Here is a 72089-nt window from a genome sequence, read left to right as displayed (position 1 = left end):
TTGGAATAAAATTCTTCATGCTGATGTGATAATGCATTTTCCCACTCATCGTATCCCAAATGAGAAAGGATACCCATACAATAATGCAATCATGCAACAAAAAATATGTCTATTCTTATGGGGAGCATTATGCATGAAGACAACAACTCATAATTTAATTACCTTTAAACTTACTTGTGTTGTGAAACTAAAGGTTTCCATTGAGATTAATTACATTCCAGTTTTATTCTGGAGCGAAGAACATAAAACAACATCATATTCTCCACTTCTCTGAGCATATGGCAGAGGCATTTAAACTTGGCCCTTAATACAACTGTCACCATCTGTGTTTTTTTTGTAAAACTATAAGGAAGCACCTAAAATCATGTCAAGGGAATGAAGGCACCATCAAACTCCTTTCACACTCATGGTGAATGGTAAGCAGCCTCCTTCTTATAAATCGCTTTCTCATTCAATTGACCCTATCTTCTTAGGTTCCTTCATTATGAAAGTTTTCAGAAGAATCTTGGTCGAAAAAAAAAAACAAAATCCCCACACTGCTAGAGAACAATTTAAATTTTCCAACTAAACTAGAAAATCTATCAGGAGAATCAAGCTCCATCACCCATTTATGTGTAGCCTAAACACATCAAAAAGATAGAGAAATTAGTTGAAGGTCAGGATAAACATTATCCACCCTTACTTCTTTTATCTTTCCACGTCTGTGTCCATTTCATGGAGAGGATAAGGTTAGTGTGTCGTGTAATTAAGGATAAACACCATACAAACTAAGGATAACTATGCCCATGATAACCATTATGCAAACCAATTGTGTTTGTTTCCAACTCAATCAACCATCAAAGACCTCCAATTCAGTGGTAAAGCAACTAGAAATACAACATTGAAAAGGGAAACATGAGTCGTCAATTAAACTGGAAGGTTTTTGTTTGCGTCTTAAACATATCAGTTCAAAAAAAACATTTCCTAAAGATTCCATTCTATTTCCTCGCCATGATGATAATGAGGGAGTCTTCCAAAGTCATTCAAAATAGAAACATAACCACCAATTTCATACACGTTCTTGTTGCAAGTCGAAAGATTAGCACTCAAAGATCAAGATGTAATACAAGGCTATAACACATTCATTGTCTCGTGGTATTAACAAGGTTGTTCTTAGATATAATACTCACAAAAAGGTGGGGAGATGTCACTTGAATAGAAAGCTATGGATCAATCAGAGCCATTAGGATTGCTTCTTTGTTCCTATACATTTCGGTATTGTAGCAACGAGTGCTTCACTTCCACCTATAGATAAGAGAATGATGAGAATCCAAATGAACCCATTGGCCATGAATAATAAAGCACGATCAAAAATATCGATGACAACACTATGAAAAAAACAAGTGACCTTGGTTTTTATATGCATGACATCTTTCATTAGTCGGTAGAGGAGTGCCAAATCTAGCACTTAGTCCAACCATTCTTGTTCCTCCTACACTATCTATTCAGTTCTTCACTTTTTTGAGTCAAACTAAATTATTACAACAAGGAAGTTTTAGGTGAGATACATCGTGGTTTATTTCTTCATTTCAACAGTGTTGGAAAAGAACCAATAGTATGAAAAATGGAATCCAAAGGTCGAATTGCATCTTGTTAGTTTTAACAATGGAATTCTGTCCTGAACTATTGTGAGAAGCACAGTTTAAATGCACCTCAATACAATTTGTTATAATGTGGAATTGTTTATATCCCAGTTAATTCGATAAGAATTAATGGGGTGATTTTTAGGATAATCAATCATGGACCAATGAAAAATGATGCAAAGTATGAAGGTCCACCATTTAGCATAACTAAAAAAAAATGGATTGTCCCTACAGTTCAAACCTCGCACCTTTTCTCAATTAAATGGAATGATTTACTAAATTATCTTTAGTAATGCAACCATTTATTGTATTGTATTCCACAGGAATGAATAGAATGAGTTGTTGTTCATGGAATGTGCGAGCTACAAGGAAGCGACAACATGCCACTGGGGAGAGTTGAAGGTTTGAGCAGATAAGTATGATATTCAATTAATTTTCTCTCCCTAACATGGGATTATATTCATTCTACCCCTTTTCTATTTTATACATCACCATTCAAGTATTGGCCATTGCATATACATATATCTTTCATGGCAAAAAAACGATATCAATTAGTCTTCAAGCTTAACTACACACATAGTCCTTATAACACTTCGACCCTCACTATCTTTTACTCATCTATGCACAAAATAAGCACACTCCATCACACCCTGCAATGGTCACGATGATATGTATTTTAACTTATATATAGATATACTGGCTACCCTAGACCCACGATGTGGACTTTTATTTATTACATTCCAAATCAATACTTCCAGAATTACTATGCATACATTATATCCCAGAGGAAAAATCAACATGATTATGCATTTTGATTTCATTCCTTTGATGACCAAAGAAAGCATTAATGCATTTCGTACCATCACCACTTCATATTCCACCATTCTTACATTATCCGAAAGAGTAGGATCGTATCTGTACTATCATAGTTGAAGGCATTAATGACATATGTTTTGTCTAATATGAAGCATAATGAATAATATGTATCATAGAAAAAACAAGCCTCAGTGGATATAATTCAACCACGATGCATAATGCACGGAATAGAAAACCTAAGGCATGGATAACCTAAGCAGACATGATATACCCTTGTAAAACATAAAGATTTAAAGCAAATCACAGATATCATTGAACTCGTAGCCTTCATGGCACAAAGGCTATGCTTATTTATTCCCTTATAATTAAATATCTAGTGTTTCAATGGACTTCCTTTATTTTTAATTGTTCCTCTTATGAAACTAGAAGCACAATTGGTTACATGCTTGATAAGCAATATAGGAGAAAGTATCACTTTAGCTATTTCAAAATCAATCATTTTAAACAACCTTAGTTTAAAATTTCCTTTAGTTGCAAGTAATCAATATAATATTCAAATGCTATGGCTTCCAATTCCTCCTCCAACTATTTTAAGATTTAATTTCAACCTTATGGTTTCTGGAAATTTTATAACCAAAACCCTTCAGTGAAACCTCTTATTTGTTTAGAACATAAATTTCATTCATACCTTACACAGGTGGGTTGACCCTTCAGCCACAATATTTGAAATTGGAGCTTCAATAGCATTTGTCACATACCCCATGGCCTAATTTTACAGTTGGCCATTCCTTAATTTAACTTTAATTAAAGTTAGATTCATTAGTCGTCACAAGTATAATAATTGCATCAGTACATGAGAAAATATTATTCATGCAGCTCTACTTATACTCTTAAACATTCAACAACATCAAACGTAATGAACCATAAGTTAGCACAATGTTATTATACTTCTAATATTAAATATGCAACACATAAGGAGTAAGGAGGCACATACAAAACATCCCAAGGAAGTGAACCCTACTAGATTAGATGAAGAAAGACACTTGGAGAATCAAGCACCGCCACCCAACCTAGAACTGACTTCCTCCCGTTCACCCCTGAGCCAAGAGTTCTGGCGAGGGATCAATTTTCTCTCTTTATCTCTTCAATGGGTATTTAATACCCTCTTTCATGATATGGTTTCTATTAGCGATGTCCCACTTTTATGGATCTTTTTTATCCATTTTCCTAGGCTTTTCTCATAAAAGATCACCTTTCTCTCCTGTGAGGATTTTCCTCATAAAAGCTTTTCTTTCTCTCTTGTAAATCTTTTTTGTTTTTCTAGGTAACTCAATGGATATTTATCTCCAATTCATTAATCTTATCTATAATTGAATCTATAAGCTTTATCATAACAGAATTATCCCTTCCCATTCACCAATGGGATTTAGCAAGATTCTCATCTCTTGGTGTCTCGCTTTTCCAAGTGATTAATTATTTTATTTATTTCATAAAGTATTTTCTTTTATTGTTACACATCAGACCTAGCTTTCCTTAGCTTAGGTTAACAAAGTTTTACATACAAGGGATGGGTGTTACACTTGGGGGTTGATGCCTCTTGCAATTTGGTGCTTGCATAAATCCAAGGAGCTGCAAGTTGGTTCTTGCAACAAATCCATGGAGTTCGTGCTTTAGATGGTTCTTCTGGTAGGATGACTAGGTGTTTGTGAAAGGAGGGAGTTAGTGCTTTCTAATAGTGGGTGATAGAAAAAAATCAAAGGGAGTTGATGCTTCCTATGAGTGATGGCTCACAAATAGATTGATGTAATAGAGTAGGTTTTCTTATTTTACATCAATAAAGAAAACACTATTTGTTGGTTTTTTTCCCCGAAGGATTACCACGTTAAACCTCTACGTCTCATGTGTTTGTTGCTCATGATTGGTACGGTTGTACTAGTTGATATGGCTGTTGTTATGGATTGTTAATGGTTTCTATCATATAATGGATGCCAATTTTGAATGAGTAAAGATAAATTTGGCATAAAAGTTTAAATTATCCTTAATATTGAGTCACCCCCCCAGTATTAAATTTTTTTCCAATAGGGTGTTACACTACATTAATAGTCATTAGTATCAAGAAGAATATGAGTTGTGAGAACACTCTATCTCAAGAAACAATTGTCACTGTCTGATATCAATGGAACTAATCCATAGTAAAGAAACACGCTAAGAAATGTAACTTTACCTAATAGACACATTTTACCAAGTTGAACTTAACTAACTCATAAGTGTCTAAATATCCTAAGATCCCAACTTAAGAACAACTTCGAATAGGATTGAAGGATTTATAAAGGTGACATAATGGGCGAGCAAAGGAAGCATCAGAACGGATCCCCACTTAATGTCAACTTTGTGAACTCTTAACATAGATCAAACTTTTGAAAAACTTACTTATGTAAAATACTTTGTGAAAATGTATGCAACTTCATCACATATAGCAAAAAATGTACTAGAATAACTTTATCATGAAGGTATTTTATGATGAAGTTTATTTTTAGATAATATGTTTGTTTTTTTAATGATGAATTGAAATTTTGGAAAGCTTTATGGAATTGTAATTGTTGCACCAAAGGGTGGTTGGATGTGGTTGTGGGAATCGAAACCTTGAAAGGATCTATCATAGACTCAAGAATTATTGACTCGCATTAACTGATACTTAGTATTTTTCTTTTGTTGAAGAAATACAAATAACCAAATACTTTTTTACAAGCCCAAGTGACACTATAAGGGCTCAAACTAGGCTAACAGAATTCATTTTGGTGACATGAGAAAATATTTCATTGTATTCAATTCCTTCATCTTAAGAGAACCCGTGAGTAACTAATTATGCCTTACACCTTTCAACACTTCTATATGATGCACACTTAGTTTTGTATACCTATTTATGTATCACAATTTTTGTTCCTTATGGAACAATTACAAGTTCCCAAGTATCATTTGTCATTAAGGAATGATATTCTTCATTCATTTTTATTTTGAAATATTGATGGCCTGAAGCTTCTAAAAATATTTTTGAAATACGAGTCTTTAAAACTTGATCCAAAATAAAGGAGTCTCACCATCAATGTGAATGCGTGTGAAATTGATATGTAGGATCACCAACATGATCACCAATTGCTAAATTTGTTGAATAAACTCATTTAAGAAGTTGGTGTTGTTGTATGTTCTTGTTCAATGGAATAATTTGGAGGAGAGTGAGTAAGAAGAGGTGAGTATTCATCTTTAGTGTCATCATATAAAGAATAAATGAAAATAGGAAGATAAATTAGCACAAATTCTTGAGATGGTTCAGATGTTAAAGAGGCCTCGCCCACCCATTTAGGCTCATATGGTAGGATATTTTTACCAAACTTAACATATATGTTCAAATAATTATTTCATTGATAGTGATGTTGAAGAAATATATAACCTTTTTACACATTTAGAATATCCCAAAAAAATACACTTCCTCACTTTTAGTATGTAAAGCTTTCCTCTTTCATTGGGAACGTCATCCCATGATACACTACCAAAGAAACAAAAATCACTCACACCTATATTTATTTTATTCCATGCTTATTTCCACGTTATATTCCTTAAATTGATTGTGGTAGTGCAAATTACAATGTCATTTTCAAATTTGATTACATCCTCCGAATAACGAAGACTTAGTAACTTATATTGAATCATGCAATTATCCATTTCCTTTAATGTATGATTCTTTCTTTCAACAATGACATTTTGTTGTGGTATACATGGAACAATATGTCGGATTTTAATTCCCCATGTAATGTACTAATTTTTGAATTTATTCTTGACATATTCGAGTCCATTATGTCTTTTTAACCCTTGTAGGCCAAGAAAAAGTGAAAGAATTTTCTCTTAAGTTTTAAGAAATATACCCAAGTCCATATCGTGAAGTCATCAATGAATTCTAAGGAATACTTGAACTGAGAGAAGGAACAAGAATAAAGTGGACCACATAAATAATTGCGAATAGGATACGAAGGGGCTTAGGCCCACAAAGAGGAATTATTTTCAAAACTATCCTAGGTATGTTTATCAAGAAAATTATTAGGAAAAACACGATCTTTGGAAGAAAAAAGAGGAAGAATAGTCACCATATTGTGGTTACATAGTTTTTATAGGGAGAAGTAGTTTATATGACCAAATCACACATGCCAAAGTTTTCTCAAGTTATCCTTATGAGTAATAAAAACTAAGGGAAAATGGGGTGACCAAATTTGTTAAACTTGTATGACTACGTAATATCATCAACTATTCATGTGACAAGGACAATTTTAAGATATTTTAAATCCCTAATTACAACTTAGTGAGGTGAAAACTCTATTATTTACCTTCACTGGAATGAATGATATAATATAATGATAAAAGGTTGAAGGAAATACTTGGAACATGTAATGCATCATTGAAGTGATTATTATCAACTTGAACTATTATATACCCTATAATACTAAGAGATATGTCATTATCAATAAAAAATTTCTTGGTGTTACAATCATTAAGCCATATGATAGTCTTATATAGAATCATTGAGTCATTGATTAGAAGAACAAGTAAAGGTTGCGCTAAATGAGAACCTAGAAATAGAGATTCCATGTCCATGAGAAGAAGTGTTGGAAGAATAATCAAGGTTGATGTCATGCTTCTTCATTTTTGCGTCCAACGCCTCCATTTTTAAAAAAAAATTATAATCTAGATAATTGTATTTACCACAATAGTTTCAATGTTTGTCAGTATTCTTACTCTTTAATTTTGTTCCATTGTCACCAGTAGGAGTAGAGGCTGGTTGAAAGTGTTTGGAAACCTTATTTTTCTTGTTTTAATGAGGATGTTTCCTCTTTAGATGCTTGATTTTATATTTATATTGTTGGAAATAATACTGAGAGGGGGGGTAAATCAATATTATCAAACAATTTTTCAATTTATACAAAGATTTGCAGATCTGACTAATGAAACATGCGTATACCCCCCAGACTTATAATTTAATTTATTCTTTATATGTTGATCATTAATCTGTGTGTCAGAATCATATAGCAGTAAGAAGGAATAGAAAAGTAGAGCAGACAGTCACAGAAAGGAACACAAGATATAAGGTGGAAACCTAATGTGGGTGAAAACCACCTACTGTAATATGTCTCTATCTTCTTTCAATTAGAAACTTCTTTTTACAATGATTCTGTACTGGTGCAGTCTTATACCAGTATGAAGGATTCAACTTATAGAAGGCTACAACCTTCTCTCATTCTCCAGATTCTTCTGGAAGGGAGCTACAACCCCCTTAGCTCTTGTACTAGCTGAGGTACCAGTACGTAGGTGCTGACCTACAGAAGATTTCTCTTTTCTTCCAAGGACCACATTTCATAAATTTTCAAACTGGATCCATGAATATCAATCAAACATCAAATAGATATGAAATAAACCAACTTCCTTGTACAAATATTTAATCAATAACTTCTCAGAACACAGTACCAGAACCCTGAACAATGCAGAAATAGACAAAAGCAGCTAAAACATATTTCAAGGAAAAAGTCTGCAACTTCACCAATAGAAACCTGCGAACGTCTACAGTATTCCCTTCTTTACCCTGCGGGTAACGCACCTCCTCTGTGTCGAGCCTGCGGTATCTGAACCTATGCTCTGCTAGGACTACGGGTATCCGCAACTCCTCTATGTCGAACCTGCGGGTATCCCTACCTGCGGTGTATCGAGCCTGTGGGTATCAACGCCTACGCTGTGTTGAGCCTGCGGGTATAGAAATTTATTAGACTTCAATTATACCCCAGATTATCAGATTTATAGATCTGATCATGCACCAAAGATATCGCGACCCATTAATAGATCCATCTTGTAATGCTCAGGTTTCTCCTTGATTCAGCTCTAGCTATAACTCATCAACCAATCACCAGTATTTTAGATATTTCTCCTCTCAAGATATTCAAAAAACTAGTTGTCCAGCCAAATGATCTCCTTTCCTTTTTATAGTCTAGGCCTTACTCAAACCATGGTCCAAAACCATAGAGATCCAATACTAGGGACCCAAAACCTGGGTTCAATACTTTAGATGCAAAACCATGGACCAAAACCATAGGATCAAAAATGTCGAACGAAAAACCAAGGACCAACCATAAAATTTCCCCACATGCATGCTTTTCTCTACATGAAAGTGTGTGTACTTTACATCTGCACTTTTTGTTCGGAGAACCTATGTACATGTCTACGGCTTTTGTTCAACACACCAATGTATGTCCGTGGCTTTGTGAACAGGAACCTGTGGGTATCTCATTTTCTACTATTTTGAGAACCTGAACTTGTGATCTACTATTTGAGTGAGTTGCCATCAAGGACAACACTTATGTCATCAAGCCAAACCTGTGTCATAATGCCAACAATCTCCCCCTTTGGACTTGATGGCAAACCAAAGTCACTCAAAGTCTTCTCTCCCCCTTTGACATCAAGGGCAAAGGGTTATGATCCCCCTGAGTACATGCTGAAATCTCTACTCTGATGTGCTGTCCAAGCTCCGCATGACATATAGGCAAGATCTGCAAGAAGATGTTCTACAAAAGAAATATGACTTTATACATCATAATTGACCTTCCTATCACCAAAGACTCATACATACGACTCCCAACCAAGTGGGGATACATGATATAATAAGCATTATCCATCCCAGGCATAGTGGGACACCAAGATAGGTTGTTACATGATCTTGACAAAAGAAAGATAGAGACAAAATATCAGCAGCATCTGTCAATAATTATTCAGATCAGTATCCATGATCTCCTTCTAGACTTGCTCCTCCTAAAATTAAAACAACTGAAGAATTGACGCAAGATCTTCTATGACAATGCCAACAATATATGCTCCCCCTGAATCTGTGCTAGATTGACTCTGACACCTCATATCGGACTCTTCTCATCCTTGCTTTTCTTCAAGTCAACTGTACCCACATAAGCCAGTGTATGTACGTGTATACCCCATATGAAACTCGCGTACAACCAACAATGTCTGAAAACAGACAAGATTCAACAACAAGATGATGCATCAATTACCCCCAATTTTTTTCTGAGCTATTCAAAAGTCTCCCTAGTCAGTGGTTTGGTGAGAATACCAGCAACTTGTTCCTTAGAGTGAACATACTCCAATTTGACCTTTTGTTCAAGCACTTGTTCTCGGAGAAAATGATACTTGATCGGTATGTGCTTAGTCTTTGAATGCATGACAGGATTCTTTGAAATACTGATTGCACTTGTATTATCATAGAAAATGGAGATAGGTGGAGTACAAGTGATTTGAAGATCTTGCAATGTTTTCATCATCCAAAGGAGTTGTGTGCAGCAAGATGCAGTAGCTACATATTCTGCTTCAGCTGTAGATAATGTAATAGAGCTTTGTTTCTTGCTGAACCAAGATACTAATCTAGGACCCATGAAGAATGCACCGCCACTAGTGCTTTTCCTATCATCCACACTTCCCGCCCAATCCGCATCAGTGTATGCATGAAGTGTGAGATATGTACCTCTAGGATACCATAAGCCATAGTTTTGAGTTCCTTGAAGATACTTGAAGATTCTCTTAATTTCCTGAAGATGAGTTTCCTTTGGATTTGCCTGAAACCTTCTAACTATTCCTACTGCATGCATAATGTCTGGTCGGGTACTTGTCAGATAGAGCAGACTACCAATCATGGATATATAGGTTGGTTGATGTACAGCTGCCGATTCATCATTTGTGCTGAAGCTGCATCCTGTCACCATAGGGGTACATACTGGTTTCGAATCCTCCATCCCATATTTCTTCAAGATATACTTAAGATATTTGGTTTGTGATAGAAAATGCCATCTTTGTTTTGTTGGACTTGTAAACCAAGAAAATATGTGAGCTCACCAAGCATGGAAATTTCAAACTCTTTCTGCATTACCAAGGCAAAATTTTGACTCATGTCTTCTTCATTGCTACCAAAGATGATATCATCAACATACACAACAAGTATCAGCAACTTATCATTATCAATTTTTATATATATATTGCTGTCAGTTGATCCTTTTATAAAACCTTGTTGATGGAGGTACTTATCCAACCAATAATACCACACCCTTGGAGCCTCTTTAAGGCCATAGAGAGCCTTTTTGAGTCTGCATACAAGTTTTGGATCATTTCCAAGAATAAACCCATCTGGTTGTTCAACATATGCTTCTTCATTTAACTCTCCATTCAGAAAGGCAGATTTTACGTCCATCTGAAATACTTTGAACTTCTGAAAGCTAGAGAGAGCAAGGAACATTCTTATGGCCTCAAGTCTGGCTACTGGAGAAAAAGTTTCTTCAAATTATATTCCTTCTTGATGTGCATATCCTTTACAAACAAGTCCTGCCTTGTTTCTAACCACATCCCCATTTTCATTAAGCTTATTTTTGAAAATCCATTTTGTCCCTATGACATTCTTATCTTTTGGTCTAGGAACCAACTCCCAAGTGTTATTCTTTTCAATCTGCTCAAGTTCTTCTTCCATGGCCTTGACCCAACATTCATATTTGCAAGCCTCTCTTACGTTCTGCGGTTCAATGGAGGAGAACAATGCTAGATAGCTTGAAGCTTTTGAAATGGTTCTTCTTGTTTGTACACCTAGCTCTTTCTGCCCCAAAATTTGAGATTCTGGATGATTCCTCTGAATGTATTTGGATGGAGTCTTTTCTTATATCCTTATCTGTTCTTTTGGTGCCTCATGGGTTTCTTCTTCGTCAAGAATCTGATTTGATGTTGACAGATAGTCTTTGCCATCTTCAAGATCTTCAGATTTTACCTGCCTAGGAGTGTTTCCTTCTTCATCAACCACTACATCAATACTTTCAATAATTTTACCAAGTCTTTTATTGTAACATTTGTAAGCTTTGTTGTGGAGAGAGAAGCCAAGTAAAATGCCTTCATCTGCTCTAGGTTCAAACTTGCCAAGATTTTCATCAGTCCTTTTAATGTAGCATTTTCTTCCAAAAATTTTGAAGTATTTTACCGTGGGAGTCTTACCGTACCAAAGTTCATGAGGAGTCTGAGTGCATTTTACCTGTACATTTGTCTTGTTGAGAATAGTAACAGCAGCAAATGCGGCTTCACCCCAGAAAGTTGCGGGAGTTCCAGACTCATCAAGAGTAGCACGATCCATTTTTGGAACTGTTCTGTTCATCCTTTCCACTACTCCATTTTGCTGAGGAGTCGTTGCAACAGAAAATTCCCTTCTTATTCCATGATCTTCACAAAAATTGAAAAATTCATCTAAGGTAAATTCCCCTCCTTGATCAGATCTGAGGCATTTGATTCTGTGATCTGATTCGCTTTCAACCAAGGCTTTGAATGACTTGAACTTTTCGAAAGCTTCATCTTTATACTCCATGAGTCCTATCCAACACATCCTTGAAAAGTCGTCAATGAACAATATGAAATACTCTTCTCCTCGAGGTGACCTCTTCCTAGTTGGACCACATATATCGGTGTGAAAAAGTTCAAGTGGCCTGCTAGCTGATCCTTCCTTCTCAGGGAAATTGGTTCTGGTTTTCTTACCAAATTGACATGATTTGCATATTGTAATGTCTAGAATTCTAATGTCAGGAAGATCACAAACTGCCTGATATTTGCATGCTTTCCTTATCTGAGAGAAGCTAAGATGCCCCAGTCTTCTGTGCCATAGCCAGTGTTCATCATTCTTGCTTAAATAGCATTGTTGTTGTTCTCCTTTGAGTACGTATAAGTGATTTGGAGTTATTACGCCTCTGATCACTGTTTTTCCTATATAAATCTCACGAACAATACATCCATTTGATCGAAATATTACCTCAATTCCTTGATCACACATCTGACTGACACTCAATAGATTATGCTTTAATCCATCAACATACATAACATTTCTAGCCTTGACCTTTTCTTTCAAACGAACAGAGCCTTTACCTTTTATGAATGCAGGGGTGTCATTTCCAAATGAGACCTTCTTTTCCTTTTCTAAGGCACTATATGACTGAAGTTTTTCTTTATTACCTGTCATATGTTTCGAGCATCCACTGTCTATGTACCATTGATTTTCCTATCCCTGCGCATATAAGGCTATCCCACATCTTTTCGGTTGCATTTCTTTCTTTTTCCATGTTTTGGAACTCAATGAAGCTTGCTCCTTCTGAGTTTTTTTTCCGGAAACCTGCTTCTGCATTCCAAATCTTCATGACCAAAGTTGTTACAGATAGAACATTCTATTTCATTTTCAAGAGCAGAGAAGTTATTGTAGGTTCGTTTCATGATTCCTGTCATACTCCTTTGTTTTCGAGCTTCCATAGTCATAATGGTCTTGTAGGCAACACATTGAGAAGCTTTATGACCGAAGTTATGACAAGAGAAGCATTGGCCAATGAAGAAATTCCTGTGATTATCCATTCTTGAGCAAAATTGAGAATGATTTACCTTTGGTCGGTTGAGGCTTCTGTTCATCCTAGACGTAGATTGCCCCTGATTTACTAGATAATATTTGATCATTCTTGAAGCAAATTGTCCCTGATTTACTTGGTGATCTTCATTACGCTTTTGTTGTTGATTGTCAACTTGTTCACTTCTCTGTGTTGCATCAAGATAACTTTTGGAGCTAGATGGCTTCTGTGCTTGCTTCTGAGCTTGAGATGCTTCTTCAGAATATCTGAGACCAGTCTTGATTAGAGGAGAACGCTGCACTTTGATAATCTCATCTAGAGTTTTAGATCCTTTAGCAAATATGAGATTAAGGGCTTCTGTTTTCTCAATTTCTTTTCTAAGTCCCACAATTCCACATTCTAACTCTTCATTGTGTTTATCCTTTTCAACAAGTTGGAATGTTAAAGTATCTATAATCATATTCTTTTCCTCTAAACAAACTTTAAGTTTAGAAATTTCTTCATAAAGACCTTCATTTATAGCATCCAAGAAATCATCATCTTGAAAAGCCATCAAAAGTCTATCATCATTACCTTCTTCATCCCCATCACTATTTGACAGTCCATCACTATCTTCATGCGTGTAATAGCGCTTCTTACTTACATTCTATTTTCTGTTCCATCTAACAGGTTCCTTACCTTTTTCTAGTTATCTTTATGAGGACATTTTGCAGCATAATGACTACCTCTTCCACAAGCAAAGCATTTGAAAGGTAGCTTACCTCTGAATCTTCCAGTTCCCCATTGAAGGTTCTTGAAAAAATTTGATTCTTCCTCTTCTTCTGACATAAGTCCTGACTCATAGTAATCTCCTTTTCCTGAAGCCTTGAATGCAGCTTCTCTCCTGTCTGATGGTCCTCCCTTTCTCATTTCGTAAGCAGTTAGAATTTTGTGCAGTTGTGACATGGTAAGGCTCTGTAGATTCTGCTTTTCTTTTATGGTAGAAACTTTTGAATAAAACTTAGGAGACAAAGATCTTAGAACCTTTTCAACCAAAACAACTTCTTTTATTTCTACACCCAAGTTTTTCATACAATTTACGATTTCATCTATACGTAGAAAATAGCTAGCCACACTTTCATAATTATGCATTCTGAGACTTTCATATTGAATTCTAAGAGTTTGTAATTTTGCTTGTTTTACCTCTTCATCTCCTTCATAGCTCAAAATTATCTTTTCCCATATTTCTTTTGCACTTTTGAGCTACATAACCTTGACGAATTCTGATTGAGATAGACTTCCTAATAGAGTATTGACATCTTTTGCATTTGTTTCATACTGCTTCTTATGAACTACATCTGTAGGAGTTGATGATGGAAATGTGTATCCTGTTTCCACAATATCCCAAACTTTTGTACCAAGAGATTGAAGATAGGCAGTGATTCTTATCTTCCAATAGACGAAGTTGCTCCCATCAAAAATTGGTGGCCTGATAGATTCTTCCTTTTCATAGTTGCTCATGATGATAGATCTTCCTTCAAGCGATCAAGATTTTCCTAAAGGACCTGCTCTGATACCAATTGTTGGAAATAATACTGAGAGGGGGGGTGAATCAATATTACCAAACAATTTTTCAATTTATACAAAGATTTGCATATCTGACTAATGAAACATGTGTATACCTCCCAGACTTATAATTTAATTTATTCTTCAGATGTTGATCATTAATCTGCGTGTGAGAATCATATAACAGTAAGCAAGAACAGAGAAGTAGAGCAAACAGTCACACAGAAGAACACAAGATATAAGGTGGAAACCCAATGTGGGTGAAAACCACCTGTTGCAATATGTCTCTATCTTCTTTCAATTAGAAACTTCTTTTTACAATGATTTTATACTAGTGCAGTCTTATACCAGTATGCAGGATTCAACCCGCAGAAGGCTACAACCTTCTCTCATTCTCCAAATTCTTATGGAAGGGAGCTACAACCCCCTTAGCTCTTGTACTAGCTGAGGTAATAGTACGTAGGTGCTGACCTACAAAAGACTTCTCTTTTCTTCTAGGGACCACGTTTCATAAATTTTCAAACTGGATCCATGAATATCAATCAAACATCAAATAGATATGTGATAAACCAACTTCCTTGTACAAATACTGAATCAATAACTTCTGAGAACATAGTACTAGTAACTAGACACCAAGTCAGAGCCCTAAACACTGCAGAAATAGACAAAAGCAGCTAAAACATATTTCAAGGAAAAATTCTGCAACTTCACCAATAGAAACCTACCAACGTCCGCAGTATTCCCTTCTTTACCCTGCGGGTATCCGCACCTCCTCTGTGTCGAACCTGCGGTATCCACACCTACGCTTTGTTGGGACTGCGGGTATCCGAAACTCCTCTGTGTCGAACCTGTGGGTATCTGCACCTGCAGTGTGTCGAGCCTGCGGGTATCTGCACTTGCTCTGTGTTGAGCCTGTGGGTATAGAAATTTATCAAACATCAATTATACCCTAGATTATCAGATTTACAGATCTAATCATGCGCCAAAGATATCTCGACCCATTAGTAGATCCGTCTTGTAATGCTTAGGTTTCTCCTTGATTCAGGTCCAGCTATAACTCACCAACCGATCACCAGTATTTCAGATCTTGCTCCTCTCAAGATATTCAACCAACTAGTTGTTCATCCAAATGATCTCCTTTCCTTTTTATAGTCTAGGCCTTACTCAAACCATGGTCCAAAACCATAGAGATCCAATACTAGGGACCCAAAACCTGGGTTCAATACTTTAGATGCAAAACCACGGACCAAAACCATAGGATCAAAAATGTCAGACTAAAAACCAAGGACCAACCATAAGATTTCCCCATGTGAGCGCTTTTCTCTGCATGAAAGTGACTGTACTTTATGTCCGCACTTTTTGTTTGGAGAACCTGCGTACATGTCCGCATCTTCTGTTTGGTGCACCTGCATATGTCCACGGCTTTGTGAACAGGAACCTGCGGGTATCTCATTTTCTACTATTTTGAGAACCTGAACTTGTGATCTACTATTTGAGTGAGTTGCCATCAAGGAAAACAATTATGTCAACGAGCCAAACCTGTGTCATAATTCCAACATATATTAGATCATAGTGGCCTTGTTAGATGTACCTATAGTGCTAATCACTACAATATCCAAGTGCTTGTCATTTTCTCTAATCATAGAGTCGCAAAATAATTCAAGAGAAAGTACTTTATATGTATTCCCTAGAGCTTTGAAACAATAATATATACAATGTCCCTCATCAAGATCAATTTGTTAATATTCAAGCAAATGTATAAGTTTTTTAAACTTAGATAAGTAATATTTTATGAAAGAGAAATCATTATGGCTTAAATTTCTAATCGAATTTTTAAGTTGATGAGATTTATTATCATTAACTTCACCACATATCTTTTTCAATTCTTTTATGCTTGACTTAAATCATTATTTCCAAGAATATTAAATTGAAAATAAGTAGAAATGAATAGCATGATTCATCTATGCTCTTTGTTATTCCTATTGTCCCATTTGGCTTTCTTATAATCATCATCGAGGGCTTTTTCTTATCCCATGGTAATCTGGTACAATCCTTCTCAGTACATCGTCCATGTTGGATTTCTATGAGAAGTACTTGGTGCTAGTAAGAAAATGTTCACCTGGAGCGACCATATTATAATAAGTAGGTAATATGGTTTCAAATGGTGAAATTAACTATTTCAATGGAAAAATCTCAAAAAAATAGGTTTCTTCAAACAAAACAACACTGCAAATAGCTTTCTACATTATATATATATATATATATATATATATATATATCTCCAATTTCCCTTTTGTTCTTGGGATTTTTGCTACATTTGATGTGATTTTTATGAATTTTTAGGGTTAATTTCACTACAAGTGTTGTCAAATATATTTCTTGGACAAGAAGTGGGATAAATTTTAGACACAAATTCAGAGTTCTTTTAAATAGATTTTCCTAATTTTTGATGGAAATAAGAGGTTGGTAGAATTTGGGTTTATTTTTAAAACTTTTTTTGTATAATTTGGACATTTTGGTCCAAAAGTTGAATTCCTCTCAAGAACCATGTCAAACATAAACAAAAAGGTACAAAATGGGTCCAAGAAGTGGAAATATCATTGATTTAAAATTACTAACTTTCTCATTGTTTTGGTGTTGTTTTCCTTTTTGTTTTCTCCCTTTTTTTTTTTGTTGGGATGGCTAAAAATTGGATATCCTTAGATAAAGTTCACAAATCCTAGTCAGATCAATTCCAATAAATGTGAAGAAGTTGTCACATTGCATCATTGGGGTTATAATATCCAAGATAATAAGTATAGTTTATAATTTGTGATAATTTTACATTATTGGCCTCAAAGCCTACTTTGAAAAAGTAAGCTATTTTCCACATATGTTAATATTTTTTTCTTAAGTTAGAAAGCTCCTAGATTTTTATATTCATTTCTAAAGACATATTCTAACATCTTCAAACAACGTAGGGATATCTTATTTAATGGGTAAACCTATTGTCAAGGAAGAATACATGCATGAAATATAAGTGAAATCACATTGTTGGAAAACTATTAGTACAACATCGAATAGAACCTATATACATAATCTCACTTGCTTGTACTTTCAGTTTTGTAGAAAGTCCTCTAGGTATAGAAAAATCCTCCTTTAGATAAACTAATAAATTATTATTTTAATAGATACATTGACAACAACACTTACTCTCTTATTATAGCTAACCATGTGATTGAGCCTCCTCAGCTAGTTCCCTAAGATATTAGGCTAACTACTACTATTAGAGCTTGCACATATTTCAAAGAGCTAAAACACCTAACACTTTGTTTTCCTGAGCACTTGGCATAGTTTGGAAATAAAAACACTCATTAGGGGTACTTATTAACCACCTCAAACCACATTCACAAATAATATGACCTTTGTTACTACTTCACATGTGTAAAACAACCTAGAAGTTAGTTTAAGAAGTTAGATGAGAAGGAGAAGGAAAATCAATGTAAATTGACTAGGTTGAAAGATATCTTAAAGAAGTTTGCTGAGAAGGGGTAGAAAAATTAGTGGATAATACATCAAATGAAAAAAAATATTGAATTAAAGGTTTTTAAATGTGATCATTGAATGCATACTAAAAGAAAAAAACTAGATACACAACACATTGAGCCACACAAGGATGAAACTTCTAACTCAAGCCTATGTAGCCAGCCACAACCATGCTTATGTTAGCAAAATAATATGCCAATGGATATTAACATACAAAACCATTATCATAAGCTGAAATTAAAGGATAATATCATTTCCAACCCATTACGATGGCTCAACTATGATGGAACATTATTGTTCCCTCCAGGGAATTACCAATTGTATGATGAAACCTAGGGTTGAGGTTTTGTATTTATATTTAAATTTATGGAAGTCTCCTAAATAGAATAGAAAATTGTATCCAAGAAACATCACTTGGAGTTAATTTGGTTATATCCATGCATGTTTTTAGAGAGAGATTCATTATTTTGGGTGGCTTGCCATGTTACACCAAAAAGATATAGTTACAGAATTTGGGACATTGTTTGAGAAATTATCCATTTGTCTAGATAACTTACCATATTATTTCTATGAAAAATATTCCATTAGCAACATCTATGAGGAGATTCATTTTTTTTTTTTGGAATGTAGCATCTTTGTACATTGTTAGAAGAAAAAATGAGTTCCCTAGAAGGATATGTGGTTTCTAATGCAAAAGTAATAAAAGAAAAATTCATTTCTCTCATTCATATTACCCAATGTAATTTCCCAAGTACCACTCATATTTGTATTTTAAAAGTACAAAATTTTCCTTTAAAAAGATGGAAAACTACTAAATACATGGAATTTATTATAGCTACAATGAAAAATATTTTCCATTTAATAGGTGTAAAGAAAATAAATTTCTCCAAATGGATTTGGAAATGTAGGCGTTAACTAAAGATATAATAATTGAAGAGACACTAGATATATACGTTGAAAAAACCAACACTCATACTAAAATATATATTTAACCTCCATTTCCTCATGAAGAACCCACTAAAGTACACAAACCTTGAAAATCTTATGATCTATATCAAGTATTGAAAAGTTGTAATACTTGTTATCTAGTAGTACTCAAAATTTCATTCGCAAGAGAGTGGTAGAAGAAACCCATTGTTTTGTACACCTAATGAACAACATTGAAATCATTATCATGAATGGATGTATGGTGAATTGTGGGGGACATTCTAAAAATGGAAAACATTTAATGTCATCTCGAAATCCATCTATTTTCCATTAATATTGGTGGCTTTAACAAGGTATTAGGGGCATAATGGCTATATCAATGAGGAAAATTCACAACGGATTTGAAGATAATCTATGTGATATTCATTAAATAGGTACATGTACACGCCCTTCAAGAGCTCTGGGTAGGCTCCCCTGAAACAATTGTCTCTCATCATAGGGAGAAGTTACTAATGTATTTATATCATTATTTCCCAATTTAATTGCATACAAGTTATCAAGAATCCAACATAAGGAATCCACTTAAAATTGCAGCTAGTGCTCAATAAACATCATTATGTCTTTCAGACACTAAAGGGTTTATAACATTCTCAAAGAGAGCATGACCATGACATTCATGTTATTCTAGGAAGTTAACCACCAAATGTGTCTCTTTATTAATACCCTTTTTTACAAAATAATGAAATAAAATAAATCACATAGGAATTATTTTAGGGAAAAGTCATGCATCCTAGTATAATCCCTTGCACATCACCAATAGACATGGTGTTGGATAAGTAACTAAATTTTCGAATGTGTCTTGATTTTAAGACCCTCAATAAGTGGACAATCATGTAAAACTTTCCCTCCCAATCGTTGATGACCTCTTAGATGAACTTTATGCAGAAAAGGTTTTCTAATTTTGATCTACATTTAAGATACCAACAAATTAGGACAAAAGTGACATATATCCCTTACATATCCTACATAACACATGAAGGTCATTATGAGTCTGTAGTGATTCATTTCATTCATTGTACTACACCATAGACATTTAGGGGCCCAACGAAAATTATTTTAAAACACATCCTATACTATGTTTTGTTGCTCTTCTTTGATATTATATTGATCGGCATCAAGGGATGGTAATAACATATAAAACATGTTCCCAAGTCATTGAAACTCCTGAGAGACATCTATTTATCTAGTAGCTTCTCATAATGTGGCTATTTGGATCCTTATCATGAATATTTGGGTCATTGTAAGTTAGCAGGGAGTAACAATTGATCGTGAGAAAGTGACATCAATAGAGGATTGGCCCCATCCAAAACAAATAAAGCTCTTGAATCGATTCTTAGTTCTTGTTTGGATGGGGTCCCGAGGGGTGGAATTGAATTAGCTTAGTCATTTTTTGTAAAGAATTTTGTAAAAGATGTAAAGTCTCTGCGAAATGTGGATGTGGAGCACACAGATAGATAGGAGTCAAAGGGGTGTTAGCCCCTTGATTTGGTCAATTTTGAAGACACACTCATGAACCGGGGGCCATGTATTAGAAAAGCTATAAATAGTTGAGTCATAGCGAGTCTTAGATATAACTTTGGATATATAAGAATAGAGAGATGAATGAATGATATTTTAAGGGGTTGGTAGACAGGAAGGTATGTTCCTGTTAGTAGTGAAGGAAAGGCTCCATAGTTGAGTGCGCAGAGGCCTAGAAGAGTCCACAACTCAGTGCGTGGTCAACTACAGCTGAGTGCACATGGTAGTTTGAAGTCTTCACTAGAAGATTCTGACTAATATAAACTGATTTTGGGTTGGAAATACTAGCATTCGTGATTTATCTGTTTATATGTTTATCTATTTATATCCCTCTGAATGTTATCTTCTGGAATTAATGTGTCTTACATATGTGAATTGGGTTAATTGAATATGTTTATGCTTAATAAGATGATTGAATGATGTACACGAAGTTCTAGATCTAAACTGAGTTAGTTTTGGATAAGGAAGATAAGTTTGTGCAACGACAGATCTAAATCCCATAAACCCTAGAAGACTTGTCTATGTGCACGAAAGTAGAATTCCTATGCTCTTAGGGTCTAAATAAGCCAATTGATGGACTTCACGAAGGGTTGAAGGTACATAGGGCCGAGTTTAAGGTTTAAGCTCTGTCAGAAATATTATATCTGCGTGGAAGCATATCTAAGGCACTAAAGCACATCACACTAGTCGCTTGATGCAAAAACTTGGTTCTTGCATCCCCCAATACTACATCGGGTGAGACTGCAACTTGCGCGACCAAGGTTGTTGCTGAAAGGGCCAGTAGTGTAGGGTTTTTTTGGTTAGTGCAACCAACTCTGAACCTGGGTCAGGACCCCCTAAGCTAACAAATGCTTCTGTTGCCGAGACTGGGATCTACTTAAAAGAGATGTGCGATGTTGCATCATTGGAATTCAAATAAAAAAGAAATTTAAAAGTGGTTAGATTGGAAGATTCACGTGTTTGCAGCTCAAGAAAACATGAATCCATGCCATTTGAAGGAGGATTGGTTGAATAGGTATCTCTATAAAGAGGTACACAAAATCTTCTTTTGCACTTTCCCAATTGAATTATATGAGTGGTTAGCTAAATTGACAAAGATTCAAGGAAGGTGGAAGCTCAATAGTCCTATAGTGTGGACTCTAGAATTGGTCCGATGACTAGAGGCATCTGAGAAAAAGATCACGAGGGTTGTCGATCATTGGATTTATCGAATTTTGGGAGGATTTGTTACTAAATTTTCAGTTGATACCTCAGATAGCTATAGTGAGGACGAGCGAAGAGTCTTCAAAGGACCACAAGGTAAGTACTTAAGGTCATTGAATACTTGATGCTATTATGTGAAAAGTGGGTAATGCCATTATATTAATGTTTGGAGCTACACGAAGTGGTAGACTCTTTAGAAATCATGGATCAAGTCCAGAGTATAGTCCATTGATTGAACCTCCTTCAAGTGACGACGAAGGGGTGGTGTTGACTACCCTGCGAAATGTTGTTCAGTTAATAACTCAGGGTATTCTATGGATATCCCATCCATTCACTCCACCTCCACCTCCACCTCCACCACATACACCTTCACCTACACCTCTGCCTCCACCTCCACCTCCACCATTCATCATGGAAAACGTAATGAAGATGTCAATATTCAAGGGCATAGGAAGTGAAGATCTAGAGAAATTATGGTTTGTTATGAACGTTGTATGGACAATGCAACAAATCACCGATGATAATATGAAGAAGGTATAGTTGGTTACCACATTGCAAGATCGTGCACTAACCTTGTACATTAAGTATTGTGCTGATAATCGTCAAGCATCATTAGGAGAGACTCAGACAACTTTGGAAAAAGAATTTAGTAAGCCTAAATCTAAGGCGCGAACATTTATTAAATTGAATGAGATCCTAATATGGGTCGATGAGACACCTTGGGACTTTGATCAGAGGTTGAAGTCCTGAATTAGATAGGATAACATGAAAATCTCAGATACCGACCATGGCGCTTGGTTTATCGCATCGCTTTTTCCACATTTAAGAATCCCTCTGTCACAGTAGAAGACAAAAATGTAAGAAGAAGATTTGGAGCTTGTGATGAGGTTGCAAGCGTCACCTATTTAGGATATGAACCTAGGGGTACAACAGATTCACTCGCAGTTAGCGAGCCTGCACCTAGAATTATAGAGTCTAAAGAAAGAAAATGAGACTAAGAAAGAAGTGCACGCAGAGGTTTGGTGCTTGAACTGCAAGGGACATGGGCACAAAAAAGAGAATTTTCTAGTATATGTAAATTATCTTATGTGGGGGGTAGGCCCCCTAAAGCCAAAAGGCTCAGTCGGGCCAAGCACGAGAGTTGCACTATGGTGCACTAGTTTTAAGTCACTCGGGAACATGTGATGGATAACTACCACTTACTTCAGAATTTCATTCAGACACCCTAGCAACTATTCTATAATTTTTATAAATCTGTGGGCCATGATGAGTGCCATTGTCCAAGTTATGATTTGATGATGGAAAAAACCCTACTTACCATATGAAAGAAGAAACTCAGCCTCTAGATCAAGGCACAGGAGGAGCGCAAAAGGATTTTCAAGTTTGATGACGAGGAGGAGGAGGAGGACCTCGTAGAGGTCAAGGTGATATTATCTGCTACAATTGTGGACAACTGGGACACTTCGTGCAAGATTGCCCAAATCGTAAACACCCTTTGTGTCAATATTGTAGAAAATTTTAACATGCCATAGAAGAATGTCTGGTACTAATAGCTAAAATAAGAGAGAAGAAAAAGTAGCCTACACAAAATTTGCAAACAGTGAGGGTTGAGCCCCATGAGGATGATTAGAGCATTAATATTGTACTACAAAGTGGTATGACGAATGGCACAGATAAGGGTAAGTAGCCTGAAGAAGACTGATGGGTCTGAAAAGCTCCTGAGAAAGAAGTCGCCTTTCAACTTAATCGTCCTAAGGAAACATTCAAGGAGGACAAGAAGAGCTTCGTTGAGGCCTCCACCTCAGGAAACTAGGAAAGGACACCAGAAACCATCGTGACATAAGAGGTTGATTGTTCTGTACTCACTACATTTTTGGAGACCTGAATGAAGTTACTGCGTGAGAGAAAGACTGTAGAAGGATTGCAGGACTTAATAAACAAGTGTTCCAATAAGGGAAATACTCCTACAGAGCAGTGCACAGTTAGAAATATCGGTAAAGGCACAAATAGGATATGAGATGTGGCTAATAGTGCAGATAGGTGATTATGAAATGGACCATGTCATTTTGGATTTAGGTTCCGATGAGAATGTTCTACTGAAATAAACATGGGAAAGAATTTAGAGACCTATGCTTTAGTGGTCTCTGATTCAGCTCAGAATCACAAATTAGTAGAAAATCATTCCCATGGGATGATTATATGGAGTAACAATTGATATTGAAGGTGCGAGTGCACTAGCAGAGTTTGAAGTTATAGAAATTTTCGATGATAGTAATCCCTACCACACGCTCCTAGGAATCAATTGGGCTATAGACATGAATGGGTCATTAATTTGAAGAAGAGGACAATGTCATTTGAAAGAAAGTTGCTAATGGTTATAGTGCCACTAGATCCTGCAGAAGGGGCACGCTATACTGAACCAGTCCACGATTATGTAAAAGTGACGATGAGCTGGATCAAATCTACAAGAAAACAAAGCGAGATCAGGAATGGATCAATCCAATGGTGGATGGACAGATCGCATGGAATCGGGAGAGTTCCTGCACTTCTGACTCAGATGAGGAATTAGAGAATTGGAAAAACCGCTTACATGAAGCATCAACATTGCGATGCAATATGATGACAAAGTCGTTGTGCTACGTTTCGTTGAATGTAAGAAACCTACCTTATTATGATGGTTTGACTAATGTAAATATGATTTTTGATGAATTTGATCGTAAAGTCCCTGAAGACCACCGATTTTAAGCATTGGAGTTGGCATTGTGTGCTACACCTGCACGATGGTGGGGTACACACAAGGATAGATTTTCTAGATGGCGAGATTAGAGGCGAATGATGAAGTTATGATTTGGGCATGCTAATACAAGAATGACTGAGAATTATAATGGGAGGGATGATCCATGCCATCACTTGGTGAAGTGGACTAAGGCATGGGGGATGAAACCATAGCCAGAATGGTTACATATATTCTTTCATAAATTGGATACAATCGCCATGAACTGGTACTTCGAAACAAGGCTCTGCCACGACATTGCAGAATGGGATTTATTGAAGGAAGGGTTCTTATTAACTTTCAGCTTCGAGGATAGGTTTGCAAGAATTGATGAAGCGCTTCAAGAAATTAAAGTGGTTATCTTCAAGAAACTCAAGGAACTGATCGAATGGACCCAACCTGATTGGAGCACCTAGATGCGAAACACATTGGAATGCTGTAATGTGACCGCTGAAGAGGAGGACGAGGACCCGAGGAATATCAATATTTCAGAGACAGAAGGGCATCGCAAAGTAGAAGGACCATAATTAGATAACCCATACATCTCCACACCTTTGAAAATAAGACAAGTAAACATTGGCACCGAAGAAGAACCGAAGTTAGAAAATATTGGTGACTATTGGGATGATGTTACAATAAACAGAGTTGTTGAATTACTTCACGAATACTAGGATCTCTTCCCCACTAAGTTTTCAGATTTAAAGGGCATACTTAGTGATTTGGGCATTATGAGGATCACATTGAAGCCAGGCATGAAGCTTGTCAAGCAGAGGCCTTATCACCTTAATCCTAAGTATAAGGAGAAGGTTCACCAAGAGCTAGATAAAATGTTGGATGTTGGAATTATAGAACCTATTGAAGAATCTGATTGGGTGAGCCCGATGGTAGTCCAAGAAAAGAAACAAAAGGGCGAAATAAGGATCTGCATAGATTTGCGCAAATTGAATGATGTGTGTGTTCATGATCCATTTCCAACGTTGTTTACAGATGAAGTGTTAGATAATGTTGGAGGGCAGGAGGCATATTCCTTTCTTGACAAGTTTTTGGTTATCATCAAATTAAGGTTGCACCAGAGGATAGAAGCAAAAGCACCTTCATGATAGAATGGGGGTGCTCTCAGTACAATTTTATGCCTTTTTGAATTTTTGACCGGAGAACCCACAGTAATGGAATTTATACACCAACGTTTCGAATCCCAAATGGGATCCATCATCAGGGCAAGAGAAAGATGATCGAATATGATAAAAAGAAGAGCCAGATGGAAGAAATAAATACTAATGAGGGAAAAATAATAATAAAGGAACAACACAGGTCAGCAAGAGAGATTCTAAAAGAAACCTAAAATTGATTTTAATAATTATGAATTGATATTCATTATTTTTATTTATAGCATTATGAATTAATATTATTATATTTATTTATATAAATTAATATAAATTAATTAATCTTTATAAATTACTATCAATTAATTAATCTTTATAAATTAATATCAATTAATTAACCTTTATAAATTACTATCACATATTAAAAATCTATAAGACAAAGACATAAAACTAAAACCAATATTAAAAATTTTTATATCTAAAAGACTAACATATAAATTAATATTAATATCATAAACCTATAAAAACCTAAACTCTATATTAAATTAATATAAATTAATTAATCTTTATAAATTACTATCAATTAATTAATCTTAATAAATTTATATCAATTAATTAATCTTTATAAATTACTATCACATATTAAAAATCTATAAAACAAAGACATAAAACTAAAACCAATATTAAAAATTTTTATATCTAAAAGACTAACATATAAATTAATATTAATATCATAAACCTATAAAAACCTAAACTCTATATTAAATTAATATAAATTAATTAATCTTTATAAATTACTATCAATTAATTAATCTTTATAAATTAATATCAATTAATTAATCTTTATAAATTACTATCACATATTAAAAATCTATAAAACAAAGACATAAAACTAAAACCAATATTAAAATTTTTTTATATCTAAAAGACTAACCTAAAAATTAATATTAATATCATAAACCTATAAAAACCTAAAGTCTATATTAAAATCCAAATCAAAAAACTCAAAAAAACTAAAAACCTATGTAACATTAATACTAATTTAACCTAATAATAAGGAACCTGATCCCACTATAAAACTTTAATATTTTAATATTAATAAACCTAGATTCTATATAACCTAATATATAATAGAATTAATAACAATAATCAAAAACTCAAGAAACTAAAATATATAAATACTATTAATATCATTAACTTTTATATAACTGAAAACTCTATTAATATTGCTTACTTAAACACTAAAATATATAATAATAACATAAAACCTAATGTTTATATCACATTAAAAAAATTTTATAATCTAATGATTATGAAACTAAATGATTTATAAAACAAGATCACTAAAACCTTAATAATAATCTAACCTAGAATCTATCTAACTTAGAATATATAAAAAGAATTTATATCAGTAAAGCCTATTCTATAATTAATTTGTTTCAATAAGGCCTATTCTATAATTTTCATATGTAGACTTTTATTTTTATTTTAGAATCTCTCTTGCCGACCTGTGCTGTTCCTTTATTATTATTTTTCCCTCATTAGTATTTATTTCTTCCATCTGGCTCTTCTTTTTATCATATTCGATCATCTTTCTCTTGCCCTGATGATGGATCCCATTTGGGATTCGAAACGTTGGTGTATAAATTCCATTACTGTGGGTTCTCCGGTCAAAAATTCAAAAAGCTCAAACCACAGATCTCTGAAATCCAATTTTATGCCTTTTGGATTAAAGAAAATGCCTGCAATATTTTCGTATGTAGTCATAGAAGCTTTCAAATAATTCATTCATAAGTTCCTGGAAGTATACCTCGATGACTAGACTATGTTTGGATTGGTAAAATGCCATGTAGCAAGCCTATGCCTTATGTTGGATACATGTCAAAGATACCAGATCACGTTGAATTTAAAAAAATGTATATTATGTGTTCCTTTTGGGATCTTGTTGGGTCATGTCATGTGTAAGCAAGGAATAATGGTGGAACTTGCAAATATCACGGTGATTGTGAACTTGGAGGCCCCTAGGAATGTCAAGCAACTCCGTGTGATACTGCCACACACAGGATACTATAGAAAATTCATTAAAGCCTATGCCCAAATTATCGCGCCCTTGGAAAAACTACTAAACAAGGATGTGACATTTTGTTGGGATGAGGAATGTTAGTGCAGCTTGGATGTGTTAAAAGAAAAGGTGGTGACTATGCCAATCGTGGTATTTCCCGATTGGAAAAAGGAGTTTCATGTACATTGGATGATTCTTGTCTTGCACTGGGTGCAGTACTAACACAACAAGGTGAAGGAGAACTGGACTATCATATATCCTTCGAAAGTAGGAAGTTATCAGAGGCTGAGAAAAATTATTCAACGATAGAGCGCGAGTGGTTGGCCATGGTCTACGTGTTGCACAAATTTAGGCATTATCTGTTAGGTGGAAATTTCAAGATGTATATAGATAATTCTGCCTTAAACTACTTGGTCAACAAGCCTGTGTTGGAGGGGAAGATTTGGAGGTGGGTTTTATTATTTCAGGAGTATGATTTTGAAGTGATTGTGAAGTTAGGGAATATAAATGTTGGACATGACCATCTATCACTTATTGAAACATGTGAAGAACCCAGTAATTTGGAGGACTGGTTACCAGATGTGCAAATATTTGCAGTATGTGCAGTTGATAACTATTTTGCTGACATTATTCGCTTCTTAACTACATGGATGGCACTTGAAGGATATACAAATCAGCAGAATAAATAACTAGTAGTTCACACAACCGATAGTTAGGTCAATGCGGGACATTTGTACAAAATGGGGGCAGATGAAATACTATGTAGATACGTGCTAGATTTTGAGCATGATAGTATCCTCATTGAAGCTTACGGGGGAGTTGCGCGAGACCATTATACAGGGAAAGAAACCACATAGAATATTTTCCGTGCAGGATTATGGCAGCCAACATTGCACAAGGATTCCAAAGCATATTTTAAGGCATGCAATGCATGTCAAAGGACTCGCAAACCTTTGTGAAGGAACAAACTACCGCTACATCCTTACGTATCTTTATAGGCATTTGAGAAGTGGGCGATTGATTTTATTGGGCCAATTCAGCCACCTAGAAAGAAAACGGGTGTGCACTACATTATCACTACGACGAAATATTTAACAAGATGGGGGAAAACATAGCCAGTAAAGGATTGCATAAGGGCTATGACAGAAAAATTATTCTTTGAACATGTATTAGCATGGTTCAGATGCCCAAAGATATTGATGAGTGATATGGGAATGCACTTTCTGAATGAAACGATTAGAGCTTTAAAAGATGATTTCTAGGTATACCATCGGAAGAGTACATCATATGACCCACAGGAAAATGGGACACTTGAAGCTTTTAACAAAATTTTGGAGAACACATTGACAAAGATCTGTAATGCACAATAGAATGATTGGAAAGTGTGCATACCTACAGTACTATGGGCCTATAGGACAACCTGTAAGAAGTTGACAAGGAAAATGTGTTCAGATTAGTCTATGGTGTCAGAGCAGTGATGCCATTGGAGTACATTGTGCCTAGTGTGCACATAGCAGCTTTGATAGATATGGCGGATCACGAGGCCTTGGAGAAATTTCTCGTGCAGCTAATGGACTTAGAGGAGGACCAATTTCTGGCACGATTCTACCAACAAGTGTAGAATGATTGCGAAAAAGAATGGCATGATCACCATATCAAGCTTCACACCTTTAAGATAAATGTTCTCGTGTTGTTATATGATAGTAAGTTCACCAAATTTTTGAGTAAATTCTAGATGCATTGGTTAGGACCCTATATTGTTAAGGAAATTATAGAGGATGACGCAGTTCATCTCATGAAGCGGAATGGTGAACAATTCCCAGGAAACGTTAATGGGAGCCGGTTGAAGTTGTATATGGGGGATCCTACCCCTATGCAATTACTATAGGACTGCAGGACAGTCCTAGTGCTCCAGGCAGTTGCAAGGGAGGATGGGACTATAAAGTACACTTGCCCACTAGGAGGACAAGGCATCACATAAGCTACATAAAGATTGACGAAGGTACACCTGATAGAGTTGTGCTCAAGATGATGTGCCATGAAGGAGGGTGCAACGTAGCCCAGTCCAAAAATAGTTTTTAGAGCTAATGTAGTTGATTGGACTGAGAAAATATTGTTAGGAGGAGTGGGTAGGCGGAAATCAAGGTGAAAATCTTCCACCAAAGAAGCATTTATGACAAAATTATGGAGGGAATGGTCAGATTTGAATACAAACATCGTTATAAATATGCCCTGTTGGTCTACAAAGAAACACTTTGTTATCTAAGAATTTATTGCATTCACCAAGAAGAGTGGGAAATTTTGTTCAAGCATCTCAGGCTACTTTAGTATTCGGATAAGTTGCACCAAGATTCTATGGAGAAGAGATTTGAGCCTAAGAGTTCTGAGGCCACTATGTTTGAGGCTGCTATGTCTGAGGCCCCAACTCTGGATGCTGAGGGTGTAGAAGATACACCAATAGTACCTACAGCACCAAGGTCACCTAGGATTAAACAATCTGCTTCTAAGGTAAAGCAAAAGAAGCTAGTCATCGAACCGGTGTGCTACTCACCCTAAAAGCATTCGCAGGAGGTGTGACAGAAGGGATAACTAGATAAGCAAAAGAAATCATTTGTGCACCTAGACCCCGATGAAGAGGAACGCCAGCAAGGGATTGAGGATTTGGATGCTGCGGATGTGAAACCAATCAGTAGTCTTCTGACCTATGTGCCTCCATGAAGAGGACAGAAGAAGGTGACCAAAGATCCTGATTCCAACAAATTTTCAATTGCTACACCATTGCTCTGATCTAAATTTCAATTTGAGGGTACACTCTTAGTGCACATACCGGAGTTAGAGATGGAAGACTGGGACCTCATTGACCAGGAGAAATTTCCACATTTAGCCAAAAATCAGTATATGACCCACATATACTATGAAGATATAAGGGTTACAAAGTTGGAACCAATGAAATGGGTTCACAGAGTTCAGCTGGTAGGGCAGTTACACGTGCTATTCGTACCTAATTTTTACCAATCCAATATCAATACTCAACATGTGTGCCCATTGCTGACTTTAGTGCAAGATGGGTGTTTATGGCTAGGTGAGCCTATCCCCATCACGGATATGTTAATCCACACTATTAATAAGCTACCATATAAAGGATTGGAGCTTACAAAGGAGTTTGTGGGAAAATCCCTGGAAAAACAACTTGTCGACCACATAAAGATAGAGTATGGGGTGGTCAAGGGAAAGTGTTGATATTTTATCTTCTCCATAATAGGCAAGGCGGTACAATTTGTCACACAGATTCTTGTAAGCAAGATAATGTGGAAGTATCACACAGATGAAGTTCTCATGCTAGTCATATCATTAACCACACAGTGTGCAAACAGGGTCCAATGTAACTGGGCCCAATATCTCTTTAAGGAATTGTTGGCGAACTTTCGTGAGGCATAAGAGAAGAGCTAGTCAGTCCACTATGCTTGGCTCTTATTGCTAAGTTTTTTGGTGGTATGGAGCCTTCCAAAGGACAATCAGTTCCCTCCATTGAATGAGACCCTCCCAGAGGTAGTGAAGTTCACTTTGTTGTGACAGACAAATGATGTGACACGAAGTAAATAATCCAAAGTTTTTTGGATTTTCATTGAGATGGACATACGCATGGTTATAAACCAAAGGCCAAGGTTATATCACACCTTATTTGAGTAGTTGAGGGCCTTCATAGACTTAAAAGAATACTTTCACAATGTCTGGATCCGTGCAAGGAAAGATCCTCGAGAGGTACAACACAAGTTGCCTTACTTGAATTGAATAAACTTATTATGGATTTGAGACTTCTGCGATTTGTATTTTGTGTGGTTGTATCTTCCGGATTCATCGCATCTGTTGTTTTTAGTACATCGACGTTTCGAACCAGCCTCTGTGGTTCATCATCAGGATGAGAATTATTGAAGAAGTCAGAGATGGGTGATGGTGAATAAATAGGTGAAGATGAGGGATAGTGCATGACCGACAAGATCCAGATAAGAGGTTTATTAATTAGATTTAGAGTTTATTACTATTTTCATTTATCATTTTATTTATTTGAATTGTGTTTAAATATGTTTAACCTAATCATGTTTTTTAGTTATGAATAGACTTAGTTCCTTTTGTATATAAATGTTATGTATATTGATGGATTAATGTATTAAGATATGTATATGTTGATTTATTATATTATGATATATATATATTTTTGATTTAATATATGTTATAATTTGATTTAATATGTATTGATTTTTATATATATTATGGTTTGTTTTATTATATTATGATATATATATATATATATATATATATATATATATATATATATATATATATATATATATGTTCACTTTGTATTATGTTTATTTCTTTTTATACTTATATATATATATTGATTGATGTTACTGTGTTAAGATATGTATATATTTATTATATTATGATATAAATGTATATTTTGATTTAATATATATTATGTTTAGATTTATATATTGATTTAATATATCTTATGTTTTTTATTTATATGTTTATCTAATATATATTGTGTTTAGTTTTATTTGAGATATAAATTTATTGATTTAATATGTATTATGGTTTGTTATAATTACAAGTGGTTAAAACTACTTTGTTTTGGAATTGAATGCTTAGTATAATTCTTATTTATATGTATATTGGTTGATTTAATATATTCTCATATATATGTATTGATTTAATATGTTATGATATATATATTTGTATATATATTTAATATATATGGATTTTTATTATGGAGTTAAATTAATTGGATATGGTTCAGGGTGTATTGCATTATGATTTAATATATTTTGATTTAATATATATTATGTTTTGATTTATATATTGATTTAATATCTATTATGTTTTTGATTAATATGTTGATTTAATATATATTATTTTTGTTTTATTTTAGATATAAATTTATTAATGTAATATGTATTATGGTTTGTTATAATTACAAGTGCATAGTGAATTGAAACTACATTGTTTTGAGATTGAATGCTTAGTCTATTTCTTATTTGTATGTATATTGGTTGATTTAATATATTCTCATATATATATATTGATTTAATATGTTATGATATATATATATATATATATATATATATATATATATATATATATATATATATATATATATATATGTATATATATATTTAATCTATATAGATTATTATTATGGATTTGAATTAATTGGATCTGGTGAAGGGTATAATGCATTATGAAGGAGAGGGAAATTGATCAGACAAAGGGATGAAGGGTAACGGGGGACTAGGAGGTGGCGGCATCCTCTATTATTGTGGGAATCCAGTTATCGCTTATCTTCCAACCGTCATCGCGATTTAGGTTATTAGGGTGTTTTCTTATCTCAATAGCTTCTCTGAATTTCCTATGGTGGTAATGCTCAATTTTGGCTCAATTTAGGTGGAAAAGTATTCCACCTAAAAACAACAAGTCTTAGAGTAGCTACATTCATTTCCAATATTACTTCACTCTTTTTTTCATAAATCGTATGATACAGTTAGGTGTTCATCCATTTTGAAAGGCATGTATACAAATATACAAGCTTTTGTAACATCTTATGATGCTTTCCTAAGAAACAAGGGAGATTCAATGAGGATACTAGTGGCATTGCGAATTTTACCAATCCCAAAATAGATTTAGATAGAAATTTCAATGTATTTTGTTGTGGGACTCCCAAAAGTGGGAATCAAATTATTCGTCATAGTGGTAGTTTTCCATGTTTCAAAAATTACTCAATTTTGTTCCCTATATTATCCTTTAACTCCTTCGTCCATTGCTTAAGCCTTCATGGCTCAAATATGTAGGCCATGTGGTTTTCGCAATTACATTTTCACCAATGTCTTTTGAAATAAACTATTTAATATTGAAAATGCATGATTTAATATCATCATTGTATATCATCCTCAAATTCATGTTTAAATTAAAGTGATCAACATGTGCTTAAAAATATTTTTGAGATTCTTTACTTCTAAAACTTCAAACTATTGCACACAATGGATTCACCTTTCAAAAATGGTTGTGCAACATCGGTTATCATGGATCCATGAAAATAACAACATATGAAGTTATTTCTCAAGTAATAGCACATCCGAGGCTGATGCAATGGACAAAATATTTCATTAGAGAATTAACTATCCATATCCTAAGGAAAAACTTAGTCATGGCACAAAATCAAATGTAACAACATGTTTATTACTATATATGCATGAATTTTTTGATAAAATGGGATGAATTATTCCTTTAACTATAACCTTATAAACAGAAACAAATCAAAGATAAAGCCCTAAAGAAGTTAACTCTTAAGTTTTATTGTCCCTATCGGGTCATAGAATGCATGGGTTATATTGACTATAACCTAGCAATCCTAGCCCACTGCAAGATTCATCTAGTACGTCATGTGACTTGTTAAAACTAAGTTCTGGGATGACATAAAAAATTAAAATTCATCATACTTCACAATGATAAGAAAGGTTATATTTTTCTATAACTCGAAGTGGTATCATATACTAGAGAGAATTAAATGTGTCAATGCATGATTGAGGAAGTATTGATCCATTGGAAACATATGAAACTAGAAGATGTTGCATGAGAATCAATAGTGATTCTAGAACAATTTCTTCACCTTTAGCCTCAAAGATAATGCACCTTTTCAAGGGGGATGGAATGTGAGGGTTATACTCTAACCCCCTTATTTAATACTTTGTTAATGTGTGAGGTAACCTTCATGGAAGAATACCCATCAAATAGTCATTTAATAGTTGCTCATTGTAAAAATTATTATCTTTGTTAATAAGGCTTGAACTAACTAGTAGGAGTTCAGTATAAGTGGGCCTATATGTAGTTAATATTTTCCATGGAGATATATATATAACGATTAAAATCTTAGGCAATTATTTGTCAACAATTTTTATTATATTTGGAATATTTATTTTGGACATTTCCTGGTTGAAGTGAAAGTTAATATAGAGCTCTATTGTTTTTATAAATGGGATCTTTCTATGCTTTGCCTCTCTTTTCCATCATGTTCTTTGTTTTTGAAGTATATTTTTTGTCATTTTCTTGATTTTTTTAGGTTAATTCCACTACATACACTTAGGCTATCTAAAAAGAAATCAACATAAGAATGAATTATAAAATTTCCAATTTTGAAATTATAGACTTCTAAATATTTACGAAATGCTTAAAGAATTGGAAGATAAAAGTAGAATAGTGACCTACTATTGATGTTGTGATCAACACCCTCCAAAAATTTTCTTACACTTGAATTTTTTAGCCTATTGAGGATCTTACGATCTTTCATTCCATGGTCACTTCATTTTTTATTGATGGTTTTCTAAACACTCAAGTATTCTTTCTGGGTTCTACGTGTCAGAGTCACTTTCTCACACATGATTGGTCCTTGATAAATGCATGAGAGAACATTTCATATGCAAACCTATACAATGAAATGTTAGTGTGCACTCTCCATTGAAAATCTCCCTCACTTTCATTACAATTGTGCTTCTATTTTGGTGAGTATTCCCAACTGTCGCTTTTGTGGACCTTTGCTTTCACAAGTGTCACTTTCACACTCGTGGTTGTCGTTTTGTTCATTTTGTTTTTTGCAAGTGAAATTTTCATTTTATCTTCACTTTGGCATGTGCCACTTTCAATTTCTTTAGTTTTTGCAAGTTTCATGTTCACGTTACTTTACTATCGCAAGTGTTGCATTAACTATTTTCATTCGTGTATGTTTTTCATGTTTGCACATCATAATAGGTAGATATAGTGCACTCTTCCACATTATATCATCCTACATATCATAAGAATATGCTCTAGACACATCCCTATAGCTTAGCGGACTTATTGGTCATAGTCGACCCTTCTATTGCAACTTGTATTCTAAGTGTCATAATGTATTGTTTCAATGGTTGAACTTAGAAATAAGTGTTGCTTTGTCATCGTTTTAAAGTGTGATTGATGTTAATGAGTCATGTGCATTCCTTTAGCTTATATTGATGACATTACTTTTTGTGATCCATGTCTGAGTCTCATTTGGAATTTTTTCACTGTCTTACTCTACTGATTCCACACTTAGCCATTTTGGAGCTCTTCTTCGTCATACTGCCTAGTGCAAGTTATGAAAGCTTCAATCCTTCACCAAGTGATGAGCACTTCCTATTCATGAACCTTATTGATGAAATCTCTTCCTCTGAGGCTTGCACAATGATTCCTATTCTCATATGGACTTATGGAGGGATGAAAAAAAATACATATATAAACATAAACACAGAGATACGGCAACAATAATTCTTCATTTCATTAATATGAAAGAACTGAAAGATTCTTACATAAGAATAGAAATAAACTAGCTTGAGAAATGGTAAATTATCTCTACGAAGAGATGTGGTGGATGCATTCCTATGAACTATGTTAAAATGAGGCTTCAAAGTCTATTTATTTTTGAGAAATAATAAAAAATACTAGACATCCAAAAACCTAACCCTAGGAGATGAAGCAACAAAACTGTGGACCCCATTAGGATAAATTGGTACATCAACTTCCTGAGGTTGTAACTTTAGCATACAATATTTGTTTGACGCATACAAAACCCCATTAGAAATATATATTCTAGGATTATGAATTTTGACTCCAAACATCAATTAAATATTCGAAACGCGTCGACAAAAGATTGATTATGTGATTTTGCCGAAGATTTTCTAAACAATCAATTAAATATTCAAGTTTTCCCATTTTCCAAAAAAACATAGTTTAGGGCCTCAAAATGGCTCTAGAATTTAGGACCCAAAAAACTGCCAAAAATAGTAAATTGTGCTACAATTAATTAAATTGAAAGGAACAATGGTTAGGTTCCAAGTGGAATAGGAAAGTGGCCACCAATATCAACTTGGATCATCTTCAAGGTCAACTACATCAAAACATATTCACTTAACCCTTCTTTCTTGTACTGACTTAATAAACTGAGTTTTGAGCAATTCTACCTTATAGAGAGAATGGAGCATTTATAGTGGCCCTCTAAAAAAAAAAAAATGCACCATACAAGGCATCTTCCTTCTCACAATTCATTAAGAATATTCATGGACAAAGTCACTTGACTTCTTCTACTTGCTTTAGCCAACTATATAACCTCCTCTTCCAATGAGCCTTCCTAGGCACAGGGCACACTTTTACTAAACACTCAACCACTCTCGAAGAAAGGTACACCAGACTTAAGCCTTCTCCTCCTCCTAGAACATCGTACAATTTTAGTAGACAATGGAGCTCCTTGTAGGCCATTGTTAAATAAAATTGTGCCTTCCTTTAAGCATGCCTCTCAATCATAGTGCATGGTGTAATTTTTGTGAGCAAGCCCTCAATCCTTGTCCACTAAACTTACTCACTATGAAAATACTTTCCTTGCCCTATGTCCTGAGTGTATGGTTCATTTATAGTCCATACTCAGGGTCTCCCCTAGTCACTATGAAGCTCAACTACACTATCATTTTATCCTTCTCCCTTAAGCCTAGTGCATGGCACAATTTTAGTTAGAAAACTCATCACATTGTCTCTTACACTTTCCCACTACACTAGACCCTAAAGAGCCCCTCCTCATAGTGCATGACACAGTTATACTGAGTAGTATTACTCTCCTCAGCCACCATTGATCTCGACTACACCATCCAAATAAAACCTTCCTTTTCATTCCTCACATAGGCCTACCACAAGCAGCCTCTTCCAAGAGAAAAGTAGGGATATAATAGGTGACTTCAAGGATAATATTTCCTTGTCAAGAGTGAACTTGATTTTTGGGTGTAACTCTAGAACAAGGCATGGTTATGCTCAGGAAATATTCTAAGGAGAAGAAGTAATGTTCCATTTGCAAAGAAGGAGCACAAATAAGAACCATCATGAAGGCATGAAGAAGAATTTATACCATCAAAAAATGAACATTTTACATGATAGCTCTGAAGGTTCCAACATTGATCAAAGAACCTTTGGAGGGTGAATATGAAGCACATACTAGATCTATCATGAAGAATACAAGGTCAAAGAAGCATAGAAAATATCTTGGAATTGACAGATCATGATGAAGTCCATATCATTATTTCCAAGGCATGGCTTGTGCACGTGCAATCACAATGTCATATTTGTAAATGTGTCTTTCCACGTCATGATGTGGAATGTAATGATGTAATTTCAAGAAGATGATAAAATGTAAATGTGTGGAAGTCCAAGTGTCATATCTGGAATATGTAAAGTGACATGTGGAAAAATGAGTCTTATATAAGCTCAAAAGTCATTTACGAGTCCGGGATTAATGAGTGTATCTTGAGGGTTATAGTGGATATGAAAGGAAATTCCTCTTGTTATAAAAGAAACCTCATAACTCCAGAAAAGAGATTTTGAAGGCTTAGGCTTCAAAGAGCTAGCCTTGGATTGTTTATCTTGACATAGGAGAGATGATCATTCAATGGAGAAGCATGAAGTGACTTAGTTATCCAATGTTGTAGCTAGTATCTCTTTATTGTAACTGTGTACTTAGATCTTTCATAATTATCAAAATCTCATTGAGCCAACACACTTTCGTGCATGTATTGTGAATATTTTAAGACTATTCGTTAGATATTTTGAGTATATGTTATGTTCATATGTACAAATAAATGGATCTATTTCATTGCCTTTGGTGCTTATCCTATTGGATGTGTGTTATGTTTTCTTAAATGATCATTATGTCTATGTGAACTATTTCACTAGTAACTAAGAAATATTTCCTTGCTCTCATGTCCCTCTCTTAAGATAGTACTATTACCTTCCTTCTAGAGACTCACTCTTGTCTCCTGTCTTGTGAAAGTCTCTTTTTACACATTACAATTAGTGTTTCACAATATCAACTTACATGCTGATTTCAAAGGACGTGTGTACTCTCTTATGTTATTCATTGAAATGAAGCAAAACAATGAGTTATAATGGTGGGGTCAATATTCCAAATAGGGATCCTACTCCGAACGATGTGAGGTCTAATTTGGACTTCACATCTGAGAGACCGCCAATATGTTGGTGGAATCCAACACTGTCAACATTTTGGCACCAGAAGGACGGTCTGATGACAAGTTGTGCCCATTGAGTTTGTTTTGATCCTTTTATCTTAAATTTATCCTTCCAAAATCTTAATCCTGATATATTTTCTAGGGAGATTGATCTTACCATCCCCATGAAAATTGTTCATAACTTATCTCAATTTAAATTTGATTGCAAGGGTGGAATAACTTTCCTTGAACATGTGTTTCAATTTTCTTGTTTTTTACTTTCGAATGGAATACATTGTAATGATGACATGGCCATACTATTCACCCTCACATTTGAAGTCAGAGTTGAGAAATTTTTTATACATTACCAACTTCTTCTGTCTATTCATTTGAGCAACATGTTAAGGAGATTTGTGAAGCCTTTAACAAGTAGGATTATCAAGACATATGCAATACAATTTATCATCTTAGAATGAAGGCAGCTGCATATTTAGATTATTTCCTTAATCCATTTCCTCACCTTTATTGTGAATTTCCTAAAAAATATTTTTATTATAATTTTATCAGTATAAAATTTCGGAACCTTATTCTTCTCTCCATCAAATATTTTGGATTTTATCCCTTGGATGATTGTTCTCTTTGAACTTACATTGACCACAAAACACCCAAAATCTATGAGGAACCTATTATTCCTTTTGTTATTTTTCCTCCTCCTTTCTCATAGTAATTTTGGTGCCTCCTCGTGATGATGTTGAATTTGGGAAATCTGTAAATCAAATTGTTGATCTCTCTTCTCCACCATCATTCACCTCCCATGGTTCAATTCTAATGGAGGAATGTTGGGAGTGGTTCAAGAAGCCTAAGGCGAAGACTAATTCCTTGAATTTTCAAGATGGTAGTAATTATCATAACTTCAACCTTGAATCTAATTTGATCAGAACTATGATTTCCTCAAGGGATACCCTTCAACCTATACCATACACCTTTCCTAATTCCTTGTTCCTTAGTCCATTTGATCAACCTACTTCAACTTTCAATTATATTCAACTTGTTTCTTCAAGTGATAATCAAGAACAAGGTTGTTGTATTTCTCATGTAGATGAGCAGAGTGTTGGAGATATGTCCAATGTTTCTTCCCTCTTTCAAGATGATAAGTTTGCATCTCTACCTGATCACCAATCTTGTAACCTTGATAACCTCTCAAATAGTTCTAAGCACTGCATTCAAGTTCAAACTTGTATAGCCATTACCTTGACATCCATGTTTCTAGTAATACGTATGGTGATGAGTTCTCAAGTAAATTACATGATCCATTTCCTTCTTCAGAACACCTATATTTGTAGGGTATCAATTTGAAACCTGCTTCTCATAGTGTATAATATCCATTTATGGGTTGGGATACTCTTTCAATTATTAATGGCCCTAAAGTTCCTCTAATCCATACATATTTGAATATCAAGGATGAATATGTAAGTAGTCAGGTTTTCGAATATTTGGTACATTGTGTCAAAGAGAAGAAAATTCAATCTAAATATCACATTGGTATTCTTCTCTTTGATGATTATACTAATGAATCTGATATTTATTTGTTGTTCCTAAAAGTTCAATTTGATTTAGCAACAACTAGTTCTCCTCCTCCTCAGTCGTTTAATCCTTCCTCGCCTCTATAACATTATTCACTATACCCTTATATGTTTGATAAGTTTGTTATACAAGAAGTTCCTCTAAATACATTAGATGTTTATCCGGATGGTCATGGTTGCAATTAGGTACAGGATGATGCGCTCCTACAATCAAAGGATAGAAAGATTGAAGTCATTATTCATGATTTGTTCAATAGTAAATATTTCATAATTCAAGAGGAATATGTTCCAAATCTATATGATCAAGGAAATTTTCATTTAGATGTGTTTAAATGCACTATCCATCAATAATAGGATATGCCTAATGTTAAATATGATCAAATTAGTGGCACTAACAATGTTTCCATTGATATATTGGACAATAATGGTGCATGGCTACTATCAATATATCTACCCAAATTCGACGATCCACCATCAAAAATTTCAGAGACCTATTAGGAAGTTGACACACTTCAACTCATGCTGATGGTTATGTCAAGTTTTCACAATCCTTTTGATATCTGATAAGTATGTTGGATCTGAATTTTTACACATAGCTCATTGCTTAACATCTACTGGTTTTTTGTAATTTAATTTTTAAAGGACTTAATGTTGGAAATATTGAGAAGGGGCGGCTGAATCAGTATTCCTTTCAATTAGTATTATTATTAATATTTTAGATCATTATTTAATCTTCAAAAATTATCACTATTTGTATAATGATAGCGGTAAACAAAAGGAACACAAATGCACACAGTTTTTAAGATGGAAACCCCGTCTGGGACAAAAACCACCTGAAAACTTTATTAATAACTATTTAATCCTCAAATCCAATTGAAAACAAAGCTCCAACTTCCTAGAATCTAGAAAATCAATCTTCTCCAGCTCCCACTGGATGGATTCTCCAACGCCTGAGATTCTTCAGTAGTCAACTGAACGGATGCCCCAACACCCAATGAGCTACAACTCACCTGAGCACCACCCTACCACCATGAAGTTTTCATAGGTTGGAACCTGTTGGTGACTTCATGCACTAGCCTAGCACCATGCTACCACCCTATAGAAGAATAAAATAAGAATGGACTCTCGTAGGAGGGAAAATGGTCCACTTTACAATGATATAGAATGATGTAGAAGAACAAGACACAGTAGACCATGACCCCAACTATCACACAACCACCTAATGATGGTCCTAGACCTCCTGACACTTCCTGTTCAACTCTTGGTAGATAGACACTTGTACAACATTTACAATGATGATTTTACAATGACTCTGTACAATGGTACTTGTACAATGACTGTATGCAGTGCTACCCACTTGAATACATCATGTCGTGAACTTCATGCTATTGTTCTGCACCTTGATTGTTGTTGTTGTCATCCTACCCTTTCTCACTCTTCAGAACATTGGATTATGCATTGATTCTTCACTTTATGAATATATAATACCTGCAAAAAGTCTTCAAGGAAATACCCATGACATGATAATAGCAAGACATACCTCATCCTAGAGAGCATATGTCAGTGCTAAGCAAAGACAACAAATTAGAATAAAAATAACCTAATTCAATTAAGAGATGAACATGAATATACCAAATATACATACTTGGAGCTTACCTCTTCTACATCATTTTGCTGCACCTTGCTCTTTGCTACCCTAGAAAGTCTAGTCCTTTGCACCCCTTGACAACACTTGATCTAGTTTTTTTCTTGCCTTCTAGGAGCACAATATTGAATCTGTTGTATCTCTATGATTTCACATCCCCCATATGTGATATTTGGTCCTATAGTATCCTTCTGAGTCTTCTTTCCAATTCCACAAGTTTGACCTAATTTGGATCCTTCAAGGCAAAGTTATGCCCAATCTCTCACAATGACCTAATTATGGACTAGTTGAGTAGAGACAACTTGTACGGCTTTTGACGTGTCATTGTTTCCTCCTTCAGCTCTTACATTTAGACACATAAAACTATAGGTTGTGTACTATCCACCACGTTTTAGATAATTCCAATCCACTTCTCAGAGAGGGAGTTATGATGATTTTCCCAAGGCTACCTCTTTGAGATGAAATTCAGGAGCCTGCAAAAACCCTAACTTCCACAGATCATATCCCCGCAAATATAAAAAATCAAGATCTAAAACTTGGTCACGAAGTTCATCATGATTTCTTCTTAAATGGGTTTTAATTTCAGCATCTAAGACTTTTTTTTATATAATATTATAGCGAAAATTCAACAATCACTACATTTGGAGGATATATGAGATTTATTTTTATAGAGTTGAGAGGGGCTTCTATAGATAATGTTGGAGGGATTTTAGGAACTTAAAAAATTATTAATTATTGAATATTCAATTACCATAATCAATGATAAATTCCATGCCACAACCATATGGGGTTTTAGCCCACTAATTGGGGTTACTAACTTCAATCTTGAATAACTTACAAACCGCGAGGAATTACGAGGGGAGCTATATACTGATAGAAATATATTTTTGAGAAGAGTATTCCCATAATTGTTATGACCTGAGAAACCATGAATGGTGATGCCAAATGTGCCATGTAATTTCAGGGTCATCCTTGGTGCTACTTGGGTTGTCATCAATGACAACCTCAGTTCAAATTTAGATCAACACTTAAAGTGTTTCTAGGTTAATCTTCCTGATCCTCAATATATAATTTATGATTATATAAATGATTCTTTTTTGGTTATTCCCTTTTCATGTGAATCCCTTGTAGTAGCCCAAATGTTGGAGAGCACATATTTCACAGATCCTTACAACCTCAAAACCCATTATTCTAATTATCAAGATAAATTTCATTTTTGTTAGGGGATTTTTCCCTGTCAAACTCTTCTGAGATTGATCTTTTGTTTATCTCTTTCGTGTATGTCTTGAATGAAATCATCTTCCTATAAAAAATTCTCTTCTCGAGTTATAACAAATGATTAAGACATTCGGCAGACAAAATCCCTTGTATTGACATAACTATTGGGTTTGATTTGGTACATGTTTCCAATGTTCTGGAAATTCACCATCCTAAGTAGTTTTCTAGATTTACAGTGTCAACAATTGTTTTTAATGGCCTAAGATTTCATATGTTCATTTATGTAAGTAATTGGATATGAAGGGAACTAATAGAGAATCGGAAACATTGTATCTCAATCGACTAATATGATCATAACTCTAGACATTCTCTTTTTTTATTTTAATGCATTAGCTGAAAAATCATTTTCACATGAGTCTCGGGGTTTTGAACTTGGTTTTTTTGAATTTCAAGATCCAATCGTTGAATGGTTAGAACATTCCTACCTAGAAAGTTACTATGCTAATAATACTTTTTTATATTTCCTAATGTTAGTAAAAACTAAAACCAACGAGGAATGTGCATTCATAAGTAGCCTTCAATATTTGTATGATCAACATTTCAATCAACAAGGTGAAGTTTGTGACCGTCTCCAACCAGCCGATATAGCATGTCCTTTTCTTAATAAGAAAGACCTTCATTTCATTATGAAAGATTTTTATGTTGTTATCTTTTCTTTTGCACAATGCTTTATATTTATTTTAATTTCTCACATCTTTGTGTTTCCAAGTGAAGAGAGGTTACGGTGGTTACACTAGAAAATTCCATTACAATTAGCCATAACCTTCTAGCTTGATAGTTTTGGAGTAGGTATAGTTTCATTTTAGATTATCTTTCATTGCACCTACCCTTTTTATTTTTCTCTCCATTTAGCCTTTTCTTTCTTTTCTTTCTTTCATTTTAAATGTTACTTTACATTTTAGTTTTACTTTTCATTTTTTCTTTCATATTGCTTGCTTGTTTTGTCATCTTTTTTCATTTGTATTTTTAGTAATAAGACATTATATGAGATATGCTATTGTTTGACATAAAAGATAATATGGTAAAACTTGAAAAGGGAAATTGTGATGATGAACAATGCTTGGCTAATGTTACATCTCCCCTATTTGGGTTTATATTCCTTTAAAGTTAATGATGTCTGAATGGAAAATACAATCCACTCAAAGGGAAAGCCCTTAGTAGAAGAACAAATATCATATATATTCTAAGATCTTCATTTATTAACTCGGTATTTTAATTAAATGGTGGTTTTTTGGCTAATCCAATCATTTAGAGAAAGGAAATGGGAATATCAATAGTGAGAAAAAATAATATTACAGGTATATATAACCTTCTTGGAAGCAAAAGCCTATTATGATCTCAATACGTCGATATGCTTCTTCCACCATGGTTAAATGACATGTTCCTAAGCCCATTTCTATAAATAAAATAAATAAAGACTGAAAGAGGAGAAATCCTTCTTACAAAAATAGGTGAAGCAAGAAACTTAGTTGGGATACTCAACAGGCTCACTGCTAGTGAAACAATGCTTGTGTTCCTTTAGTGACTTCATTAAGGTACTATCCACACTTAGTGGTATGAAAGAAACATCATAGATGGAAAAATAGAATATGATCATCTTCAACTCTCAAGTACATATTACCCTTCTCCTGAATTGAAACAATGTTATATGGAAAGATTTGTTAATGTGTTTAACAAGGAAAGGGTTAGAGGAGATTATATCTATATTCGGGTTAAATGGTGAAGCCAAGGTAATCCACATTATGAATAAATAATTCCTGAAGGACTTAGACCTCACACTTAATGATAAAACCTAAACAGAGAAGATGGAGTTCTACAAGTGTCTTGCTATGGGTTTAAGTTGTGATCAATGCCCTCAAAAAAAAATTTTACACTTGAATTTTGGATCCTACTAAGTATCTTTTGATTTTTATTTCCATGGAAACTTCATCATTGATTCATGTTTTTCTAATAACTCAAGTCTTCTTCCTAGGTTCTAAGTGTCAAAGTCACTTTCTCACACATGCTTGGTCCTTAATAAATGCATGAACACACTTGATGAAGGTGTGATTGATGTCCATGAATCTGATGCATTACTCTTTCTTGTATTTATGTCATTCATGTGTGTGATTGATGTCTGAGTCATGTCTAGATGATTTTCCCTCTCTTACTTTACTGGTCCCAAACATAGCCATTTGGGAGCCCTTCTTGGTCCTACTACCAAATGCAAGTTATGCAAGCTTCATTCCTTCACCAAGTAATGAGAAATACCTATTCATGAGGCTTAATTATAAAATATCTTCCTCCCAGACTTGTGCATTGATTCATCTTTGAGGTTACATCCTTCAAAAAATAGTCTTCTAATCCTTCTTGAATGTGGTAACTCAATGCACTAATTCTGAGCACTTCTACCTTGTAGGGAACATAGGGAACTTCTATTATCCCTCTACAAAATGAAAGTGTTCCATGCAAGGTATCTTCTAGATCATAATGAATTAAGCCTCTCTCTGGACAAGGTGACTTAACTTATGTTTCTTGTCTTAGTAAACTACACAATTTCTTGTTCCAGTGAACCTTCCTAGGAACATCATTAACATCTAGTGAATAGTTAGCTACTATTGAAGAAACATACACTAGTTGTAAGCCTTCTAGTGGACAGTGGAGCTTCCTGTAGGTCACTGTTGAAGAAAATTGTGCCTTCCCTTCAGCCTCCCTCTCACTCCTAGTACGTGGTGTAATTTTATTTAGCGTGCACTTAATTCTTTTCCACTAACCTTCCTCACTATGCGAAGACTTGTCTTTCCTTACATATTGACCACATGTAAAATTTCTAGTCCACGGATAGGGCATACCCCAATCACTATGAAACTCAACTACACTACCACTTTCTCCTTCTCCCTTGATCCTAGCACATGGCATAGTTTTAGTCAATAAGCTCATTGCATTGTCTGTTGCACTTGCCCATTGCGCCAGACCCTAAAGAGATCCTCCTCATAGAAAATGGCATAGATTTAGCGAGAAGTGCTACTCTCATTAGCCATTGTTGAACCCAATTGTGCCATCCTCATCAAGCCTTCCTTTGTAGTCGTCACATAGTCCTATCGCAAGAAACATCTTCCATGATAAATGCGGGAATAGAATAGGTAAGTCCAATAATAATCTTGCATTTTCATAAATAAGCTTCATTTGTAGGTGTACCTCTCGAACAAGGCAAGGTGATGGTTAGGAAATATGCTAATGGGAAGAAGAAGAGAGCCACTTGGAGAGAATAATCACAAAGAAGAACCATCATGAAGGCATGAAGTTGATCATGGGCCATGACAGAATAAATACGTTACATTATATATATGAAGGCTCCAACATTGACCCAAGACCCTTTGGAGGGTAAAGATGAAGCAATTATTACATGTATCATGATGAATACAATGTCAAAGCATCAAGGACAACATCTTTTCGTTAACACATCATCATAAAGTCCATGTCATCATTTCCAAGTAATGGATTGTACAAGTGTCATGACAATGTCACATGGGTCAATGTGTCTTGCCACATCATGATGTGTAATGCAATGATGAATTTTCAAGAACATGATAAAATTTAAATGTGTGAAAGTCCAAGAGTCATATGTGGAATATGTAAAGTCACATGTAGGCAAAAGAGTCTTATAGAAGTTGAAAAGTCATTTAGGACAACAAAAGTCATGAGTGTAGCTTAAGAGTCATAGGGGATAGGAAAGGTCATTCCTCTTGTTATAAAATAAACCTCATAACTAAAAAAAAAGGCTTCTCAACAGTTAGTCATTGGAGAGATAGCCTTGGCTTCCTCGGCTTGACATAGGAGAGAATATCATTCCTTAGAGAAGCAAGAAGTGATGTAATGCTCCAATATTGGAGCTAGTGTCTAAGAATTGTAACTGTGTACTTGGATCTTTCTGCTAATTATCAAAATCTTGTTGAGCTAAAACACTTTCATGCATGTATCATGAATGTTGTAGGACTATTATTTAGATGTTTGTGTTAATTTTTTATGTTCATATTTAGTAAAAAAAATAAACTATTTCGCTTTGGTGCTTATCACATTGGATGTGTGTTGTATTCACTTTATTAATCATTGTGTCTATGTGAATGATTTTTATAAATAAATAATTATTCTTTCCTTTCTCTCGTGTTCATTTATTAGGATAATACTATTAATTTCCTTCTAGAGGCTCACTCTTGTCTCCCCTCTCATGAAAGTCTCCTTTTACAAATTCTAGTTGTTGTTTCACAATGTCATGTTACTTATTTATTTCAAAGTACATGTGAGTAATCTCCTATTTTATTCATTGAAACCAAGGAAAACCTTGAGTAATGGTGGATTTTCAATACTTCATATGGAGATCCTACTCCAAATGGTGTTAGGTATAATTGGGAATTCACATCGAGGAGACTCATTGTATGTTGGTGAAATCCATCACCATCAACACATCCACTGAGAAAGTCAAATGCATTAAGTATACTGTCGTGAACATTGTAAGAGATGTCCATGGAAATAGTAATTATATTAGCTAACACCTTAAAAGGTAATGAGTCAATACATGATGTGGATAGTGATTGAAAAATAAATTTTCATCATCCTAATGAAGAATTCTCATTAAATATGGAATATAGTCCATACTTTTGTATAGGAATTACTAAGACTAGATGGTACACATGCCAAGGATGATCATGTTAGATGATCACTCCAAGTGAAGTTCCAAGTTTTGGAAATAGTTGTTTCATGAATTGCACATGAAACTAAGTTTGACAACAACCTACCATAATTTTTTTTGAGAAAATAAAAAATAAGTCATTTGATGTTTAGAGAGCATGCTTGAGATGCATGTCATGAATTAATCAATAAACTAGTAATATTATCTACCCTTGGTAAAATTTAATAAAAATAATGAATACCATCACTCTAACGAGAAAATTCCATGTGAATTCCCATATGGAATAAAGTGTGACTCTTGTATGAGTCAAAATAACTCTGAAGTACAATTGAGTAGGAGTATCTGAAATGTTTTGGATGAAATGGAAAACATAGTGAAATCATGTTTGGAAAAATATGTAGATTGTTTAGGGTTGAAAAAGGAACTATTCAAACATTAGAAGGGTAGAAAAAGGTTTTGAGCTTAGATAAAAGGTGTTTCCAAGAGCTAATTCAAACAAGAATTCAATGTGCAAATGGAAATGGAAAATATTAGCATATGAAATATTATGTACCTTTTAAGATAACATCATGCATAGATGTTGTGGCTTACCAACTAGCCTTGAAATTGCATGTAAATGTTCATGATGTTTTTCATGTGTCTTTGCTTAAGAAATATGTACTTGGAATAACTAATGTCTTTGAATTTAATTTTATATAGATGAAGGAAACAAAAAATGTCTCACTAAATCTCTAAATATTTTCATAAATGCGTAATAATATTTATGAAATCAATTCATAACTTCGGTTAGGGTCAATTGATGGCACTACTAAAATGATGAAGGAACATAAGAATTGGAATAAAAAATGAATAACCTAATTATGCTTAACTATTTAATTGAAATATGCATCTACAATCTATCCTCTTTTCATTAGGTGGGTATATAACACAAATGATAGGATACTTGATTTTATGTTTAGAAAATCTTCATGTAACCACTATTTGTTACAACTAATTAATATTGTTGGGTTTATACATCTATGATATTTGGTCTAATTATGATGACATTTGTATTTCTTGTTTTATGTGTTAGTTTAAAATTGAATGTTATTAATTAATGTTTATGTAGTATCGAGGAAATTTGGTAACTTTATGATCTAATTCATGATAATGTCATATTACTATGGTATTTCATGTGACTGATTGTGATACATGTTGCATATGTATTAGTATATATAATGGATTAATGTATTACAACCGGACAACCTTTGTGGAAAATGGTGAATTACAAAATGGATCATTCATATCCCAATCTAAATGACTATTTTTATTAGAGCATAGAAACTTTTTATGATTCAATATAGATCCATCTGAAGAAAAAATCTAGCAGGAGTCAAAAAGGATAGAGTAAAATTTGGAGAAAAAAAAATCATCCCTCATCCCTTGATAGATCTCAATGTGAGTTACGTCTTTATATGCAATGTTTCATTTTTCCTTGTTTAAATTGTATTTTTGAATTTTGTATAAAGTACATAACTTAAAGTTGTAATTCCATAAAATTTGTGTTGGATTTTAAGGAAAATTGATAAAAAAATATATACCCTTAAAAAGGACCAAAAGGTAAAATAATGAGACTAAGTTAAATGTTTTAACCATAAAAATTCATTTTTTCTGAGTTACATTACATGATGTATATACAAATTTCTTAAAAATATATATAATAATACGTACATGGTTTACATTAAAAGATTTTATTTTACATGTAATAAGGATTTTTTCATATGGACTACATTTTCTACATTAAAATCATTTTTTTATGTTCTTAATTTTTTTTGTGACCCAGAGGAACCCAGTAGCCTGTCTGATACGTACTACTAGCAATCCTGTAGGGGTCCACCACTTGTCCTCCTCTTAGTAAATCGGATCGGAAAGAGGGGGATTTGAACTTTGGTCTCTCAAGTTTCAACGATTTCACATATCTCAGATTAGCAATTGAGTTTCCCCCCCGAAACCTTATTAATGTTTTTTTAAATATACTTGAACATTACATAATTCTTTATATTAATTTTTTTTATTGATGACTCACTTTGAATTTTTTTATTATTATGAATATTTCTAAATGTCACATATTAATTTAAAATTATGAATTGAATGAATTACACATATCCCTCCCATTTTTATTAGTAGGAAGTATTTGATATATTTTTATTTAATATTTTATCTTACAATTACATTTTTTCTTTTCACATTGAATATTTTGTTATATACAACTTTAGAATATATTTTTAAATTATTTATTTTGATGTAAATATATATATGAAGTTGATATTGACATAAACTACTTAGCATATATCTTGAAATAGTTTGTTTAAATGTTTTGTAGAGATATATTTGAAAAGTATAAGATTTAAACATACTACTCGCAATTGTTTTTACTTCTAATTAATTTATTTCTTTTGAAAGTCAACATAAAAAATTATTTTATGTCATGTGGACATCAAAATATTTTATTTATCACTCGGAGTGAATGCAATACTTTTACAATATTAGATTGTAATATTAACAACAAATAGAGTGGCCATAGTGAGTGTTGTCACTCACTGCATTGTGGGTTTCAATTGGTCAAGGCTTCCCTAGAGCAGTAAAGTTTGGAGTCACTTTTCTAGGCCATATAAGATCTCAAAGCTAAATCGGACCCTCTCAACTCTCTAGTGCTTGGAGATAGCTTTCCAATGGTATATAGAAGTCAAAGATTGGACTTCTGGATTGGAAGTTAGAGCATGCTGAAGTTACCTATGGAAAGCCCAACAATCAAAGAAAAAAGCACCACAGGACTAAGGAAAATCGCAATATTGGAGACCTGGGAGCCGATCGGAATCACAAATTGACTATCGGTGGGGTCCCAAGGCATAAAATTATGGTTATCATCATTTCACAATGTCGAAGGCCAATATCGCAGTCCAGTAGTCCTGCGATCTTGCATCCCCACGATATCGTTTATTGGCAGATTGGCGGGGTTCTGATTTGATAGACCTCGAGGGTTTCGATCGTGTGATATGGTGTGACATCACCGGAGAGGGCTAAAATTCATTTACAAAGGAAAAGCATGGTAAAATGAAGGTTGGGCCTCCCCCTTCTCTCTCCTCCACATGGCGACACGATAGTATGGCATATTGGCGATGGACAATCCCGCATCCTGCAATCCCGCATTATCGGTGATCACAGGAAGAGAGGGACTACCTCTGCAAAAATCTTTGAGGGTTGCGATTTTTCAATTTATTATAAGATCGCCAAGGAAGGCTAAAATTATTTAACAAAGGAAACCAATGAAGAAACAAAGTCAGGCAGGCCATTTTCTCTCTCTTACTGAGGGCCACGTGGCACAATATGATTGGTCCTGATGGTTGGAATGGCAGCTCATGTCATCAACGACGTCATAGTATGAAGGACATGTGTCAAGCAGTTTCGATGATTTCCCACACAACTGATGATAGCCTTAGCGCCCAAAGGTCTAAGCTCTTGATTCTAGCCCTCCTTCATATGAGGAAATTCGCACAAGGGGATATAATAAAGGGGGGCTAAGGGGGAAATATAATAGTGTACATTTCACCTATTTTAGAGGTAAAAATCCAGTGGTTGAGAGACTTGATTGTTACACTACATCAAGGCACCGATAGTGTAGGATTGAGGTTTAAAGGGAGTGATGGGTTAACAAGTTTGGTTGTAAGAAGAAAATCTGGTGCATTTAAGCCTGGGATGGGCTGATCCAGAAGAAGCCCACTGTGACATGGTCTGAGAACCAGCACCAAATGAAATAAAGGCATAAAACACAGAGGTTGGTGAAGTAGTGCAGGAAGCCATGCCTTCAATAGAACAACTCTTGCAATAAAGACAATCACTAGATGGGTAAGGAGATATTTGTATATTTTTCAACTTTTCATTATTTATTTGTTGTACTGTAATTTTCCTCCTTTCCTAAGGCATTTAATTCTATAATATTTTGTGCCACATAGCCATTTACGACTGAGACAGCTAGTCGACCCGACATATGATTCTAGACTAGAAATATTTTGTTGTAATGAAGGTTCTTTCTCTCCTCTCTATATAAATAGGGGAAAGAAAGACTTAGAAAAGGTTCATAAATTCTATAGAAAACACTACATGCTATTTTCAAAATATATCTTTTTGTAACAAAGATTTTTCAGAATATTAAGGAAATGGTGGTGATCCCTCTTCAAGAATTACAGTATGTGTTCCCTCTGTTGAAACCAATTTTGTGTTCATATTTCTTCTCTGTATTCATGCAATTATAGCTACTAGAAATATTTCAAGCTTCCTCGTAGATTTATTTGTATAGATATGTGAATGCAATTGCTTGCAATTGTATCACAAATTCACTTGTCTCAAGTTTTGATACATGTACCTATGTGGACTATTGAAATCATATCTTTAAGTCTGCAACATGTGAATCATAGCATTCAGCCCCTCCTTCATCCATTATTTCTGCTTGTAACTCAAATAAGTATAGAAATCCTTAATGCCTCAAGGTCTATGTGTTAAGTGTAGAAGTATTGAATCATTATGCTCTATGTGATGAGTTTCTCCTTATCTTTGTCCTCTCTCACCCGCCCTGCAAAATCTTATTAAGTTGTAAGCCCTTGGACTACTCAGCCTCCACTATTTTTATGCATATTTCTGAGATCTGAACCTGTGAAGAAGTACTAGAAATTTTTGTCTTATTTCTTTGGATAAATGGACCAACCCATTTCCTATATATATGTGTCTATAGAATATAAGTGATGTCTCTAATTTCCTCTAAATCATTTGAGCCACACCATCCTAGATGTGTTCAGCCATTGGTCTTGTAAGCAATCCGAGACTGTCTCTAGGAGCGACAACAGTGAGATTGAGATTATTGATGTTTTATAGTGATTTTCATTAAAACTAACTAAACATGCATATTCATTTTTTTATATTTTTTTTATTAGTATAGCTGAAATTATTTTTCTATTTGGTGAATATTGAAATTTTTGTTTTAAGAGGGACACTTCTCAAGTTCACATTCAATACATATAGCGTTATACATCACCCTCATACTCAGTTGTTGAATTCATCAATCAACACAATGAAAAAAAATCATAAAATGATCACCAAAGTTAACTTGGATAAAGTATTATAAGGAGAAAGAGTTGTAACTCACTCTTTCCTTACTCTTGATGTTGCTTTGCATGAGTAGGGAGAAATTCAATGGATAAATATTGGGAAGTTGTTATAGTAAGAGGGATTGCAAAAGATGTTATCATCCCATTATTTGACCTAATTTAATCTCGAGAAAATGGTGTTGGGATTAATTTCTTTTGCATTATGATTTGGGATTTTAGAATTTTTTGGTTCAGAAAAATTGTTCATTAATTCATATTAATATATATGGACTAATAATATAGTAATGCCCTTGCAACATTAGGGGGTTTTCATTAGTAGTGTGATTATATATTAATAATTTTCTCTTATTCCCAATTGTAGGACACCACTATTGAGCATAAATTTGATCACAAGGTAACAAAAGTAATAGTAATCTATTTGTAAAGTAGGATGCCATTGTGGATTGTAATTGTTATCAAGAAACCAAAGGTGATAGTAAAAGTCCTTGTACGAGGGTGCCACTATCTTGTGTCGTTATGAATAATAAAACTAAAGATAGTAGTAAAAATGATACACACAATAATACAATATGATTTGAAGGTAATGCAACACTTGAATCTCTCCATTGACTGTCGTTTGTTCAGTGGTTTGTTGAGGGAAATAATTATGTTTTTTATTGGGTTAGTTTATAAGATTGTCTAAGAGTTTCTATTTAGATGAAATTGATTCTATTTATGAGTGATTTCTCCACTTGTTGATTAAGGATTTGTTCATGAAATCTTAAACATGGGTAATTTCCCAATTCAATTTTTAGAATATCTTATAAAATAAAGATAATTCCACAGACTAGGGTTTTCTACCTATTTGTCTTTTCTAATTCAACTATATGTATATCTTAAATAAATTTCAATATAGATTTTGTATTATATTCTTATTGGATCCTTAAATTTGGTTATTTAATACAAATATGGAATTTCAAATATTAGGAAAGATAGTAAGAATAACATTATGTCGGGTTGTTAATTGAATTATAATACCTATATAGTAAAATAATATGAACAAGAGCCATGTTGTGGCATGTTAATGCTAGTTTGTATACATGAACATTTTGTATATAGTTTTTAGTTTATTTAGTTAAAATGATATGTGAGAAAATAAATTATTTCAAAAAAAAAAAAATATTAAAAACTTACATATTTAAAATTCCAATTATATTTTTATATTAAAATGGATTGATATATTCAAATAATTTTTTAGCTATAGTTGAGTTAGACATGTTGTTAGTTGAAAATGATTTTAAATGATTAACTAATTAAACTTGATCAAATTCCTCATGAAATAACACAACTTCATGTTTTTCCTGGAATTCCTCAATCACTTGATCCATTTCTTATCTTGACAAATAGTTACACCGTTAGGTTACTCGAAAAACTCGTAACTTTTTTATCTGATGTTAAGATAGGAATCAATAGTTGTATTTGATTGTGAGGGTTTTGGCTTGAGGGGGCCTGACCTAGGTTCAGAGTTATTTAGCCAAAAAAATCCCTGTACTATTGGCCTTTTTGGTAACAACCCACAGAGTGCAGATTGAGGTCTCACCCGATGTAGTATGGGGGGATGCTGGAACCAAGTTTACGCACCCTTGAGGTGTCTGAGGGGTTGATTTAGTCCAACTATGAATACCCTCGCGCAGGTCACTTCATGCACTATATTGACCTGCGAGGCCTTCACGCTCTATTATACTCACCTTCGCACAGCCCTAACCATGGGCTGAGGTGCTTTCGCGCTGCTAAAGCAGCAATCTATGCTATTTCCCCAAGTTACACTGCGTATCTTACTTATCTTCTTATAACAGTTAGTTATCTTTACGTAAACAGATACTTATTTTATATTCTCTTATTCAACACATTCATATAAGTTCACACAAAAAATAAATAGTAAACTTGTTATTCATACCCAATACATTTAATGTAGAAAACAGTAAAAGATACATAGAAATGATGTAAAACTTCTCTTTATTACTTCTCCAAAGATTATAGACTCAACCCACCCTATGCACTTAGCTGCAGGGGTCTGCGCAGTGAGCTCCAGACTACTAGGCCTCTGCCCACTCATTTGCAGAGCCTTCTCCTACTCTACGACCCAAAGACATGACTCTAAACTTAAACTTAGACACAATGCTTCATCTTCTCTTAAATTGATCGATGTTTGTTTACACTTAGAGCCTTGCTCTATCTATACAACCCCATGCTCCATGGACCATGTGTAGAACTCTCAAGCCAACACAACATTACAAAAGTAAGGGCAGAAAACCCTATGACTCAATTACAACTTCGCTCTCCGCGCCAACAAATCACAGAGTCTTTACATCGGACTTAGTCAAAATGTGGGCTTTAAGCTCCAAAACTTGCCTTAGGGGATCTTGCACCCAGCAGGCCCCCAACACAAACATCGTGACTTACCCTCGAGTCACTTTGTCGGTGTGGAGATCTTTGTGCAAAGACCGCCCAAATCTGCTTAGACTGCTATAAGATCGGTAGCGCACTGAGCAGCTGCCTGTTGTATCTCCTGTACACACTGTTTAGAGACCGTTGTATCTGAACTGCTACCCTTCACCTGTTTATAGTACTGCACCTCCTTTCAGCTGCCTGGAGCACTAAGACTATTCTTTGGCTGGTTACTCAAATAGTCGAGCCACCTGTGTATGGCTTCAATTGACTGACATTCACTTTTCTTGGCAAAGGTTCTCCATTTAGCTTTACCAATGGTATCGTGCCTTCATCTATGACCTCCTTAAAAACATACAGTCCCAACCAATGCATTCTGAATTTTCCCAAGAATTTATCAAACTTACTAAATCATTCACCTTGAAGGTGTGGAACTTAATATGTTGATCATGTTAGGCCTTTTCGTGCTGCTTTTGTACCTGCGAATGGAATCCAACCAAAAATTGTTCCTCCTCAAGTTCCTCCAACTATGCGAGCCTCTCCTCCAAGGCTCCATGATCTGTCATACCTATGGGCACTGCTATGCATAGACTAGGAATGATATACTCCATTTGCATTATGGCTTCAACTCCATAGACCAACTAGAAAGGTGTCTGTCCCGTTAGTTTATTCCAATCACTTTGTTGCACATTGCATAGTTTGGTCAGTGCAGTATCCAATATTTTGTTAAATGCTTCTACTATCCCATTGGCTTGTGGGTGATACAGTGTGCTTTTCTGATGATACACCTGAAACTCTTCTGTCAGCGCGCTAATTGTTTCATTAAGGAAATGTGTACCACGACCACTCATCAATATCTTCGGACATCCAAATCATGTCACTACATGTCCAAACAAAAACTTCATGGCCGTGGCAGTTGTGCAATCTTTTACTGGCTGCGCTTCTGCCGAACGAGTTAGCTACTCTATCGCAGTGATAATATATCTCACACTCGTTTTTCCTTGAGGTTTGATAGGTCCTACAAAGTCAATCACCCACTTTTCAAAGGGCTGCAATATCATTTACGGATTCAAAGGCATATCCTCCCTCCATGATTGTTTACCTGTTTTTTGGCATACATCACAGGCCTTGTAATGTGATTTTGAATCCTAATGAAGGGTTGGCCACCACAACCCTACGTGGGGAATCTTCTACGCAATCGCTCTCCTTGCATAGTTTCCTCGAGCAGTTCCCCCATGTGCATCCACAAGGATATAGCTTCATTCAAATTCAGGTACATACCTTCACAATATCTCATCATCACCCATCCTATATAGGTGCCCCATAATGACAGAAAAATATGCCGCACACACGACTAGTTCCTTCTTCTACTGGACGGAGTACTCTTTCGGTGCAGTTCTAGTCGTGAGAAAGTGGATTATATTTTCAAATTGTCCATCTGCTACATGTACAATAAAGAGCTATGTGTCAGGTAAGCCTTCCTCTAGACTAGTAGGTTCCTCTCATGTGCCAATGCGCGAAATGTGATCCGGTCCCACATTTAGTCATCCAGGCTTGAAACAACTTCAAAGTCATATTCTTGGAACAATAAAAGCCACCTTAATATGCACCGCCCCAACAATGCCTTATTGACCAAGTATTTTAGCGTGGAGTGATCTGTACATGCATCTTGAAGTGTCCCCATAGCAAATAGTGCCCATATTTCTGGAGCATGTACACCATAGCCAGTCCCTTGTGTTTAGTGGTGGAATAGTTATTTTCTGCTTTAGATAGTCTGCGACTAGTGAACATGATAGGGTGATCCAAGACTTCTCCACCTTCTTATGTGAGTACTACCCCCAGCGCTATACACAATGCATCAACATGAATATGAAATTCTTTCTTCCAGTTCGGGAAGACACAAATTGGTGCGGTGACCATTTTCTCCTTCAATATATCTAGGCTCTACTTATAGTCATTGTCCCAGTAGAATGTCACATCCTTCTTTAGTAGTTTTTCTATTGGCGTGGTGATCTAGGCATAACTCTTGATAAAAATTTTGTAGTATCACATATGTCCCAGTGTAGCGTGCAACTGCGTCACACTACGCAGTGCCTCCAAATTCAGGATCACCACAATTTTCACAGGGTCTACCATCAGCCCTTGTTTACAAACCACATACCCCAAAAAGTTCCCAAAAGGAATGAAGAACATACATTTCTTGAGGTAGAGTGTGATTTGGTGTCTTTGGCATGTAACTAACATCAAGCGCAGGCTTGCTACATGGTTCCTAACCAACCCAAATACATTCCAATCATCAAAATAGACCTCCAAGAATTCATGAATGTGTTCCCTGAATGCGCAACAACTACATGCGAAAAGATGGATGGCGCATTCTTTAGGCGAAATGACATGACAGTGTATTGAAAGCAACCCCACTCCATCGCGAAGGTTTCCTTGCTTATATACTCCGGCGCAATCCTGATCTGGTGGTACCCTGAGAACCCATCAGTGAAAGAATATGATTCCTGACCGCCTACATTTTCCAACACCTCATCTGTGAATGGAGTTGGGAATGGATGATGTACACACATGTCATTCAACTTTCCGAGATCCACACATATTCTTATTTCATCCTTATGCTTATTTTCTTGTACATGATTCCTCGATAGGTTCGATAATGCTTGCCGTGAGCATCTTATGTAATTCTACATGGACCTTCTCCTTGTATTTTAGCTTTAAAAGATATGGTCACTTCTTCATTGGCATCGCATCGGGTTTTAATATGATCTGCATTACCCCTAAGTCTCTGATATTCCCTTTAAGTCTATGAACTTGGTCGGGAAAAAGTCTTGATACTCGCGGAGTAGTTTAGTGACCTTATCCACTATCGAGGCATTCCAGTAGTCCCCAATCTTCACAAATTTAGGTTCTACCTCTGTACCAATATTTACCTGCTTAGTCTTTACTGGCACTATTATGTTAGGGTTCTCGATCTGTGGTCCTTGAACCTCGCGCTGGCCTTCTGTCTCTAGAATATCAATGTTCCTCGGATCTTCATCTTCTTCCTGAGCAGTTACATTATAACACTCCAACACACAACTTAGCTTAGCAGCCCAGTTAGGTTGAATCATCTCTACTAACTCCTGTGGAATCCTAAAGATGGTTGCTTTTACTTCTTGTAGTGCTTCATCAATACAATCCCATCCATCCTCAAAGTTGAAATTCATTACGAACCCTTCGCATAGGATATCCATTCATTTTTTTCGTGTCGGAGCTCTATTTCTATATACCAGTTCATTGGTATAACATCCAGTGGTATAACAGCTAGATGTGTGTGCAGATCATCCTACCCATTTTATTTTTCCTTAGTCATTATGGCTTCAACTCCATAAACCAACCAGAAAGGTGTCTATCCCGTTAGTTTATTGCTTGTCATCCTACAAGCCCATAATACTTCAGGTATGCATATGTCCCAATCACTTTTTTGCACGTTACATACTTTGGTCAGCGCAGTCTCCAATATTTTTTTAAATGCTTCTACTGTCCCATTGGCTTGTGGGTGATACAATGTGCTTTTCTGATGATACACCTGAAACACTTCTGTCAGCGCACTGATTGTTTCATCCAGGAAATGTGTACCGCAATCACTCATCAATATCTTTGGACATCAAAATCGTGTCAATACATGTTCAAATAAAAACTTCACGGCCGTGGCGGCTGTGCAATCTTTTACCAGCTGCGCTTCTGCCCAACGAGTCAGGTACTCTATCACAGTGATAATATATCTCGCACTCGTTTTTCCTTGAGGTTTGATAGGTCCTACAAAGTCAATCACCCACTTTTCAAAGGGCTGCAATGTCATTTATGGATTCAAAGGCATCTCGTCCCTCCACGATTGTTTACCTATTCTTTGACATACATCACAGGCCTTGTAATCTGCTTTTGAATCCTGATGAAGGGTCAGCCACCACAACCCTACGCAGAGAATCTTCTACGCAATCGCTCTCCTTGCATAGTTTCCTCCAGCAGTGCCCCATGTGCATCCATGAGGATATAGCTTCATTAAAATTCAGGTACATACCTTCGCAATATCTCATCATTGCCCATCTTATATAGGTGCCCCATAATGATAGAAAAATATGCCACGCGCACCACTAGTTCCTTCTTCTGCTAGATGAAGTACTCTTTCTGTGGAGTTCCAGTTGTGAGAAAGTGGATTATATATTCAAAGTGTCCATCTCCTACATGCTCAGTAAAGAGTTGTGTGTTAGGTAAGCCTTCCTCCAGACAAGTAGTTTCCTCTCATGTGCCAATGCGAAAAAGGTAATCCAGTCCCGTGTTTAGTCATCCACGCTTGAAAAAAACTTCAAAGTCATATTCTTGGAACAATAAATGCCACCTTAATATGCAGCCCCCCCAACACAGGCTTATTGGCGCACGTACACCATAGCCAGTCCCTCGTGTTTAGTGGTGGAATAGTTATTTTCTACTTTAGATAGTCTATGACTAGTGGACAGGATAGGGTGATCCAAGACTTCTCCACCTTCTTATGTGAGTACTTCCCCCAGCACTATACACGATGCATCAACATGAACATGAAATTCTTTCTTACAATTCTGGAAGACACAAATTGGTGTGGTAACCATTTTCTCCTTCAATATAGTCTACTTATAGTCATTGTCCCAGCAGAACGTGACATCCTTCTTTAGTAGTTTTTCCATTGGCGTGGTGATCTAGGCGTAACTCTTGATAAAATTTCTGTACTATCACATATGTCCCAGGGTAGCGTGCAACTGCTTCACACTGCACGGTGTTTCCAAATTCAGGATCACCCCAATTTTCACGGGGTCTACCATCAGCCCTTATTTACAAACCACATGCCCCAACAAGTTCCCAAAAGGAATGAATAACATACATTTCTTGAGGTTGAGTGTGATTTGGCTTCTTTGGCATGTATCCAGCATCAAACACAAGCTTTCTACATGGTTCCTAACCAGCCCAAATATAGTCCAATCATCAAAATAGACCTCCAAGAATTTATGAATGTATTCCATGAATGCCGCAAAAACTACATGCAAGAAGATGGCTGGTGCGTTCTTCAGGCAAAAATAACATGACAGTGTACTGAAAGCAATGCCACTCCGTCGTGAAGGTTTCCTTGCTTCTATCCTCCGGCGCAATCCTGATTTGTTGGTACCCTGAGAACCCATTAGTGAAAGAATATGCTTCCTGACCGCCTACATTGTCCAACACCTCATCTATGAATGGAGTTGGGAATGGATGATGTACACACGTGTCATTCAACTTTCTAAGATCCATGTATATTCTTATTTCATCCTTATGCTTATTTTCTTGTACCACCATCAAACTTACCCAATTGGATTCCTCGACATGCTCGATAATGCCTGCCATGAGCATCTTATCTAATTCTACATGGACCTTCTCCTTTTATTTTGGGTTTAAGAGATATGGTCTCTACTTCATTGGCTTCGCATCGAGTTTTAATGTGATCTGCATTACCCCTAGGTCTTTGATTATTCCCTTTAAGTCTATGAACTTGGTCGGGAAGAAGTCTTGATACTCGCGGAGTAGTTCAGTGACATTATCCATTGTTGGGGCATTCCAGTAGTCCCCAATCTTCACAAATTTAGGTTCTACCTCTGTACCAATATTTATCTGCTTAGTCTTTACTGGCATGATTATGTCAGGGTTCTCAATTTGTGGTCCTTAAACCTTGCACTGGCCTTCTGTCGTTATAATATCAATGTTCCTCTGATCTTCATCTTCTTCCTCAGCAGTTACATTATAACACCCCAACGCACAACTTAGCTTAGTAGCCTAGTTAGGTTGAATCATCTCTACTGACTCCTATGGCATCCTAAAGATGGTTGCTTTTACTTCTTGTAGCACTTCATCAATACTATCCCATACATCCTCAAAGTTGAAATTCATTACGAACCCTTCGCATAGGACATCCCATTGATTTGTTCCATGGTGGATCTCTATTTCTATATACCAATTCATTGGTATAACATCCAGAGTGTGAAATAATAGATGCACCCACTAAGGTTGCGGCTTTTCCCTATAGCCATGTGCCCATTTAGCCAGATGCGTGCACAAATCATCCTACCCATTGTATTTTTCTGTTAATCACAGTCTAGGCTTCCCAAACCATTTGCACATCATCGTCCTATAGGCGCGCTAGTCATCAAAGTTTCCTTTGTGCATACCCCACCACCTAGCAGGTGTAGCACACAATATCCAATTCATAGCTTCAAAACATTGTTTTTCCGGCACCTCCCTTTCAAATTTGTCCAAGAAAGCATCTACCTCACCTAATCCATCATAAGTAGGAAAATATTTCATTTTTTTTATATGCATCACAGTGATCTTGTCATCATGTTACAATTTAACGTGGTTATCTCGTGTAACTGGTTCTTCCACCACTCTATCTCTTCATTTGAATCCAAACTACAGAAGCTTTTGTTCTCCCATGAGATTCATCCATCCGTAGTGGGATTTACCCAATCTTTCTCTCGCGCGGTTATCTTGTAGATGCATTCCAAATCTTCATCACTTTCATAGTTGCACATCAGCTCTGTATAGCGTGATCCTTCTGCAAGGTTCAAGGGTATAACTACACGCAAATACTTCTTCTCAAAAATCATCTTGTGCTTCTTTAGATTAACCAGCCCGTTCATGTTAGTGGGCCAATCAATTCCTAAGACCACAGGGTAGGGATTTTTGTCATCAACAATCTCTATCACTTCAAAATCTACTAGCACGCTCACTCCTTCAATATCCATGGTCATTCCATGCAATATCCCCATAGGTATTATCTTTTATTCATTCGCCATTCACAGCGGGACAGGATACCATTGCAACATAGGCCTTCCCATGTGCTCCCATGTTTGCTTCGGCATAACGTTCGCATCTGATCCTAAGTCCAGAATTACTTGGTTCATCTCATATTCTCCAATCTGCATGGTTGACCTCATTTCTCTTCCCGTCCTCATCACATGCTTTACAACTTTTTGGACTACGCGCGGTTCTCCTGGTGTGGTCCTAGCACATCTGTTAATGAGTTCCTGAAATCCTCTTACAACCTTACTATCGTGCAGTAGCTTCATGCATGTTTCTAGGAATTTCGTAACCATAGATGGGTCCATTTCCATCTCTAATCTATATTTGCTTCCTGAAGTGGAGGCATCAGTGAAGCTCTTCTTAGCTTCCATGAAGGTTTCCTTAGTGTGCTCCAAATCGAACTCTACTTCTTTCGTTGGAGCATTGCGAACCAAAGTACTATCCTCGAGTTGTTTTCCTTTATCATCTACTGTCGTAATTCCACTTCGGAGCATAATGTTCATGTTTGGATCTTCCTCACACAGCTCAAACCTCATCATCTACAGGTTTTGAGTTGGGGGAGGTGGTAGCGCTCCCTTGTCACATATCTTAGCTATTAGTGTAGGACAACCCTCTGTCTCATGATCAAAAAAGTTACAATACAGACATGATGGACGTGTTCGATTCATACAGTCATGGGAATAATGTCTTGGCCCTTTGCAATTGTAACATATCAGTTGGCTACGACCTCTTCCAGGTCCTCCTCCCCCTCGGCCTAGCCCATGTCGCTGAAATCTGGTTTTCGCCACTCCTTCGTTCTGGTCAAGGGGCTGCGATTTGTCCTCAACACTATAGGTGGGAGTTCTATCCATCATCAGCTCATACCTTCTGCAAGTGGACTCATCATGTCCAACCAATCTACAAAAATTACAGAACAACTGTTGCAAATTCTGTGTGTACTTCTGTAGCAAATGACAGTTGTCCGTAGCATGCTTTTCTCCTACTTGACAAATCGCGCACCACAAAGCAGGCACCGTGCTAGGTCCTACTTGTACCTCTGGTCTTAATGGCATTGGTCCTCCTCCCACGAGGTAATTCACGAATACCAAGTAGTGGTCCTTGTCATGACCCTAACCCTTTCATTTTATACATCATTACTCTTTGCGCACTTCCGGGCGAGCTGTCCTGTCCTGTTCCAGTCTCTGGATCTCAAGGCATAAGTTTTTCAACTGCATGTGGATCTACTGAACTCCCAAGTTAGGATGCCGTATCTGTGTTTCATACAACCTCATCGCGATCTCCAAGGCCTCTTCTTGAGTTTTTAACCTTTGTTGTGACAACGCGTTCCTTAAATGTGGCATTAGTGATGTTACAAACCATTGACAGTGTTGTCCATCTGTCAAAGTCATATTTGCTTCACGAATCGTGAACTTCCACCTCTCGTCCAAATCCCAAGGAGTCTCACCTAGTATAATTGTGATCTCTTTGAATCCAATGATTGACTGTGCCTCTGACTTCAACCTGCTAAATTCTTTGTTCGGCGTAATTTGGATATCTGTAATCCCTGCATTCGGATTGTCATTAGAATGCTTAATATACTGGGTCAGCGAGCGATCCTGTAGAGCACTGACCAATGTCGCTTTCTTTATATTATCATATGTGACTCCCTATGCTTCCCATACGGCTGTTATCACAAACCAAAACTGGTCTGGATCTTCATTTCCTACTCCCTTTAACGCAGGCAACTTTAGTGCGCTTTCCATATTGACTCGCGGTGGTGGTGGAGTTGGTACGAGTGAAGATGGAGGTGAAGGCAATGAAGCTAGTGGTGGTGTGGGTGGAGGTGGTATGCACATAATCCTCTACCTTATCAAATTGATTACACTTCGCAGCGAGACCTTCACGAGCTCTTCCTCGTCCCCTCACGGAGGCGAAATCAAAGGGTTGTTCTTTGGTCCCTTACTTCCTTCGTTTCTATAGGTTTTTCCACTTCTCATAGCTCTAGAAATCAAGGTAATTTCATAAACCTCTTTTCACACAATAACATTTTAATCCAAATATTTAGATACTTTACGTACTTACCTCGCGATCCCTTCAGAAAGTGATGCTCTGCCTCGCTATAGCTAACTGAAGTATCTATTGCGAACTTAGTAATGAATCCTCCTATAATCTAATCGAGCCAGTGATCAACAACGCATTTGATCTTATCCTCTGATGCTTCCATTATTCGAGCCAAATCTGGGTTCCACACAATACAATTGTCGAGCTTCCACTTTCCTTGGCTATAGGCTATCTTTGCGATCCACTCGTACAACTCAGTAGGGAAAGATGCAAAGAAACTTTCATGGATATCTATGTATATGTAGCAGTCTAATCACTCTTCTTTTGTTAGTCGTAGATTCTTGTTCTCCTACACTGTGAACTCATGAATTCTCCGATCCAACCAGCCTACAATTTCCTTCTTGGTTGGATTCAATGATATGACATCAAAAATATCTATGCAGATTCTAGTCCTGGCAATGGAACCATTTGTTGGCTAGAGGGGACCTGACCCATGTTCGGAGTTATTTAGCCAAAAAAATCCCTATACTACTAGCCCTTTCGGAAACAGCCCACAGAGCAAGGACTAAGGCCTCGCCTGAAGCAGTATGGGAGGGTGCTAGAACTAAGTTCCCGCATCATTGAGATGTTTGAGGGGTTGATTTAGTCCAACTATGAATACCCTCACGTAGGTCACTTCAAGCACTATCTTGACCTACAAGGCCTTCGTGCAGCCCTAGCCAGGGGCTGAGGTGCTTTCACGCTACTAATGCAGCAATCTGTGCTATTTCTTGAAGTTAAACCGCAGATCTTACTTATCTTCTTGTAATAGTTAGTTATCTTCATGTAAACAGATACTTACCTTATATTTTCTTATTCAACACATTCATATAAGTTCGCGTAGCAAATAAACAATAAACTTGAAATTCATACCCAATACATTTAATGCAGAAAATAGTAAAGGATACACAGAAATGCTGTAAAACTTCTCTTTATTACTTCTCCAAAGATTACAGACTCAACCCACCCTGCGCACTCAGCTGCGGATTACTATGCCTCTGCACACTCAACTGCAAAGCCTTCTCCTACTCTATGACCAAAAGACATGACTCTACACTTCAACTTAGACTCAATGCTTCATATTCTCTTAGATTGATCGATGTCCCTTTACACTTAGAGCCTCACTCTATTTATACAATCCCATGGTCCGTGGACCATGGGTAGAACTCTCAAGCCGACACTACATTACAAAAGTAAGGGCGGACAACCCTATGACTCAATTATAACTTCGCACTTCGCGCCCACAAATCGTGGAGTCTTTACATTGAACTTAGTCAAAGCTTGGGCTTTAAGCTCCAAAACTTGCCTTTGGGGTTCCCATGCCCAACACAGGGCTCGAAATATGAAAGAAGGTCTTCAGCCTTTTCAAAGTTCCTTCTTCTACTTATGCAATTGAGCCCAAAAAATTGAAGCTCAATATCAAACATTTTGTAGCCTTTTCAAAGTGAAGAGATTGAATTTCAGCTAGACCCATAAAGAAATATTCATTTGAACTGCCTACGTACCATAAGATAAACCAATGTCAAATTAGCTTAAATTCCTTTTCAAATGGACCTCCTCCAAAAAAATTCCACATCATATACTAACTAGTCAAGAAGTAGAATCTAGAAGACTTATAAGTATGTTGTACTATATATTGATTAATGTATTTCAACATGTTTGTTAAAAATCCATAATTATGAACAAATTTTCTAAGTAGAGGTTGTTTATTTTGTGGTTTAAGAAGCACAACCTCAAGGAAATGTGAAGCCCACACAAGCTCAACCCACCTTTTCACTTTTTGGTTGTTTCAATGGGTATGAGTAGATGTCTGAAAATATTTAAACCTAAGGATAACCACAATGTTTTCTATTCATATGAAAAATTATCTTTTAAGTGAATTATTAAAGAAAACAATTTCATATGAGATATAAAGGTAGCTTAACTGACGTGATACTTTCAAACCTTCTCAATTGAAAGATGCTTAGGACTTATAACCAAGGATTAATTCACCAAACATAATTTTGGTCATCCTCGATATGGAAATACTAAAATCCAGAAGGAAGCATTAGAGGTTGAAAAAATACATAGGACTCACCCAGTAGTTACTCCATTATAGTCCTTTGGTCTAGAATTTGGAGGAAGATGAATATAATATACTGGAAATTTCAAATAAAATCCAAGTTGATTTGATCCTGATAATATAAATGGCCTTGTAAGAACTAATTTCCCAATCTCTAGCTCACATTATATTTTGATGGTCATCCTACATGTATACCATTATATGGAATTTGGATAAGTCTAAAGAGTTGTCATACAAATTTTAAAAATCCAAGTATTTGTAAGATCCATAAACAATGCCTTCAAAAACTATAATAAACCTTAATAAAAAAATTAAAAGTTTCAAATGGTGGATCACACCTCTCAATAAAAAATATCAAGGGATTCAACATAATAAATAGTCTCCTGAAAGAATATCATAGGTGCATATTCATCTTGTATAGGTGATGCCTCCCCGGAATTCATACTTTTGATTCTCCAACCATATTTGTTTTCAAATTTCTCCATCTATGAATGGTGAAATATATGACTATAAACAACACCACTCATCAGGGGCCTCTCAAAAGCAGTTCTTGAAGTGTATTTTGTTATCCCCTATAATGTCCCATGCCGAGGAGGAGATCAAAAGAGGTAACTTCAAACCACTTGCAGTTCAATAACTAGCCCTGATAAACCAGAGAGGGATATCTCGATCAATGACTGGAGAAGAAATGGATTTTAGGCTATATAATAGTTTAGGTTTGAGTTTTTCAAAATTTATGGGTTTTCGGTTGCTGGACCAAATATGAGAATGAACAGTTAGGTTAAGGTCTCAAAGGTTTAGACTAGAAGACATAAACAGGAGCTATATAACAATGTCTTGTGATGGATTTAAGATTTTGGTCAATGTAGTGTACGGTATGAAGGCTTAATAAATCATAATGAGAATGTATTACCATGAATTCAATAATCTAGAATAAGAAATACACAAACATGATTTTCCATATAAATAGAGGTCTAAATCTAAAGAATTATGCCTATATAACTATAAGGAAAATCAATGACGAAATAAAAAAGATATTAAGGGAGATGAATTCATTCATAAGAAACTAATATAGAAGGAAAATAACACCACAAACTCATTGCACAAGTATTCCATGAAAATAGCTACAATTGTTCCTTGATTAACTGTATGAAAGCATAAGATATAAATCCTCTCCTCTGAAGTCCAACCCTTCTCTCTAAATGCGAAATGATATATATCGACTAAGATAAACCACTTCCCCACCTTCAAGGGTCGAATCCCTAAGTGGTGGAATAGTTCTCAAGGATATCTCAACCAACAAGAGAGAGTGAGAAGGTAAAAAACACACTCTTCTCTTAGACATTGATTTAAGTTTTTCTTCATATATCAAGCCCAATTAAGCACAAAAACAACCTATCATCATACTTTATTCCATAATTACATCATGAATACTTTAAGATATGAAAATTACATCACAAAACCAAGATCTAGAAAAAATAAACTGAGAAAGACTGCTATAGGCATAAGTCCACCGCATTTAGGCATAAGCATAGCACACTTAGGCATAAGCACAATGCCATCTTGCAGGGGGATTTTGGAAGCCTTTCCGATGTCAAATTTGAACTCTCAGAGAACATTCACCTAGAATTTCTTGTCTAGTTTCTAGAACAACTTGATTTTTTTCAAATTACCCTTGGGAAGGACTTCAAAAATTTATTGTCCCAAGCTGTCACAATAACTGCGGTGTTTGCTTCAGAATAGTGGCAGAAACTCACTTTTTGACCTTTTTTTTTTTTTTCCTCCCAATTTCTCTTTCAACAAGCTTGAAAAAGTGGTTATCTGATAAGTATAGGTCATTATCTATCTAAGGATACAACTTTTTTGTCATTTGAAGGTTTGTAGAGAAAGTGTAGTGCCAAGGCATTGCACTTGTAGTTGTCACTATGTTTTTAAAATAGACAAAAAACATCAAAATTTTGAAAATGATAAAAATTTCTCCAAATTTTCTCAAAATTGTTGAGTGAAGCATTAATATGATATGCTTTTCCATGAGGGAGGCCTCAACAAGTAAATCAAGCTTTTCCTTGTCCTTTTGACTTGTTAGGGTTTCCTTGAGCTTCTTCTTCAAATGCTTTATTTTGACTTGGGATACTTTGTTTCTTGTGTAGTAATGCATAGCTATATGCCTTTGAAAATTATTGTCCCTACTTTCCTTATTAAGGAGCTTCTCTATGTGTCCATTGACCTTATCAAGCCAATACACCCTATCTTCATTGATCTCTCTAGTGATTAGGTCATCTACAGTAATTTGTTCTTTTGGTGGAGAAACCTCCCTTTGTAGCTCAAGGGCTCTCTTGGATGCTCTTGTTCCTGGTCTCACTGATGTACTTTGATTTCCCTTACCTTTTGACACTTTCAATTTAGGCACTGGTTCACCCTTTACCTCTTCATTATTTGAAAAAGTTTCTTGTTTATCTTGGACCATTGGTTCACCTTCAATTACATGTTCTCTTGTTTCAAGAATGTTATTAAAGAATTCGGCTCTCTCAACCTACCTTCCAACCTCTTGATTTCAACCTCTTTATTCCTTATGATACGATATTCAAATCTTCCCTCATACCCTTTCTCCATATCTGACACATTTGTACCTGGATGAGAGAATTTGTCATGTTGTGAGGAAGCTCTTTGTTCACCTGTTGTAGGCTTGGCCCTTTCAACAATCCTTTGAGAAAACACAATCCTATCACCTCTGGAGTATGTCTGAGACACTTCTACCCTGTCTTTCCTCTTGGTTGGTCTGCTTGAAGAAGCAACCTCTTACTGCACTTGTGAGCTTGAAGGTGTTGTTTCATCACTAGACGTAGGTGAAGAAGATGGAGGAAAAGATGAACTTGAAAAGTGATCCCAAGACATATTTTCCTGTGCTAACTCATGAAAAACTAGCACTTTCACTAAGCCATGATGAAACAAACTAGTATGGTGATTCTCTCTGAGCTTTTGCACCTTTTCTCTCATTTTAATCAGACTTTTGTACAAATAATGAGACAAATTGATTTGTTGAACACTAGTGAAATGCATCAAAATCTTCATGTGGTACTTATACACCCTAGAATATCTGCCCTCACATGTGAAGTACTTCATGATCATTTTCATGAGAGGTATATCTTTCCAACAAATGTCTGAATGGAAAAATATATGTTGGAGCTACCTTGTATGGTGCCTTTAGGTACATCTTGTAATTTTGAAGGTCAAGGTCTTCTCTCTTGAACCAAATTTCTCCAGTGTTTGGAATCCTTGTAGCTGTAGAGATAATTTTCCTTGAAATAGTGAATTGAACTCCTACTATGGTCACTTTATCCTTTCTTAGTTTGGTGGCAAAAGCACTGGTCAATTGATCATGAAACTTCAATTGCTCAATTCTCTGGAAAAATGTAAGACAACCTGCATCTTCAAATGATTTTCTAATGAAGGGAGATGATAAGACCTCATGGGTTGAGGTAGGTTCATATCTGATGATGTGTCCTCCCCTATGCTTCCTTTGTTTATAGGTTTCAGATTCCATGTCAACACTTAGCTCTTAGGATAGAAACTAGGGTTTTGACTGTAGGAAAAACAGGGGATTTTTAATAGTTGTGAGGGAGTTTAGGGAAATGAGGGGGATAGGGAAATGGAAAAATTCTAGGAAAATTTAGGGGGAAGGTGAGGGAGGTTAGGAAGCCAGGGAAAGTGGAAATTTAGGATTTGGGTGAGTGGAAGGTTTCCAAACAAGAAAAACACAGTCTTGTGGTTTAGAAGGTGTAATCTGTCTAGGGTTTAGGTAAAAGTGATGAGATTCGACAATGGATTTGATGGACGGTGTTTAGGAGGGTGTTTTCAAGGTGGATGGTGGTGTGAAAATAATTGTATGTAAGTTTTAGAACTAATTTGACATGAAAATGATGAAAACCTTGAACATTGTATTCAAAAACCCTAGGAGATGGACATGAAGCATAACAAACACAGTTGAGAAAATTGAGAGAGGATTGAGCCTTATGATAAACCACCAACCTATATTAGTAATAAAAAAATGTGAAAATTATGAAGGAAACCACTGCAAGGAGCTCACAACCTTGGAGAGATGATGGAGCAACTGCCTGGCATTTGCGTAGCAGAACAGAGTTATTTGCGCAGCACCAATGGAGAACTCGACTTATGGATGCAGAAAACTCTCCTTGTATGACAATCTTTCCTTGATTAGATGAAGTTGAGTGTTGGAAAGTGAAATGGGAAAATGGAGAGTGAATGAGAGTGAGTGATGGCCTTTTATAACTTGAGAAAATCGATTTTTCCTTTGCAAATGGTAGTGGACCCACCATAACAATTATAACTTGGACTTGACACTTTGTAGCTTCATGATCTTTATGATGGTATTTCATTTAAGAAAATGAAATAAAAAGCATGATTTAAAAACCTTGATTACCAATTTGATCTCTATTATTCCTCATAAAATGAATTTTAATGGTAAAAAGACCAACTTTCATAAATTTAACCTATTGACCTAGTGGTGACCTAACATAGGCTTATTAGGTGAATTATGAACATAGTGACTATGGGACTCTTCTAACAATGATTTGACTTGACCAAGATAGTGTTCTTTGACCATGAGACTGAAAGGAATAGTAGATATTGACCTTGTTAACCGGTGACCAAATTTTTTATTGAAAAACTCTTTGAAACTATAAAAATTTGACCTGAAACCCTAAAAATAACTATGTAAGAGCACATTTGATCATCGGTGAATGAAATCACTGACAGACACTAACATTTTCTCCAGATGGGGTTGGAAGCTCCTTGGAGGTGTCAAGGACACCGTAGACCAGGTAGCCTTATTCATTGGTAAATGGAGTCAAAATGCCATAGAATAGACTCATAATGAAAACTGACTGACTATCTGACATGACTTGTCTATAAAAAAAATAAAACTAGTAGCTAATCAAAGAAGCCTTATGGCCTTCTCCTTGGGCTTCAAAATCCTATGATTGCCACTTGGACACTTAAACATAAAAAGTAAACTGCTATATACAATGGTGGTGAGAATTTGCAGAATTTTTATTCAAGTATTGTAGTGCTTGAGAAGCCTAACATTGATCATTCCTCCTAAATAATCTTCCCCATTCATATCCTCCAATAGAAAAGCATTCTTTCCTCTGGAAGCTGAGATTCAGTATGGCCCTTTCGATAAATTTTTAGACTTTCCATGTTTGCTTTTTTCGTCATTTCTAGCGTCCCAACAAAGAACCACATCACCTAAATTGAAATTGTCTTCTTTTGTCTTTTGATCATAGAACTTTTTGATCATTTCCTAAAGTTTAGAAGTATTTTGAAAAAATTCCTCCCTAGTTTGTTGTAAATGGATTAGCTGATTTATCCTTCATTGCATATCATTTTTTTTGCTGTCCATTCCCCATAGAATTTCCATGACTAGGACATCAAGAGATGAAGGAAAAAAATATCAACACCTTCACCAAATAAAAAGGAGACATACCTATGGATTTCTTAGTACTGACCCTATCTTCCCATAAAGCATTGATGACTTTTTTATGCTAATTCTTCTTATTTACTTCTAAAACTTTCTTCATGATGTTGATCAGAGATTTATTGGAACATTAAGCCATAACATTACTTTGTGGATGATAAGCAATAGAATTCCCCAATACAATATGATATTTTTCACAAAATTCCACC

Source organism: Pinus tabuliformis, chromosome 3_2, assembly GCF_031772625.1.
Source record: "Pinus tabuliformis cultivar Carrire ecotype Pingquan chromosome 3_2, CPIR1, whole genome shotgun sequence".
Classification (NCBI taxonomy): Eukaryota; Viridiplantae; Streptophyta; class Pinopsida; order Pinales; family Pinaceae; genus Pinus; species Pinus tabuliformis.
Note: the sequence above shows the minus strand (reverse complement) of the source record.